The sequence below is a fragment of the Lactuca virosa genome, chromosome 9, assembly GCF_052849685.1.
Source record: "Lactuca virosa cultivar CGN04683 chromosome 9, Lactuca_virosa_CGN04683_v6, whole genome shotgun sequence".
Classification (NCBI taxonomy): domain Eukaryota; kingdom Viridiplantae; phylum Streptophyta; class Magnoliopsida; order Asterales; family Asteraceae; genus Lactuca; species Lactuca virosa.
The window spans coordinates 174,727,102-174,799,190 of record NC_136434.1 but is presented as its reverse complement, the minus strand read 5'-3'; the positions used below and the strand labels follow the sequence as shown (position 1 = coordinate 174,799,190).

Here is a 72,089-nt window from a genome sequence, read left to right as displayed (position 1 = left end):
CAATCCCTGGATTATTATCTTGACTTTTTCAAATGTTGACCAAAAACCAGATTCAAGATTTTTTAATGCATAAACTCATTGTACATATAGCATAAGGGCTTATACCTCTTAAAATTCAGCCTTTGACCAAATATGTATATATATATATATATATATATATATATATATATATATATATATATATATATATATATATAAAGAATATTACCTTATGAATAGTAAACTTGCATTTTTTTTGTCAACTTTGCCCTTCATTTTTTAGCCATTTTGACACTTTTGGTTATTGGAATCAAAATTTTTATATTTTTAGGAACATTTTAATATTCAAAGTTTGGCCACAACACTTTAAGGAATTGACAACTTTGGTCCATTTTCTAAAAACTTACTAATTCCAACCCTTTTAATTCTTTAGCCATTTTGACACTTTTGGTCCTTACAGTCAAAACTTTTACATTTTTTCATAAAAAACACAAAAAACGGCCTGGGGCGAAACCCGAGTTTTTCCGCTAGTTAAATATTAAATATTACACTAGATGACGCATTAACTAATAAAAAAACTACATAATAACTAATTTTACTACTACAATTTTGAAATTTGTAACCGAGCTTTTTGACATTAATAGATTATTGTCTAATTCTTATTTTGTTTTTAACGTGTTTGGAACTCTCGGAGAAGTCTAGAGGTCTCCATATTGACATTAGATATCCATTTTACCGCAAATTTTATTTATACTCTAACATCACTAATCATTTTCATATTTTTTTGGATCTCTACTATCAAAGCATTTACACATGAATTTTTTTTCCTATGCCTTTTTGAGTGCCTCTCTTGTAATCACTCCAAAATAGAATATGTCTCGTGTTCAAATCTTACAAACTTTAACATGGAGGTTAACCATTTCAAAAAGAAATTAGAAAACCCAATAACTTTATTAACTCTTTGGGTAAATTACACAAATCGTCCCTCGTCCACATGCCAGAAAGCGTGTTTAGTCCCTATTTTCAAAAATTAACTCGGACCGTCCCTTGTTTTGTTTTTTCTTCCTTGCTTAGTCCCTCCGCACATAAAAAGACCATTTTACCCTTATTTATTTATTTTTTTGATTTATTTTCTATTTACTTGTTATTTGTTAATTATTTGTTGATTTTTTATTATACAAAATAAATATTATTGCATTTAAAGAAAGAAATGGGCCTGTACATTTAATCACTCGTCTCCCCTCCCCTTCTTCTTCTTCTTCGGTACATTTAATCACTCGTCTCCCCTCCCCTTCGGAAACTCATGGACATCTCCGGTTTCATACAGAGGAGATCGACTCCAAGACACCGGCCAAGTTCAGTCTCTATTTTACTCTCTTCTCCTATTTCCCCTATTCTGATCTCGTACTTGCGTCTCACCAGTTTCAGATTTGGAAATAGAACCATTTAAGTTTCCCCATCTCAAGATTTTCCACAGATTACCCAACACCACCTGCTAGCACCTTTGACACCACCACCTATCACTACCATGTCCTCCTCCAACCAATTCATAATCTGAAAACCTTGCACTTGGCTTCTTCCTTGATTTGAAACGTTAGGTGGAAATCGATATGAACATATGTGAAGAAGAAGATCAATCTAAACATATGCCGACAACTTTTTCCTCGATCTTAACCTTGCACCTGTCTTCTTCATCAATCATCCATGTATGTTTTCCATTCAATCAGACTTATGGTTTGTATGATTTCCTTACATGGTGCATCCAGAAATCCAGATGTAGAAGAGATCCAAAACGGGCTTCAACTCATCTGCAACCATGTATAACCATGGCGTCGGAGATAGTGTCCGCTTCCGCCTCGGATTATAACACCTTCGCCTCTGATTCGAATAGAGAATTAAGAACGAGTGTGACAGTTCTACATTACGAAAGGAGAAGAGGGAAAGAGATCGACTATTCTTCATATCTTTCTGTTGATGGCTTCCCCACATCACAAAATCAGAGCGAGAGGAGGTAACCTTGCTCCTATGGTGTCTGATTTAAGATTCATGGTAGCTTTTGAGGTGCATATCGACTTTATGGGTATCTTGAAGCTTTCCAGAAGCATATGATTTTGCCGGTGGGTTCTACAATACTGAAAGGAAAGAGAAAGCGGAGATGTAGAGGGTGGGTGAGAGTGTGCCCAATTTCCTTTTTTAAATGATAAATAATGATAAATGATATTAGATTAATTGAAAAAAAAATACACAGGGGTATTATAGTCATTTTAAATATGGTAGGGACTAAACCTACACAAAATCGTCTTTTAGGGATGAAACATGCAACTTTAAAGCAAACGAGGGACCGTCCGAGTTAATTTTTGAAAAAAGGGACTAAACGTGCCTTTTGGCACTTGCACGAAGGACGATTCGTGTAATTTACCCTAACTCTTTTATTAAATTTTAATTGTATACCAAACCGATGAAACAATTAAATAATTTTATTTATAGTCATTTGATCTTTACAAAGACAATCTTCTCTCGCTCGTATCATCTGATTATTTTCATCTTCTCTTTCTTCCTTCTCAACTCTATGAATTCACGGACTTCTAAGATCCAAATCATTTGCCGATGACCTCGGAGTCACGCATTCTGATTCTGTTGGCGATGTTCTACGAGACGCATATTTGCTCGATGATTGGGATGGGCCCGCCCTCATCTTTTGAAGCGTCACAAAAGATTCTCTCATAGCTGTAATTGCTTCAAAATACCTCGTACATGACACCAATGCCACAGGAATTGGACACAACATCTCCTATTCATAGCATAAAAGGTTAATATCATAAATAAGTAACAAACTATTGGTTTTTTTTTTTAACAAAACACCATTGTTTTTTTTTTAAAGTACCATCAGAACGTAAGCAACCGAAACGTTTTGTTCACGAAAAACCATCAAAATAAGTGAACACAAAGTTCATGCGTACCTTCTGATGGTAGTTTAAATTAAATGGTGTTTTGTGAAAAAAAAAAATCGTTAGCTGTTTATAACATTAACCCTAACGTAAACCATGATCTCGAGTGTTTTTTTTTAAAAAAATTTTATTTAATGGAATTAACAATGTTTTATTTATTTATTTAATGGACTTAACAGTGTGTTTCTTTCTGATGTTACCACAAAAATGACTTTATAGAGAATTAGGAAAATAATTTAAAGTCAACATTTTTTACAATTTTGTCTTTGTTTTTTTTTTTTTACATTTCTCCACATGTCATATTTTCTCAAATGTTTTTAAATATTATTTATTCAGACAACATTTAATAAGAAAAAAAATCTATAAACATACCCTCCATATAGACGGTGGTTCCTTAAAGTTTTCAGCCCAGTGGAGATCAGAAACAGATGCTGTTAGAGTACCATAATCACTCGCTGCCATCATTAATAGTTCCGAGAATTGTTTCTGCTTATTATAAAAAAAACAATAAACTCAAAATCAGAAAAAATAATACCGGACTGAATTAGACAAATTTTGTAGGGCTAAGAAGGGCAATTTTGTCTTTTTCCACAAAGGAGAGAGAATCTCTATCATATCTTGTGCTACCTTTTTGGGTGTCTTATGTAACTTCAATCTCATTTTGAGTCTGCAATACAACCTGTTCTATTATGTTTTGTCTAACCTGATATTCTGCTTCCACGGGAATGCAATCTACCGGGTATGGTTGATGAAGACGGGCTAAAATACGATCCTGTTAGTCAAATCAAGAAATACAAAAGTGGAAAAAAAGTCAAACATTGCAAATGTCATATATTTAATATTTTATCAAATGATGTTGATTACCTTATTCTGGATAACACCTCTCAATATACGAGTGATCCTTGCTAAAGTTTGTATCTTTTTTTCCATTTCACTCACATGCGTCAAGTGTGAGACATTCATATCTTCCTTTAAAGAAAAAAATAAAAATCAGTTTATTTGTTAAAACATAATATGTTTAACTAAATTTGAACATAAAATTTAAAATTAGAAACCATAATAAGTTTAAAAAAAACATGTTTACATAATTACATCACCTTTCGACCTTGAAGTTCCACATGCAGATCTGTAATTTTCCTTTGTACCATGGTAAGTTCGTGCAATAGTCTTACAAAGTCCTCGCACTTTTTATCATTGCTAAATGATAACTTCTGCAAACAATTAATAACAAAAATTAAATCTCAAAAACTAAAGCCTCGCACTTTTTATCATTGCTAAATGATAACTTCTTACAAAGTCCTCGCACTTTTTATCATTGCTATTGTAACTTGTAAGTAGCTTTTACATCATCAGAATGATCAGATTTTTGATTAAAATAAAAGTTTTAAATCCGTAACTCAACGAAACTGTTTCTTTAATCAAGATTTTTCTAAAAGCTCTTAAACAAAGATAAGACAACCTTAACCTTAATTACTTTGCTCATGCATAAAAGAACACAACGATTGGACCCCATGAACGCAAAATTTCTATATTTCATGGATGAATAAAGAAAATTCCTCATTGTAATATTTTTGAAAGTCAATCTTTCCGCTTCAACAGTATCATATAAAAGTGGAATCACAACGTTGGAACCCCAGAAATGATAATATAGGACAGTGGCACCGATTTTCTCATGAAGCTTGAAATCGATACCGACTTTGATGATGAAAAGCTATACGATTAATATTCAACTTATAAGATCCTGAAACCGAGTCTACAAAATTTACAAAATTGAGTAAAAAGTGCTACGAAATCCATGGGCATTGCAGATACATGAACCCTAAAAGCGATAAATCAACTGAATTTCATGATCACATACCTTGGAAGGAGGGGATCGAACAGAGAAACCGAGGTCGGAAGCGATGGAGAGAGCATCGGAAATTCCACCAAGTTGTCTCGGTTTTCTTTCCACCCAACCACCGTCGCTTCCCTGAATCGACGACGCCATTTAATTTGGATGAATTCTCACTTTGCAAGATCGAACATTTGCTGAATACTCGATTTTGTATAAGGATGTATATCTATTTCTTGCACTCGCACTCTATTTCTCTTTCTGTTGTTCCCCAGAAATTTGAAAATTGTTGAACGAGAAAATCCTTTCAGGCCGATACAGGTGGTTGGTGATCGGATTCGAAGCTTGGTCGCACCATTCGAATGAAAAAAAAAACAACGGTCTCTCATCTATTAGCAATTTGTATTTCTGGTCCTCCAGTTTTGAGAAACAGTGATGTGGTCTACCCTAACTTCTAACCATGTGTTCTCGAGTGGTTTTAAGGAGCATTATCTTCTAACTTTTCCCCCGAAAAGTGGAAAATTTTGGAAAGAAAGAAACTCATTATAAATATGTTATTTATCGATTTTAGTGGAAAAAAAAAAGATTGTGTAACCTTCCTAATCAAGAATTTCTTCAACCAAACAACATGTTAAACATTCAGATCTTAAAATTTCATACCATCTTTGAAATTCAGATCTCTTAAAAATCCAGCTCTTAAAAATTCAGATCCTGTCAAACAGCCCCTTAGTATCCTTTATATACTAAAATAAGAATAATTTTGAGCCATACCTTCCACAAAGTCAAAACAAGCAATGTCATAGGGCATGGGAGTCAAAGAAGTAAGACTACACACTATCTCTATCTTCTACTAGCCTCTTACGACATTAAGAAGAAAAAAGAGACAAAATATGTCTTACATAGGGATGAGCATATGGACCGGGGAACCGGCCGGAACCGGTACCGGAACCGGTACCGGAACCGGAATCGGAACCCGATGGAACCGGTCGGGCCGGGACCGAGACGTTATTTTTGTGGATTTTTGGAACCGGGAACTGGAACCGATATAACCGGAACCGGTAGAACCGGCAAAAACTGGTAGAACCGGCAAAAACAGGAACCGTATGATGCTATTTTTCGAGGACCGGTTCCAACATTTGAAGACACGACAAGAACCGGTAGGAACCGGGAACCGGTAGAACCACCGGGCCGGTTCGGTTCTTGATTTTGGCCGAAGCCGGTTCCCGGGTCGGGTCCGGTTCCGGCCGGTTCGGTCCTTTTGCTCATCCCTAGTCTTACACTCAAACCATTAACTAGTAGTTGTATCATAACTAAAGGACATACTCCAAGTGTCCAATATGTTGTATACAACATAAATAATCATACCATATGTTATTTCACTAGTTTTGTTCTCTTTATTCTTATTTCCTAGAAACAATGATTCCCAATATTTTGGTAAAATATTATTTTCATAAAATAATGTTTTTCCAAATAAATACAAGTGTTGATATTTGTTAATAATCAAAATTACTCTAATAAATAATCAATTAGTAGTAACTTGCTATAAGGTGTAACCCTATAGGATCATATGTCATTATCAATATCATTCTATAATGACACTTGGACATAAAAATCTTTCAGTAATCGACATGGTCCCCCCATGGTCCTTCATGCAAAAGTCACAAAGACAATCTAGCATATCATGATACCAAGTGTCCTACATAGTATAATGAGAATACTCACCTAAGCTGATCAATAGAATCCAAACAACAACCTCAGCAACATAACAACTACCCCAAGCTACCTAATGCCAAATGGAGACCAGTCCTTAGACAAACACTCAAATATACCAAAGTTTGATCTAAAGTCAAATTGGTCAAAAAGTTAGAGGTCAACGGTCAAAGTCAACGATTAACCCACCACGTTGTGGCTAAATCCACCACTGCGCCGTGGAAACAAGACGACAAAAATTAACGCGACTGGAACCCGTCACCGCGCCGCGACCCACCACTCACCGTGTATAAAACATGAAACCATAAATTCTAGGTGAAATTAACGCGATTGTAACATCCCAAAAATTCTAGGTGAAATTTTTTATTTAATTCAATCATAAAAACCCATTCATTCAATTCGAAACCCCATCACAGTACAAAACATGACCTATAGTCATCAGAGTACAAAAACAAGTCAAGTGATGTAGAACACTGGTGGATGTTGTGCAATCACGTCGAGCTCTTCCCCTTGGAACCGGAAGTACCTGAAACCATAAGGACGGAGCTTAGTGGGTTCCCCAAAATACCCCATACCATACATAATCTCATGCCCCGCCCACCTATCCAGCCGCGCCCATCATAACGGGCCCCACCCAACATACAATCGGACCTTGATTAGTGTACATAACAGGCCCCGTCAAACAATCAAAACGGGCCCATACCAATATACAGATAAAGGGTCCAACCCATCATACACATGCAAGGTCACAATGACAGCTATCATCAAACCTAACACAATCCAGTAGGCCTTCGACCCATGAGTACAGTGGAGAGATTCACCTCGATCGGTAATAGGATAAATCTCACAGACGAGCTGTTGATGCTAAAGTATCTCCCACTAAACATATCCAAAAAACCAAACCCTAATTAGCAATTAATGTGATAGTCCATAATCAAGGGTGTCATAACTAGTATTTTAAGGCTAGGAAATTATGTCCATATGTAATTAACCTTTGATATATCTTGTAACCCTAAGTATGAGGTTATACATGTTATTCATTCAAAAACGACAATTCAAATCAAAACTCATATGTGCAAGTTCTAAACCTAATTCATTACGCTGTATTCACCCAACCTTGAGCTTGAAACCCTAACTTCCCGGTTCAAACCTATTATTGGACCATGATTCACTTATTGGGCATAGTGGACCAGTAACCCATCAACTTGGTTCTTTTGGACTAAGAAACCTCATTTGGGCCATAGTTGGACCCACATTCAATAAGCAATAGCATTTTGGGCCATAAGACTTATCATGGGCCTTATTGGGCCGAAAACCATCTTCTTTAATTATATGGGCCGAAAACCCATTCCTTTTATCATTTTGGGCCGTAAACACATATGTGGGCCCAATGGGCCGAAAATCTTGATTGGGCGGAAGTATTCTCGGTTACTAAATACCCAATCCAAGCCCAATACTCTCTTCTTTCATCCCCTCTCCATTCTCGGTTTTAATATAAAAAAAAAGACATGGATTATTTGAGCATGTGACACCTCCTTATTACATGGTGGTAATCCATGCTAATGGTATCACATATTTCTAAGTTCTAGCCTTCTAATCCTCCATGTAATGACCAAGCTAAACTCTCTATTTCCTCTCCTTAAACTCTCGGCCAAAGATCCTAACCCCCACCACTCTCACTTTTCACTCCAAACTCACTTACAACTCCCTCACTCTCTCTCAAACTCAAAGGAAATTCCCTCATCCCTTCCTTTAAATTTCCGTGAGTGTGTGTGTGTGTGCTCAAGAGGGTTCTTCAAACTCACATACTAGGTAAGTTACTTCACACTTAAGATGAATTATTCCATTTTATGCTAGATCATTCCTCATAAACACCTTGTTTTCGTGATCATGCTCTTAGAACCTCCTAGAATTCGAAAACTCATCTCAAAGAAGCATACAAGGCCGAAAACACCTTCATTCTCTTTCATTTCTTCGTCAAAACCGAATCCATCACCAAGGTGAGCTTCATACCCATCCTTTTTCGTGATTTACTATGTTTTGGGGGAGAATACAAGTTGGTTTTGTGTTAGATCTAAGTATTTATGCATGCGTGTGCGTATTTTCATGTTATGTTGTGTAAATATGTTATGAAACTATGTTTAATACTCATGAACTCGATATATCCCCAAGTCTTGAAGATCTTAGGAAAAACAAGTTACTTTATGTAACTCATTATGTTGTTGAAAAGATAAACATGTTAAAGGATACTTAAAAACTAAATAAAACCTCATGAGGGGCCAAATTTGACAAATAAGCAAAAAGTGAGCCATGTTATGAGACTCACGGTTTTAAAGGGGCCAAAAGAGTCATTTTGGATAAAAATGGATTTTTATGTCATTCATGGTTTTGTAAGGGTCAAAAGAGATATTTTTGACAAAATGGGCTTCTTTTGGGCCTTCTCGGTTTAAATGGGCTAAAATGGTCATTTTTCCTAAAAATGGGCCTTATTTAGAAATTCACGGTTTCATAGGCCTAAAATGCAATTTTTGGTCTTTATGGACTTAAAATGTCATTTTTATCAAAAATTGGCCGAAAATGTCATCTTTATCAAAATGGGCCTTTAATTGTAAACTTTCAGCCATATTGGGCCTAAAATGTCATTTTTATCAAAAATGGGCCGAAAATGTCATCTTTATCAAAATGGGCCTTTAATTGTAAAGTTTCGGCCATATTGGGCCTAAAGTGTCATTTTTATCAAAAATGGACCTCTAATGTAAATTCTCGGCTAAATGGGCCAAGAATGTCATTTTTACCAAAAATGGGCCTTAATTGTAAATTCTCGGCTAAATGGGCCATGAATGTAATTTTTAACAAAAGTGACCCTTTTATGTCATTTTGATAGTAATTGAGCTAAAACAAGCATTATAATAACAAACGAGCTAATTACGTCATTTTCACTTTAATTGGGCCTTGTGTTCTCATTACATGTTATTTGGGCCTTATAGGCCCATTGATTTTCTTATTGGGCCTCACGACACATTTTATGTTAATCGGGCCAATAACAAACAATACTTGGCACTTTGATAAAAACAAATGGTATTTTCATCACCAATGTTTTGTAATCAAATGCATAACATTAATTTAAAACGGTAAACAATGTGATACACTGTTTGCGTAAATTTAGTTAAGGTTCTTGTGAGACACGCCTTCATCCGTACCTACCTAGTGTACAACCTTAAGTCCTGTAGTTATAACCAAAGTCTCCTGGAGGGAGAGCGAGAGTTTGTGTATAGATCTATACGGGGTTGACAACCCCACACCTGAGCTGTTCGCTACAGCTAGACTAGGCCAGTCTAGGGTGACAAATATCTTACCTTAAACAAGCGACGCCTGAAGAACGTCATGACAGGCATATCAGTCACATCAAACATGGTTATAACGACTCACATAGAGATTAACAAACACAGTAAATTTACGGAATACAGACACTTTAATGTCGTTACGAAACCATACAAACACCATTTTTCGGTCTTAGGGTTTTAAGACCACAACACTTTTACAAGTAGAAAATATCGGATTTTCTGGGAAAATACATTATACATTACTATTTACTTACTACAGAAAATATCGGATTTATTGGAGTTCTCATTTTATACACTGTCAAAAACATGAACACACATGCTATAATACAAGATTTGAAACAAAACTCTCAAACCATTTTTACGGAAAATATCGGATTTTCTGGTGTTTACAAATGACACAAAACTTTTTATACAAACATGCTTATGAACTCACCAACATTATATATGTTGTCGTTTTCAAAATAACTTGTATTCTCAAGAACTCGTTAAGCAGGTCGGTCATCAAGAACATGTGGACTTTTGTTGTATTTTTTTTGTTGTTTCCATCATACACTTAATATTTTGGGATGTAATATGTGATACAATACTCGATGTAAACAATGATGGTTGTTATATTTTATGTACGATGATGATGTTGTCTTTGATTCATTTATATACACTATGATGATATTACAATATGAAGTCACCCGCCCCCGGACGTTTCCGCCGTTTGGTTCGGGGGTGTGACAAAGGGTCCATTACATACTTTCTTTCTCTAGGGTAAAATATCATTTTACCCTTCCAAGGCTAGACCCTTCCAAACATGACCTAACAACCCAAAGTGACCAAAAACGGCTTTTGGTGCTACGACATGCGTACACTATGCCTCTACGCCCTTCGTAGAGGGCTTAACAGAAATCGCGAAGAATTAAGGCTACGTTGGGCGTAGCCTATTTTACGCATCGCGTAGGAAGCTGATAAGTCCCTTTCTATTTTAGTTCTTAATCCATAAAGAGAACCTATATAAATCTCAGATCTAGTCCTAATAAACGTCTATAGTGATATAGGTCCTAATCCTTTGCATGGCTTAATGGAGCACAAGACCAAACCCTAGTTCCATATCATACTCTAATGACCTCTAACCCATGCATGGTTTAAAGATAGCAAGCAAGATCCCATTTTTATGACATGTGAACCACAAAAACAACAAGAAATGACAACCTTAAGCTATGGAGTAGCTCTTACTCATAAGAACCAAAATCATGGGACTAGAAGCATGCAAACCAACAAGCTAGCCTAGATCTAAACCAATGAATTATAAAGGTGAGAGCTTTATATCTTCTGAAGTTGGCAAATGAGATGAAAGCTCTGGATCTTCAGGCTTGAGCCACACCAATCCACACTGATATACTTCTTATTTTTTAAAATGCACCAAAAACACTCAAAAGGCTAAAAACAAGATCACAAGGGATTAGGGTTTTGAAATGAGTGATTAGGAGAGTGGAGGAAGAGGTTAAAGAGGCCTCAAGGGAGTTAAGGTCCTTAAATAGGTCCACAACCCTAAAAATTTAGGGTTTGGATATTGTGCACCTACGCCATGCATAGGGGCCTGGTACGCCATGTGTAGGGCTTAAAGCCCCCGTGATCGTTTAATGAATTACACCCAGCGTAATGGAACATTTACACCGCACGTAGAACCCTAACTTCCAAAAATATATAACTTAAAAATCATAAAGAAATGCTCTTTAGAAACGGATGTTACATTAATGGATTAAGCACTTGACTTTTAACCTCCAGAGCTCAAAAGCTCAAACTTCATTCTTCTAAGGGTCTAAATGGATAAACTTTCCAACTTTATCCATTCTCATGTCGAAATTCCTTAAGGACTTAAACCCTAACCCTCGAAGGGTCAAACCTCTTGCATAGATCAAAGGAAATGCATACATAACCATTTTTCTAACAATATACAAGTTCAGAAGGCAATAAATTCAAGCATAAGGTTTTGGAGTTTTCTAAACTCTAAGAAATTCCAAGAAATGGACCAAAAAGGGACTAGAAAGATAATAAGACTAAATCTAAGAAACCAAAGATCAAGTTAGAGACTTTTCAGTCTCAAAGGTCCAGAAATATGGATGCAAGGTTGGATCAAAACTATAGCCAAGATTCTAAGCACCAAGAATCATTGTCACACCCCCGAACCAGACGGCGGAAACGTCCGAGGGCTCGTGTGACTTAAATTGAAATATCATCACAATGAATATACATGAAACATAACATAAACATCACCATGCATTAATACATTACAATCGTCATTGTTCACATCAAGTACATTGTTTACATTACATAATCCAAAACATAAATTGTTTATCGATTGACATCACACAAAAGACGTTCAGAAAAACGCTTGATAATTCTTCATTCTAACGGTTACCTAAGAACACAAGTTATTTTGAAAATGGTCAACATATATAATGTTGGTGAGTTCATAAGCAGGTTTGATGTGTAAATGTTTTGTATTGTTTGTAAAACCCAGAAAATCTGATATTTTCTGTAACAGAAATTGTTTGCGAAAAAGGTGTGATGATCCATAAGTATACGTGTGAATGATTTCAAAACATGTAAAAGTGAAATGCATTTCATAATAGTTTCTTGTATTATAGTTTTTGTAAGTAAAAGTAAATAATGTTGTTCCCCCGGAAAACCCGATGTTTTCCGATACGAATAGTATGATAGTTTTGTATTATTGTATCGTCACAGCGTATGAATATGATTTCCCATGATTACTTAGATGGTAATGGATCTCTATGTCAGTCGTTATAACCATGCATAATAATGACTAATTCTCCTGTCTTGGCATTTTATCGAATGCCGGTCTTGAATTAAGATTTTGTCACCCTAGACTGGCCGAGTCTAACTGTAGCGAACAGCTCAGGTGTGGGGGAGTTACCCCCGTATAGATCTATACACAAACTCTCACTCTCCCTCCAGAAGACTTTGATTATAACTACAGACTACGACCGACACTTATTGTTGTCACCCGTTATTTCTCACTAAATCCAAATGAAATTGAATAACATTGTTTTACAACCCGATTTATGTTAACTTGAATATAAGGTAAACCTAACAGGCAAAGAAAAGAGGACAACTGAGGCCCACTAACTTTGTATGTTATTACAGGCTGTCGAGTATGCTATGGACACGTTATAGCCCATTAAACATATGATGAAGGTTTAGGACCATATTAGCAATGCAAGTGGACCACTAAGGCCCAATAGCATGTTAAAGCTGATAAAGGCCCATTGGGTATGCATTTGGGTCACCGGAAGCCCAATAAACATGTATGAATATATTGGATCATTTATAGCTTATCGATTTTAAGTTCGTAGTGTAGGTATTTGTTGTAAGCTGAATGTTTATTCGAAGTGTTAAAATACTTTGACGTTTGATTTATAACGAAGCTTTGGTTATACGTATATATATATATATATATATATATATATATATATATATATATATATATATATATATATATTTACAACCATGCGTTATAAACTTAATATTTTTTACCCAATAATTTAATATTTGTCTATTTGGCCCAAAAACATTTAGTTTGACCATTTCAGCCCCTTTATCTATAAAAATGACACTTTTAGTCCCCTTTCATGAAAATTGACATTTTTGGTCCTTAAACCGTTTTTCTTGACATTTTAGACCCAAACTTTATTTAAATAATAATTTCAGCCCAAAACTATTGTATTTGCCATTTCCAGCCCTTAGTTGTAAAAATTTTACACTTTTGGCTCAAATTCCGTAAGTTTTACAATTTTGACCCTAAAATCAAAAACTTTGCATTTTTAGTCCAATTTTTGCATCAAAGTCATTTTCAGCCCCTAAAATAGTTTATTCACGTTTTAGACTCATATTTTGTTAAGTTTTCCATTTCAGTCCCTCAGCACTTCATTTTTTCGCAACTTTGGGCCCAAAAACTCATGAGGCCCAAATTAAAGCCCAATAAGCTAAAATTTATGTTTTTGACCCCTAGAAAAGTGTTATTTTCATAAAAGTCAGATTTTTATGTGAATAATACCATTTTATCCTTATAGAACCGAAAATATTATATTTTACCCAAATCTTTGTTATTTTTGCAAAAATGACACTTATAAGGATTTTGACTTTGTTTTCACTTCTTGAGCCTAAAGACCCTTAGATCTTTGAAGTAAGTTGTTTATTATGTTATTTGTTTATGTATCCTTCACGCTTTAGCCATAGATTTCAAGATTTAGCAAATAATATCATGTTCTCTCAACATAACCCAAAGAAATCACATATAACAAGCATACACACATAGATCAACACATAGTACTTGTGTTCTCCCCCAAAAACATGTAAAAAACGAAAACAAGGGGTATGAACTCACCTTGCTTAGTTGTTCTCGTTTTTGAAGTAGAAATGGAAGAAGATGATGTGATTTTTGGCTTTTATAAACTCTCCTTATGTAGATCTCGAGTTCTATGGAGTACTAGAGTATGGATCATGAAATAAAATGTTTAAGAAGAATGATTTAGCTTAAAATGAAGTTTATGTATCTAGAAGTTATGGTAACTTACCAAAGATTTGATGATCTAGTGAAAGGTCCTCTTGAATGCACCTTAGTTCTTCGAAAATTTGGATGTAGAAGAGGATGTTCTTGAGAGTGTTTGAAGTGTAAGTTTGAAGATGTATGTGTGTTTGCTTCTTGTTCTCGGCCGAAGGAAGAAAAGAGAGGGAAGAAGAGAGAGGTGTGAGTTGATAGGTGCATGGGGAAGTATAAGCCTTGCATGGATACATGATGGACAATAGGGAGGTGGCACCTCCTAAGTCCACCCTTATCACCATTCTCTTTTTATTTTTTTTTCTTTTTTTCTATTAATGTTGGGCCGAGTTGGGCTTGGTAAAAGAGACATGGATTAATTTGGCCCACTTCTAGCCTATGTTTGAAATCATGAGGTTCCTAGAAAAAGTTTTCGGCCCATTGGGCTCCTTTGGATGGTTCACGGCCCATTTAGCATAATAGAATATGTTTGTGGCCCATTAGGGCTAATTAGATTAGTCATGGCCCAATAAGGCTTATTGGAGTAGTTTATTCCATTTTAGGCCCAATATGGCCCAAAATGTTAAATCTCATTAAGGTGGGTTGAATTAGAGCCCAATTAAGAGTTCTAAGCCCAAACTAGTCCAATTGGAGACTTATTGGTCCATTAGGCCCAATAAGAAAATCCTAGTCCATATTGGACTTAAACCGGGATTTTTAGGGTTTCCAATCATTTGTTGACTATTTGAAGTGTTTGTATAGAGTGTTTGATGGAATTTTGTTGTCATTAAATAAACATCATGCATGCTTTCAAGTTTTAGTTACAAATGTTATCATCATTATTGTTACAAAAGCATAGAATTCCTAGTTGTGACAATCATATTCTATATCTTCAAGAACGCACCAAAAGCTCAAAGTTTTGAAATTGATGGAAGGGGATCAATATGGCGGCTAGTTTTTGCTCCCAATGAGATCTTGATGTGATGGAGGCTTCAAACTGATCTAAACACGAAGGTAAAGTCCTTAAATATGGGGGAAATCCTAATTTTATGGGCTTAGGTTGTACAACTTACCACACGTGGTGATCTTCTCACCATGTCGTGGTGACGGGTTTCCCACATTTCCATTTCAACTTCAAACAATCATAACTTTTTCGTTCCAAAACCGTTTTGTAACGTCCTATTTCACAATGTAAAATTTTCATTTTTAAATCAACAAAATCATTCATTCATTACTTCCAAAAGATATCGAAAGGTGTTTCAAAATACATAACGTGTGAATGTTGTGGTCTTTCCACGGTCTTACAATCACTCACTGCTACAATCCTCATACAATATTCACTGTTATGGTCCTCCCATGGTATTCCATACGACTGTCATGGTCCTCCTATGGTCTTTTATACAAGTGTCATGGTCTTCTTAGTAATTGCCCAATCAAATATAAAGTTTTTTTTAACTGAAAACGACAATCGTTAATTAAAAAAAATACAACTCTTAATAATTACCCAATCAAATATAAAGTTTAACGTATGGACTTAAAACATCATATAAAATAAAATGTAAAATCTTAGTTTCTCGGTTCATCGACTGCGTTAAAATAAAATGAACCATATCCCAAAACAACAACGTAAAGCTCTTAACTTTGAAATAAATCGATAATAAATAATCTCTTGAAATTTAGTTGATTTGACCCAAAATAACAACATACTAGGCGAATAGCCGCGCGTTGCGCAACGTAAAATTACGTACTTAGAATTTTTGACAAATAAATATTAAAATTAATATATGTTATTCATATTTGTATCATAACACCTTTCATATTTTACCCTAATATTACATGTTATGCATAAGAATCAAGGAAATTAATTTAGGGGGTTTCAAATGCATAAGAATCAAGGAAAAATGCTTCCTTTATAAGATGTATAGATAGATAGATAGATACTTATAAAGGAAATATTTTTCTTTTCACCACTTTCATTTGAAACTCACATAATTTTTCAGTTTCTTTCTAATAATGATTATAAGTTGGTTAAGAAGGTTAAATAAATATCAAACCTAAATTATAATCATATATAAACTAAATTTCAATATTAAAATAATATTTTTAGTATTACTGATAAAACAATATTAAAATAAACACTTAATAATATATTAAAACTAATAAATTAAGTATAATTTGTTAAAAGTTAAAAAACATCACTTAATAAATAGAAATAAAGATATTATTTTAATATTGAAATTTAGTTTATATATGATTACACTTTAGGTTTGATATTTATTTAACCTTATTAACCAACTTATAATTATTATTAGAAAGAAACTGAAAAGTCATGAGAGTTTCAAATGAATGTGGTGAAAGGAAAAATAATGAGATTTCAAATTAATGTGGTGAAAGAAAAAATGTTTCATTTATAAAATAGTATGATTGTTATATTTAATAAAAATATTTTTATATTTAACGTAAAATAACAATTTACGTAAACCCTAAAATACACTGAAATGAAACTATTCTCCTTCCACGTTCCACGTGTAGCCCACTAATATAATCATGATTATTTTTGGTAAATTTATATGCACCGTCAGTCTCTCTTTTCATTATTATATACAAAAACCTCATTGCTTGAGAACCCTCCATTTAAAATGAGAGGATGTTTAGAGGTTGACATGTGGGCAGCCTCCATATCAGCAAAAATATCTAGTTGGATGTCACATGTTGGCTAAGTGGCGGTACACATCAGCCGAATATCTTGACATATAAGCATGGAAAAACTCCATTTGGATTTTGTACATTGAATCATCAGTCCACATCAGCTTTCCACTCCTTAAAAACATCAGTTGCAAGCTGTCCTCCTTTACTTACCCACCGCCCCTTCCACTTCCTTCTTTCATGCCACGTTTCTTCCAAATTAACACTTGTATACCACCGCTTCTGTCAAATTAAAGAGATGGCTTCACCGTTAATTCACCAATAGTTTACTTCTACCGAGAAGGACATGATCCATTTTTCCTTTGAATCAACCGCCTCGATTCCATTGTCCCATTAAGAAAAGACACAAGAAACTGAATGATTGAAGGTCTCCTTCTTTTCCTCTTCCTCTCATCCTGTTGATGATCAACCATCGACATCGCAACGACCCATCATCATCAGATCGGTCGACCTCGTGTCGCTGCCTCAATTCCCCTCCATCAGTCGACCATCTCATTGCAGCCCAACCACCATCATAGATTCATATAACATCAACTTTTTTTTATTGATCAAGTCTAAAGTTCATGAACGAAGAGTTCAAGGTCATGAGAAATTGGTAATTTAATCTCCAATGGTTCATCTTCTTATTATAATTTGAAATTCTGCTTGGGATTTTTAGTTGAGTTAGCTAGCAGACTCAAAAATCTAATTTTTACTTCATATATGGTTAGTTTTTTTAATAACAACTTCAAGTTGTTTACACCTCCTTTTCTTCTATACTCTTTTAGATTATTTAAGAGTTAAGGTTTGGTCGCTTCTTCTCCCTTTTTCCTTTGTTGTTAATCTATTTTGTTTTGTTTTTGTTTTTTTTCTTTATTAATATTATTTAATTTTGGGTTTTTTTTTCTCGTAACCCTCCTGTCTAATTGCTTCTTTAATCTTTGAAATTATGTTTTGTCTTTTTATTTTTTATATTTTAATTTTTTTTTTGTTTTTTTCGTTATTTTTTGGTTTTATTACTTTTTCTCGTATTTTTTTGTTATTTTTTTTCATTAGTATTGTATTATTTTTTTTGTTCGGACTATCAATGTATTATTTTTTGTTCGAATTATCCCTATATTATTGTTTTCGTTCTGACTATGCGTTGTTTTTTTTTCGGTAGGATTATCCCATGTTATTTTTTTCGTTCGGACTATCAATTTATTTTTCTTTCGTACAGACTTTTTGTGTTATTTTTGTGTTCCGACTATTCACATGTTATTTTTCTGTTCGGACTATCCTTCTGTTATTTTTCTGTTTGGACTATTCACATGTTATTTTTTCATTTAGACTACCTATGTGTTATTTTTTCGTTCCAACTATCATTGTGTTATTTTTTGTTCCGACTATCCTTGTGTTGTTTTTTTTGTCGGATTATCCCCATGTTATTTTTTTTATTGAGACTATATTTGTGTTATTTTTCCGTTCCGATTATCCATGTGTTATTTTTCCATTTCGACTATTCATATGTTATTTTTTTCAATCAGACTATCTTTGTGTTATTTTTTCGTTCAGACTATCATTGTGTGTATGTGTGTTTTTTTTTTCGGTAAGATTATCCCCATTTTAGTTTTTTCATTAAGACTATCTCTATCCGAATAAAAACACAACATAGGGATAGTCAGGATGAAAATATAATGCATGGATAGACGGGATGAAAAAATAACACAAAGATAATCCGAACAAAAAAAACATATGGATTATCCGACCGAAAAATGATAATACAATGATAGTGTGAAGGAAAACATAACCCCGAACAAAAAAAATAACACATGGATAATCCAGACGAAAAAATAACACATGAATAGCCCAGACTAAAAAAAACATATGGATAGTCTGAACGAAAAATAAAAATACAACTATATATAAAATATTGTTATTCTAAAACACAAATAATTAAAAAATGACATAATTAAATAATAATAATAATAATTTAAGACAAAAAAACAAAGAAAAAAACAAAAACATTAAACCAAAATAGGTTAATTTAAGTCAAGTGAGGAATAGTTTGTATTTAAATCAAATTAGGATATGCAAAACAATATTGTTTAATTTATTTGATTTATTATTATTATTATTATTATTATTATTATTGTTAGGCGTGTCAAACCCAACAAATAATTGGGGTACAACAGACTCCAAATACACTGCTTTAATATACTAAAGAGTAGTACAAGGTAAGCAGGGTCGAACCACAAAGACACAGGATAAAAGTCTATACCTCTTTGCGTAAGGTGCTTTGGTCACAAAAGGGGTCTTGTTTGCAAAAGTCAAATAATGAAAATAACAATCAACTTTGGAACATGCAGAAAATGAAAAAGATTTGTAAACAAGTTGTAAAATTGCTCCCAGTTCTAGTTCTCAATGTTGCTGTTCAACTTGATTATGACTTGATGTAATTCATGATTGCTATTCTAAGCTGGTACTGAAAGATATTAACACGCTCTAATACCTCTCGCTTGCCAAATTATCTAACCAAAACACGCTCTTTGACTAGACCTAGCTTTACTAATTCAACCTAAACACGCTCTTAGATTGCATTGAAAAACTGCATTAAGTTTTGTACAAGCTTCCCAACAATGTTCATTTCTTCTCATACGCTCGGAAGTGTGAAAACATGTGATATATGTTTTACAATAAGAAAACTTATTGCTTGTTACCAATTATTAACTCAATAGATCGATTAGGTGCCCTAAAAGTTAATTAACTGCACAAAAATTCAATTCATGAAAGTGGTCAATCCAACACAAATCAAATTCAAGGATTCTAGTTTAAACAAAAACATAATCACTAGAATAGAATCACAAATCAAACATCAAATCATATGCTTCAAGTCAAGCAATCAACATGTTTTGAACAAGAACTAGAAACTAGGGTTTCTTAGCCACACATGGCTAAGAACAAATCAAACAAGAATAAAAGATGGAAATAATGTGCAATTACAACTTACAAATACTAGAAATAATGTTTCCAAATGATTACTAATCAATCCCTTGCAATAACCCTTGAAATCCTCTCTCAAAATGTGCTCTGATATGTTGTGTGTGTCCCCAAATGACTCAATTTCCGTAATATGAAAGATAGGAAAAACTGCCAAAAGTTGGTTTTTGGGTCGAACACGGCCCGTGTTGACTTGCACTAAACTGACACGGCCCGTGTTCAGCATGGTCAACACGGCCCGTGTTGATTTGCACTAAACTGACACGGCCCGTGTTCAGCATGGTCATCATCTTCTTTTCTGGTCAACACGGCCCGTGTTGATTTTGCAGTGTAAATCCAACACGGCCCGTGTACCCCTCTGACTCCGAATCCAAACTTGATTTTTCCAACTTTTTCGTTCTTCGCCCGATCATCCCAAAATCTTCACCAATGCTTCCCGGCACCTCCCAAAGCGCGTCCCAACCTCCGGTTTACCTGAAAAATACATGAAAGTGTGCAAATAAGGTTGTTCTAGAGACTAACATGAATATGATGAAATGCAATAAAAATGAACAATAACTATGCTAAATAGATGCATAAAAGGGGACTAAAAGGTGTGAAAAAAAGTGCACAAAATGCACCTAACAAATCTCCCCAACCTTAGACCTTTCTTGTCCTCAAGAAAGAACAAGAACCGCACAAAGAAGACGATTTCTAGATGGAAAATGAAATATAGAACAAATGTGGACAGGAAGATCCTAAAAGCTAAGAATGAATGCATGCAATAAAAGATATGAAAAAGAAACATATGTACAAAAGATACTTAAGAAACAAAATGAACCAAAGAAAAAAAAATTAAGAAGACAAGTAATTTATTTATTTTTTTATAAATATATATAAATATGATCAAACTTTACATCAACGGGGCTCCAATCATTAATACTTAGGCGACCATCTTGCTACCTTCCACATATTATAGACTCCCAAAGTGAGGAAGACCACGAAACAGTGTAACCCAATAATCCAACTATAGTTTTATTTAAACTTTATACCTTAATTAGCTTTATGGGTGAAAATAACACGGTCCGGGATCTCATGTCCTTAAGACTAGATGGCCAAGAATCAGAATCGACGCATCCTTAAGAACCCGTCACGGCGAATCAGCTTTCGCTGAAACAGTGAGCCCACCCGAAGGGGCCCAACTCCTATGCTTTCACTTTTTCGAGAGCCACAAGTATCATATCACACAGTTCTTCATTCACCAGATTTGACTTTGAGATGGCTTTTGATTTTGATTGAACTTGGATTTGTATCTTCATTTTGAGCTTTGAATTCTTCAATCAACTTTTGTATTTCTGGTAATTTCTTCGTTTGAGTACTTGAAATTCTGATTTGAGTGCTAGATGTGACAGTTGCACCCGTTCTTCTTTCTTGACTGTGTGGATCTGATACTTAAGCTCTCTGTTACCTTAAGGGTAACACGTGTCAACAAATAGGTCCGTGTTCTGTGGGTCCAGAGTTGTCGATAAAGATTATTTTTAAACATTCAGAAGCAAATCATCCTAAAGCTGTTATTACCGCCCACAAAAAACGTTTCAGTATGTCATTTTTTTATTATCTAAGGTTGGGGTCTCGAATTACGGTATTTGGGTTCCCTAGTTATGACAGTTGATTCTACACTTCCAGTAACTATCGGGACGCCTTGGGTATTTTGTTTTTCATTTGATTTCTTGTTTTCCCACTTCATGGAGCTATCGTATGTAAAGATTGTATTCATCTCGTATTAATTTTTTTTTTTTTGGAAACAATGAATGAAAATGGGATGCAAAAACTAAAATATTTTTGGGTTTTATAGATTTTAAAATGCAGAATGCACGAAAAAGAAAATAAGAATGCTAAAATCTTTTTGAGTTTTTTTATGCATGAATATGAACATGAAATGCATGGATAAACCTAATGTACAACTCTACCCCAAATCTCCCCAAGCTTAAAGATAAGCATCGTCCCTGATGCTCGGAGAGGGTGGAACAACCTAATCACCGGAAGGTGGTGCGAGATGGTAGTCGGGTCGGGTAATGTCCAAAACAGTCATAAGTGCACACAAATTGAAATTTTAAGCAAAATGTGGACGATTAAAGACATGGAAAGAATTTACCGAATCGTTCTTGGAGCCTAACAATTGTGGTGAGAACCTTCTCTTCATCTTCCCCAAGCTATTCGTGAAATATTTTTGGAGCCCGAGAGTCATTTTCTAGGCAAAAACAAGTTTATAACCATTTCGGACATTAAAATTTTGAAATTTACCAAAGACTAAAAAGTTTTAAAAAGAAAGGACAAAAATACCCCCGGGTTGCCTCCCGGTTAGCAGCCCTTTTTTAAAGTCGTTGGCTCGACATGACCCCTGAATATGCATCAATCTAAGTATGTGGGGCTCTCCAACTTACTAAACTTTTCGCCACCTCCTTCAATGGAACACTTATCTTGTACTTGACTTTCTTTTTGCGTGGGAACCATGTTGGACTTAGACCCTTAATGATAAAAATCGTCCAGTCGACCCCTTTCTTGTACTTGTCCAGTAAGGTGGTCAAATCTTCCTTCTTTGATAAGGTGGTTGATTTGATGACCGGTTGGGTGTCTTCCTTCTCGGGGTACATATCCCTTGAAGGGTCCAACAAATTTGTCGTTTTCGGCTCTTGTGGTTGGTCTACCGGTGAAAGGAGTTTCTCATTGGTAGTGGGTGCCTCAGCCTCTTTTTTGTCAACCTCCAACACCTCCTCTACAACTTCCATGTCAACATTCTTAATTTCTACTTCTTCCTCGACAACCTTCTCCACTTCTACTTCATCCTCATCTTCCCCGTCTTTTAATTTTAGTCTTGGGCCATCAAAGTTTTCCCCATCGTTCAAGGTGATGGCAGAAACGGTATGCCTTGGGTCCACTTCAATCTGCGATGGTAGTTTGCCTTGAGTTTCCAATATACTCACAGATTGAGTAAGTTGTGCAATTTGTTGCTCTAAGCTTTTGAGGCTAGCTTTGGTTGTTTCCTGAAAGATTTGGGTAGTAGTGGCAATGCTTTTCACAATGTCTTCCAAGGACATGCTCAACATTTCAGTTTGTTGAGGAGGTGGAGCATATGGTTGTTGGAACTGTGGAGTTGGTTGGTATTGGTCATATCCCCAAGCTTGGTAATGGTTGTTTCCCCAAACTTGGTTGTTGTCCCACCATTGATCATGTTGAGTTTGATCATAACTCCATTGGTTTGGCCAGTAGTAGCTTCCCGTTTCTTGCACTTCTTCCCATTCTCCTTGTAAATATGGACACATATCGGTATGATGTCCATTTTGAGTGCAAAAATCGCAAGGAATAGGTGTGGGTTGCACACTTTGGTCATTTCCAATCATCATAACTAACTAAGCTAGCTTAGAAAGTTGGTCTTCAATGTAAGGAGTATTCATTTCTGAGCGACACTTTTTGTTTTGTTTTTTTTTTCTATTTTTTTTTGTTTTTTATAGAGATGTACCTGCTCACAAAAATCTAGGCATAAACAATTAGTAACACCGTGTCCCCGGCAACGGCGCCAATTTGTTAGGCGTGTCAAACCCAACAAATAATAGGGGTACAACAGACTCCAAATACACTGCTTTAATGCACTACAGAGTAGTACAAGGTAAGCAGGGTCGAACCACAAAGACACAGGATAAAAGTCTATACCTCTTTGCGTAAGGTACTTTGGTCACAAAAGGGGTCTTGTTTGCAAAAGTCAAATAATGAAAATAACAATCAACTTTGGAACATGCAGAAAATGAAATAGATTTGTAAACAAGTTGTAAAAGTGCTCCCAGTGCTAGTTCTCAATGTTGCTGTTCAACTTGCTTATGACTTGATGTAATTCATGATTGCTATTCTAAGCTGGTACTGAAAGATATTAACACGCTCTAATACCTCTCGCTTGCCAAATTATCTAACCAAAACACGCTCTTTGACTAGACCTAGCTTTACTAATTCAACCTAAACACGCTCTTAGATTGCATTGAAAAACTGCATTAAGTTTTGTACAAGCTTCCCAACAATGTTCATTTCTTCTCATACGCTCGGAAGTGTGAAAACATGTGATATATGTTTTACAATAAGAAAACTTATTGCTTGTTACCAATTATTAACTCAATAGAACGATTAGGTGCCCTAAAAGTTAATTAACTGCACAAAAATTCAATTCATGAAAGTGGTCAATCCAACACAAATCAAATTCAAGGATTCTAGTTTAAACAAAAACATAATCACTAGAATAGAATCACAAATCAAACATCAAATCATATGCTTCAAGTCAAGCAATCAACATGTTTTGAACAAGAACTAGAAACTAGGGTTTCTTAGCCACACATGGCTAAGAACAAATCAAACAAGAATAAAAGATGGAAATAATGTGCAATTACAACTTACAAATACTAGAAATAATGTTTCCAAATGATTACTAATCAATCCCTTGCAATAACCCTTGAAATCCTCTCTCAAAATGTGCTCTGATATGTTGTGTGTGTCCCCAAATGACTCAATTTCCGTAATATGAAAGATAGGAAAAACTGCCAAAAGTTGGTTTTTGGGTCGAACACGGCCCGTGTTGACTTGCACTAAACTGACACGGCCCGTGTTCAGCATGGTTAACACGGCCCGTGTTGATTTGCACTAAACTGACACGGCCCGTGTTCAGCATGGTCAACATCTTCTTTTCTGGTCAACACGGCCCGTATTGATTTTGCAGTGTAAATCCAACACGGCCCGTGTACCCCTCTGACTCCGAATCCAAACTTGATTTTTCCAACTTTTTCGTTCTTCGCCCGATCATCCCAAAATCTTCACCAATGCTTCCCGGCACCTCCCAAAGCGCGTCCCAACCTCCGGTTTACCTGAAAAATACATGAAAGTGTGCAAATAAGGTTGTTCTAGAGACTAACATGAATATGATGAAATGCAATAAAAATGAAGAATAACTATGCTAAATAGATGCATAAAAGTGGACTAAAAGGTTTGCAAAAAGGTGCACAAAATGCACCTAACAATTATTATTATTATTATTAAAAAATATTATAAATAATAGTAATGTAAATAAAAATAATAAAGCAAAGTTTGTTTTTATTAATTATTAGATATACAGTTTGAGTATTAAAATTGTGTGATGCATTATACATATTATATTAAACATAAACATCCAGTTGACTATACAAGGATTCTTATCCGGTAGTTTTAATTTGTACGCATGGACGAACTTTATTAGGGCAAGGGGGGGCTATACCCCCCTTGATTTTTTTGTTACAAATAACCTTTATGCTTTAATTTTATACATATTAAACCAAAAAATATAAAATTTGGCGGTGGCCCCCCTGCTCACCGATTTTTATACATATTATATTTTCAGCCTCCAAATCATATGTTAAAGCTCCGCTCCTGTTTGTACGTACGCAGTATACAAAGTTTTCCCTACAGTTTTCTCATGTAATTCTTTTATTTTTTTTACTGAATGATAAACTTATTGAATGATTTGCATTGCTATCTGATTATAAAAGTGGTGATACAATTATGAAAAGTATATGATAATTACTTATTAACTATTTTACATAATTGGTCATTGTAATTTATATGTCTGTCAATTATTAACTCATTTTTATTATTATTAGAACTAAGAACTAATAATATTAATAATTTAAATGTATGTCAATTATTCAAACATAAACACTGTATATCTAAACAACTCTATATATATAATCATCTTTCGATATTTCAAACATATTACCAAGAATCTAGTTTCATTTAAGAATGGTAACATCAAATAGACATTGGGCTCTTGATGAGTATCGAATTTCGTGATTGGGCCGAGGTTTTCCTTCTATTTTGACCTAATTTACTATTACAATTCGCTATATATATAACTCCGGCGTTTCCATTTATCATATCTTTCACAAAGTTTCTACACATCCGTTCATATCTCCAACTGAACAGAGTTCGTCATATTGATCTGAGCTTAGATCTATTAGGTTTTTTCATCTGAACTGTTATGTGCTTTTCGTTGTCAGGTTCGATGCCACGTCGGCGGTAGCAAAACCTGCTTTGACCGGCGATGCTATGATCGGACCAATATGAAGCTTACTCGTTTCGCATCTTATAGGAACCTGTGAACTGATAACATTCTATTCATTCACAGAGCCGTTTAGTGCGATTACATTTGTTTTTATTTTTTTCTAAAACTAATTTCATAAGGTGTTTAACGATTTGATTTGGAAAACTGAAGCCGATGATGATTTAATTATAAAATGTTGGAATTACCGACTGATTATTCATTGATGATAACTAGGCTGCCTGAGGCTTCTTTTCCTACTTTAATTTATGGTATTTTACCACCGTTTTTATCCTGATTACGAAACTACAATGTTTGATTTGTTCGTTTTGAGTTAAACTCGGATTTTTATTAAATACTGTAAGTTTTTTTCTCTAATTTAATCCTCTAACCGTTGCAAAATGTCTTCCTACATTTTGAAAAATGTTTCTCATTTAGTTGTTATTTTTCTCTAATGTTTCTCATTTAGTTGTTATTTTTCTCTTACAACTATCACTAAACTAACCAATTTTATGTAAACATGTTTATGTAAATTATTTTCTTTTATGTAAATTGTTTGCTATGTTGTCTCTTTAATCTTTTTAAATTAAATATTATATTAGGAACAAGCTAAATGTAACTTATTTGACCAAATTAAGTCAAGGGTAATTTGAGGTAAATACAAAATATCACGTAATCCAGTTAGCTATCCATGTTTCCAAAATAGCAATGTATTCTGAGGCTGGTTTCCAGAATAACATTGTACTTTAAAATCAATGATTTATATTTTACTAAAATTACAGCGAACAAATGTTGGTGCCATTAGGTTATTGTTAGTAACAAATTACAGTTGTTGATATAGATGGATTTCAACGTCATCAGATTCAACAATGGTTTGAAGATTTTGTTAACCCTAATTTCATATTGCATAAACCACAGAAGTAGAACAATGTATATCAATCAATACAAATATCAGAATCTAATATCATGCAGACAGATAACAATAAATGATGATCACAAAGCAGAAAAACAAGAATGGGGGAATATATGGGGAAAACGTTTTATTAAAGAAAAAATCGTTAAACATTTACAATGAAAGCGGAGTGGGCAAAGGAGGTAGTGGCGTGGAGCTACGGAGGAGGAAATGAGGAGGTACGATCAGCGAGGAACAACAGAGGCTACAGTGAGGATTGATGACCGGCTAGGAAAGCTTGTTAAAAATGTCTTCTGGTCAAAAAGTGTATATTTTTGGTTTTTTTTTTGAAAAATGATCAAAAAGACTTTTTTAAAGTATTTTTTCTCTTTTAAAAAACAAACACTTATTTGCAAAACTAAAAAATGGTGTTATTATATCTATTTTTTTTTGGGTTTTGGTTTTTGTTCAAATTTGGATATTTTTGTATTCAATGTCTTTTTGTCATGTTTCTATACGAGTTTGGTCCCTATTAAACTTAAAAAGAGTAAATGTCATTTTAATTTGTTTTCCTCATTTTCTAAAAAGGAGATTAATAGACAAAAGGAGTTTGAACAAATGAAATATTCGATAAAACCTATAAAATTAAACATGCAATTCATTTTTAGGTAAGATAAGAAAGACCGGGTGGTAGCAATAAAGAGGGAGATCGGGGGTTAGGTGCTGTTAAACTTCCTGAAACCATCGACATTTCTTTTCTTTCTTCTTCCAGTTACAACCTGTCCCTTTTTTCTTTCTAATCGACCTCTAAATCATAAACGAATTGTGATCTTTCTTTGATTTTTCTTTGTCTTGAAGATAACTAGGAAGAAACTTGTCGTGAAATGTAGAAGAAGAATGTGATCTTTCTTTGATTTTTGTTTGTCTTGAAGATAACTAGGAAGAAACTTGTCGTGAAATGTAGAACGAGGATTAGAAGGGTTCTTGTTCTTTTATTTATCAATGAAGGGAAGGGATGGGGAAGAAGATGATGAGTGGGTGATTTTTTTTTTTTTTTTGGATTTTGACAGAGAAATAGAGAGAGACAGGGGGAGAAAAAAGGGAGATCGGGAGCCTATGGGTGAGTTGGAAGGATGGACGGTAATGAGAAGTTGATAAGTGAGTATTGAAGGAGATCAGAGAAGAAGATGAGGGTGTTGAAGAAGATCATGGTGATTCTATCTTTTGGGTATTAAAACGAGAGAGAGAGAGAGAGAGAGAGAGAGAGAGAGAGAGAGAGAGAGAGAGAGAGAGAGAGAGAGAGAGAGAGAGAGAGAGAGAGAGAGAGAGAGAGAGAGAGAGAGAGAGTTTATTATTATTTTATACTTATTTAAATAGATAAAGAATGAAAAAAAAAAATAAAAAAAAATACATAAGGGTTTTACAGTAATTTCAGTTATCAAAGAGACTAAAACCACAAAAAAAAAAAAATATGGCTAAAAGGACCACGAAGCAAAAAAAAAGTCAGAATTTAGACGAAAACCCAGAAAAAATGCATACCGTAAGGACCATTTTTGCAGTTTTGTCAAACATCTTATTTTCCTGAAGACATAAGTGCCCTTTAAAAAACAAAAACAACATAAGTCTAGAGGAAATGGTAACACTCCTAGCACCTTGACGCATCACATTTTTGAATATCATGTCATTTTTTTGCTTGCCACCTCTCTAGCACCTTATTCTTAGCATTTCACAGAGAGTGGTAACATTTCTAGCACTTCATTTCTTTTTGGGTAAAAAAAAATATTTTTCTAATAAAAAATGTGAAATTGGGTAAAAAAAAAAAGGGCTCGATCTGATCAAAGTGGAAGCAACCAATCAGAGTCAAGCAAAATAGTCTTTTTCCTCTTATCAATCCCTTAGCGAGCCACCCTTAGCGAGCGTTAGGGGGCGGTGTTCCAAACCCTTAGTAAGTCTGTAACTTCAAGTTTCAGGTATGTCTCTTTTAAGTAAATTAATATTTCAAATTTTGGATTTCTGATGGCCACGACGGGGTGATGGAGTCCCACGACGTGGCCAAGGCCAATATTTGCGTGGAGACTAAGTTAGTCCCACGACGTGGCGATCTATTCGTCACAGTGTGGCCGCTGTTTGATGGCAAACCCTAATATGGGGTTTGTGCCCCTATTTAAGGGATGTGATGTTGCCTACCCTCAGTCTCAAACATTCTCCCTCAGCCCCATATGAAAACCCTAGCCTCTGTTGCTAACTCTGAGTTTTTGTGGTCTTTGGTGGTGTTTTGAAGAAGAAGAAGAAAGTGCCCTTGGGCTTTGTTTCAGCAAGCAACTCTCCCCATCCACTTTGTGCAAGTTTTCTGGACTTTTTTAAGTCCCCAAGATCCGATTTTTATGTTACTTGTCTCTAGATGTAGCCCTTTTGTCCCTTAATCTTCTTGGTGTGGGAATTTGGAAAGTTGAATCCCATAAATTTTGGGATCAGTCGGCGTACGCCCAACGTACTTCTGGTTACGCCCAGTGTAGTCAGGCTTGACCCCGACCCATTTGAATCTTCGAGTACGCGACACGTAGGAAGCGTATGTCCAGCGTACGCGTTGGGCGGTTGACTTTTTGCTGAATTTTGACTTTGGCCAAGGATTTAGGGTTTCAGACCATGGAAGGGGCAAAATGGTCTTTTTGCCCTCAAGGAGCGTAGTTGTGGGATTTGGACTTGTGAGTCGGGATAATGACATTAATTGACTAGGGTTACTTGTTGTGTTTATTAGGAGGAGTCTAGTTCCGACAGTTCGGGTGTGAGATTTATCTGCCATCAGTATCAGGTGAGTCTCCTCACTTATTTTTACCTGTGTGGTAGAATAGTTGTATTTGTGATGACCAACTAGGTCTAAATGTTATTATTGTGTTATGTTGTTTATGTGTGACTGAGACTGCATATACTCTCCCGGGTTGTTGATGACCCATCGGGCGTGTTTTCCCACTGGGACTGCTGATAGTCCCCAAAGTTGTTGATAACCCGTAGTTGCGTTCTGTATGTGGTATCTTGGGGAACTCACTAAGCTTCGTGCTTACAGCAGTTGATTATATGTGTTTCAGGTACTTCTGAGGATCGCGGGAAGGCGAATGTCTGATTGTACACACTCGTTGGGAGATTTGTTACTGGGCATTTTATGGCACTCTGATATTTTGTGATGATGATTTGTATGTGACACTTATGTTTTTCTGATGACTTGGTTATGAACAATATTTTGAGTGATTTAAAAATTAAAAAAAATTGGTTTGAACTTTGAGGTGTTACAATATTCTTTGAAGTGTTTTCTTGCCGGGAAGCCACATGAACTTTTGAATATTTGTTTTAGTTCGTCAAAAGAATGTTCTTTAAAAGAAAACTCATATGTCAAGAAGTCAGTGGGAGTCGTATTAATCTTGAGAGTTTCAATAGTCAATCGACAATAAACCTTTTATTTATCACTAGCACGTGGTATGAGGTCGATAACCTATCGTTTTTGGTTGACACATTCTTATTTCTGTGCACTTCTAGTTGAGTTGGCAATGCTTATGAGTTCTATGTTTTTTCATTTAACTACAAAAACAAAAGCGCATTGGTAAGTAAAAGTACATTGATCAATATGGGTGAATTGATAACAACATGGAAGCATTGGTAGGCCCTTGAGCTACTAGAGGGCTATAAATTTAGAATAGTGAAGTTCAGTCCATGAAGGAAATCTAAATTTGAATTTAGTTTTATCCTAAACCTTGTCTTATGATTGTAGGTTGGAAATGATAGATTCACATGGATGGAAATGTATTCACCATGAAATCTAGGTGTCAAAGATTTCACCCTAATTAATGATAATGATTATGAGGAAATACTTTTGCTAGTAGATTTAAAAGATTTGACAAAAATCAATATGGATATTGGTTGTGTTTATTGTGCTCTCAGATTCTCAATATGATTACAACATCCCTCTTCATATTTCAAATTGTGAGGAATGGAAAGGAATTGTTTGAACTTTCAAGACATATATCTATAAGTTCTGAAAAGGTTTAAACACACACATGTGTTGTCCAATTAAGGTGTATAAGCTTAAGAAGTCTAGTTGGAGACTTATCGAAGCATCGTGTAACTGAAATTTGTACTTCAGTAAGAAAATCAAGAGTATTGATTTCTAGAAGTCCAATTGATTTCTGAGGTACATGTCAAAACTAGTGGGAGCATAATTATTATGCTAGTATTGCATGTTGACAATACTGTTCATAGGGAACAAAGTTTTCAATTTGCAAGTTGCAAAAGTTCGGGAATTGTTTCTCTATATTAAACCTAAGGGAGAGGGTACTTGTACTTCCTTTTTATTCTAAAGGTTTAGATCGTAGGGTTTAATAGAAATTAGTCATAAACGTATATGAATATTATGTTGAAATTGTTCAACATAGGAAATTCAATATATGAAAATATTATAGCAAGAAACTGAACAGATATCAAATCCTTATGTCAGACATAATAAGTCGAGTCCCATATGCTTCAGATATAGGATCCATTACACATGCTATAATATTTAATTATTCTAATTTTTCAAATGCTCAGAGAATTTTGAGAAAAGGAACTAGAATTTTTTGTGACTAAAGTTGTTTAACAACTGTCAAGAACATTTTGAGGTTATACCAAAAGACAAATTGTTGATGGACAGTTAGAAGTATGATATTAATTTGATGGACCATAGTAACATCAGTCTACATTGAGATGGTTCTTTGTTAGAATTGATGGTTATATGGAAATATGGAAATGTTTCCATAATGGTAGATACTTGAAAAGTCTGTATGTGAGTTGGAAACTTTAATGCAAGAGAAGTATTCAAGGAGTGTACCTTGAATTAGAGCTTTCATTATCATGTATTTGTTTCTAGTAACAAAGTTACAATGGAATATTCTATAATATCGAAGACTCAGTCTTTAAGACTTTGGAATCTTGATATCACAGGAGATTAATGCATTTTAAGTTGGAATTCCAACACATCTTGGATAGTGATAAGAATTTGAAATTGTAAAATGAGCATTATTGGAAAAATGTTCAGTTGATCTGTTCACAAAGGAAGGGCTATAGAGAGGCATAGTATGCATGTTCATAACATGGCATGTGTAACGCCCGTAGATCCGGGCTAGTCAATCTAGAGATAATAGGGGTCAAAAACGACTTTACAACAAAAGATTATTTAGAATAAATAATCTTAACCAAGTGGTAGTATATGTTCCAAGGGTTCCGTACATATAAAGAACGCGAAAATCCGAGTTATAACGAAGAAGTTATGGCGCGTCAAAGTTTCGCTGCAAAACCGGCACGGCACCGGGAGACGTAAATAGTGAATTTACGAAAGATGACTTTTTAGCCTTAGTGATCTAAACGAAAGTTGTAGTATATGTTAAACCGAGAACATCCATAAAAAGAACGCCCAAATCTGACTTCGTATGAGGAAGTTATGATTTTTCTAAGAATTGGCATAGCAGTGCACGACCTGAAACTCGAATTTTAGTTCGAGCGGTTTTTGGCTTACGCAACCTAAATGAGAGTTGAAGATCTCATTAATAGGAACTCAATGGTAAAAAGACAGACGAAAACGGAGTCCGTATAAAGGATTTACAAATTCTTCGTGGTCATTTAACAGTCTAATCTCATCCTACTGTTAAATTTAAGATCGGTCGAGAATTAGCCGATGGAGTCTAAATGAAAGTTGTAGATATTGTTTTTACCTACGCGTGGAAAAAAAGAACGTAGAAAAGAGAGCTCGTATGCGAAAGTTACGGGGTTTAGAAGTCGGCACGGTGCTGCTGCAAAAGGGGTGACGTGGCTGATTATGGGTCAAGGCTTTCTCCCCAAGGCAAGCCACCAGAAGGTGACATGTGGCATGGGCTCGACGAGTAGTAGGACCTACTCGACGAGTAGAGCTGTTTTCCAGCCTATAAATAGAGGTGTCGGGTTCCCTCATTCTTCACACCATTCCAACCTCCTCTCTCTATCTCTCTCTCTAGAACCTCTCTCTAGCCCCTAAACCCCCCAAAAAGCCTAGGGAACCTCCCTAGCACCCGAAGGAAGCCCGGAGGCTCCCGGAGTCCCGAGAAAGGAGCCTTTCGGCTCAGGAACGCTGCTCCGGCGAAGCCCGGTTTTTGAGAAAAACCCGCTGTAAGTGCGTTACGCCTAACCTATCTTTAGTATAGCTTATGTTTTAATATAGTAATGTTATTTGGACCTTATAATAATTATTTGGGCTATTATTATGAGTTATATAGTGCTGTTTAACGCTTATATAATAATAATAATAGCTAGACTGTTAATAAGTCTCGGTTAACGTTAGATTAAACCCTAGTGGTATTGATACTAGGTTTTGTCAAGGGAAAATTGTTTTGAGATAACGAAGCGTTGTCCGAGTTCCGAGTCACCACCTTTCAGGTGAGTGCATAGTCCCTTTCATCTTACACATAGATATGAAGTATTTAATATAAATTACGTGTTATGTGTGCATATTGTCTGTATACTTGCCGTCTGTGTTGGGTGAAAGATTTTTATACATGTTTTAAATGATTTAAACTGCATATGTATTTTATATCTACAAAATGTGTTGGGTAAAACATGGGTAGATGAAATAGTTGATGTGTGACAAAAATAAAATGATGAGAAGTGATATAGACCATGAGATAAGGTTGAGAGGTAAACCATGAGAGAAGCCTTTTACCCATGTGTTGGCCCCGTCATTTAGCAGAGTATGGATGACAACCACAGACTATTCTAGACAGTCCAGTGGACACTAGCAGGCTCGCAACCTGTAGGTGTTTTGAACTGTGTATTCACCAGATGTACTCTAAAAACCCATTGACATGTATTGCGAGTGGATTCTCGGAAACGATACTGTCGATAAACGAGATAAAAACCCATTGACATGTATTGCGAGTGGATTCTCGGAAACGATACTGTTGATAAACGAAATAGCCCTGGCAGCTATGGATTTAGTGCCTGTTGAGCAAACCCTGACAACTATGGATTTAGTGCCCGTTGAGTAAACCCTGGCAACGATGGATTTCGTGTCTAATCCTTAGGATGATCCTTAGGAACGAATGAACAAGAAATAGTTGATTCTTAGGGTAGATCCTTAAGAGTAAATAAGATAATGGGGATGGGTAATTGGGTTAATTGTTTGATGATTAAACATAATAATTATATTATTGTGGGTTGAAAACCCTATGTACTCACCAGGTTTCCCAACCTGACCCACTCAGTTTATTTGTATCACAGGTCTCGATATGAAGTTACATTACACTGAGAGATTTAAAAGAGATGTAGATCACTAGTGTAAATGAATGTAAGTTCTGTTTATGCTTATGTTTCTGTATTGACGATGACATCCCAATGTTTTAAAATGAATAAAAATACATTTCTTCGGAAATGCTTTGATAACGTATTTATCATGTTTTTCTGGGAACAAATTCCGCAACATTTTCATTAAAAGAGGTACTCTGATTTTCATAAAGCATAAACAAAATCAGCCTTTTCTGGCCGTGAAAATGGGGATGTCACAGCATGGCTGATGTTTAATTCAAGTGGTTTGTTAATTACTCGAAACATTATACAATGAATAAAGTCGTAATTGTTATGGTGATTAAATAATAGAGATTTTTTATATTCAATAGTTTTGAGACCATAGTTAAGTAGTTTATTATTGTGTTTCACTTTGCATGTTTTACTTCCTAAATGATTTGATGATTCAAAATTCCACAGTCGCTCATACTTTTGGAAGTAAGTAGTGAATTAATACTGCCATGAATCGAATTGTAGATTGTATATGGAGATTAGACATTGCAATGGTTGCTACAATATTCATGAGTACTTAAAAAATTGGAGATTTTTAGTATTGGATAAACTCACGCTCAGAGAATTACTTCATGGATTTTATCACAAGTAATTATGAGATGACAATATCTTATATTCTTGAAATTGAGATATATGAGATGTAATTTTCAATTCGTTTGTGCATTGGTGTTATGTTAACACATCAGTAACATGATGTTATAAAACATCGCGTCATGCATGAATTGGTGAGTAAAAGATACAAGCATATGAATCAAAATTTATTCGTTTCTTTTGATCTAAAGGGATAAGAGATATCTTTGGGCCCCTCGATGATTTGTTGTCGACATCTGAAGTGCTTGTCCGAGCCCAGACTGAATTGATGTATTCAATTAGTATTCTGAATTCAGTCGTCATAAATTAGGAAACCAGGAAACAAAATTTTGGACAATGAGATTGATTTCAATCCATGTCTCGTGTCCATACGATATCTTGTAAAATGAAGGAATATTTGATCACTTATCTTAGGACTAATGTCCGATCAGATCAGAGACTGAAGTTGCTTTGAAGCACCATTTGCTGATAATTTAGAAGTTATACTGGCAATTATAGTTATAGATTAATCCAAGTGAGAGTATGTCGGATTAGGTGTCTAAGCCAATAACTAAATTGGTATATACTTGAATTATTAACAAAGTCCTTTTGGGTTGTCCTCAAACCTAGTAATTGAATAAGATGACTTTTAGAGTGAGTGAGAGAGAGAGAGAGAGAGGGAAAGAGATAGATACTGATTTATTGATTTGTTATATGATTAATAAGTAGTAATAAATGATTTGTTAATATATTATGAGAATAATATATTAATTAGAAATAGTATTATTTAATTAATAATTAATCAGCAATTAATTAGAATTAATTTTGGGATTAATTTGATTAATTAAAAGTACTAGGACCTAAGCTCTAATTTGTTTAATAGTTGAACGAAAGGCATTTCAGAACCTTCCTGAGTGATGGACGATTTTAAGAGCTAAAATAGGGTTTCTGGAATATTTCATATTAGATAATATGGATAATTAGGAAACTAGATAATTACTTGATTTGAAATATTATTATTTTAATCAAGTAAGGGTTATCTAGGGTTTTCCAATGAGCTATAAATAGGGTCCATTAGCTTCATATTTCCGGCCACTCTTTTGCTTTGAGCATAGCCAAAATCTTCCCTCTATTCTTCTTTCTCTTCAAGTTTCCTAGTTGCTAGGGTTTGGATATGAACCATCAGAGGCACGAGATTTCTGGTGCTAGCTTCTAAGAGTTTTGAAGAAGGATTTGATTAGTTATTTACTACAATAACTAAAAAGGTATGTAACCTCTTATTAATTTCGATTTCATTAGGTTTATATGGTTTTTGTTGTTCAATAGAATGTTACTTCAATAGTGTTATGACTAGATCTAATAGGTTGCATGTACCCTTAAGTGTATAAGGATTTATCCGCGTTATTGCATGTAAAACCCATCACAAAGTACCCTATATCATGGCTTTTCACCTTTCACTTTAGTCTCTTAATGGGAACGAGTTGTCTATCAATTCACCGTTCCCATACAAGAAGTAGCTAGCCTCTTGTACAAGTGAGCATGTCTAAAATACTACAGTATACCTTAAGTCACCTTTAACACCTTTTTCCATGGACTTTATAGGTACACACTAGTATTTTCCCACGTCTACATGGATGCATATGGATTCATGATAAAACTCTTTAAAATCATTAAAACTCTTTTCGAACTGCTTATCTCATTTACTATTTTCAAAACTCTTAATCCAATTTTCTTTCAAAACTCTTTAATAAATTCATGTTATGAATGCACACATAGGTAAACACACAGGGCAGTTCCAAACATATTTTGGGCCCGGGGCGAAAGAGAAAAAAAGGTCCTTAAAATACACAAAATTTTCCTCAAAATTTTTATAATTGAATGAAAACTACTTGTACTAGCATTTATATATAATAAAGTCTATAAAAATTTTGGGCCCCCCTTAAAATATGGGCCATGGACGGTTGTCCCTATCGCTCATCCTCTGGGATGGCCCTGTAAACACATAACATTCTAATGAGGTATGGTACCAACCCACTTAGAACTTCGAGGTCGACAAAAAGGCCCTAACAACCCACACGATCGAGAAGCAGACCAAACAAAATACACTAATAATATTACTATTAGGCAATAATTACTCGACAACACTAACCTAAATAAAATACCCCCTCAGTAAAAAAATCAACATACTAGACCCAAGAAACATTATTCTACAAAAGCAACAATAGTCACCAAAGTGCAAAGCCATTATCCGGAAATATATAATAACCTAAAGTCCTCCCCTGGGATATACATACTCCTCCCTAATCAAAAAGAGGTTATATATATATATATATATATATATATATATATATATATATATATATATATATATATATATATATATACTAGCCGTATACCCGCGCAAAGCGGCGGTAGCAAATAATTTCTTTTGGCAATTAGTTCTATTCGACAACATACTGTTTTTCTTGCGTAATATTTTTAGGCGACGATTTTTTTGGCACACTATTTCAAGTTAATAGTTTCCTTTCAACGGATATTTTCTTTTTAAGAAACATGTCTTCGATTTTTTAACTTCATTCGGAAATCAAACCTTCAAGTTCATTCCAAAAGCATAAATTAAAAACCAAACTTTACGGAACCTGTGAATTAGAAGGGTGGGGAGAGCAAAGGGGGGATTAGTTATCTTTCGATTTTGGTTCTTGTTTTTCGCCACAATCATTTTATCTTTCGATGGGCGACGAATAGTTATATTTCAACTAATATGTTATCTACTTATCATCAACATTTATTATGAATTAGAACCTACCATTCGATCCCCTAGGTTCTTAATATTTTAAAATTTACAAATATTTGTTTTATATTTTGGTGACCATAATGTTGTTGAATATTATAACATTTAGTACAAATCAATGTGTTATTTGAAGAAATGAAAAAAAAGTATATCACCAAATATATTACATATATTTTAACTATTTGTAGTAATTTATGTACTTGCATATATATTAAATTATTACATTTTCAAAATTTATTTTTAAAAACAAGAAAATGTTATCTTGATTTACTTTTGATTACAATACACAAACCGTAAAAAGAACCAATATGGCATTAACCATTAGTCAACTTAAAGAAAATGTTTAAACCATAAATGATATAAAATAGGGATGAGCAAAGGAACCGACCCGGCTAGAACCGTTCCGAACTGGACCCGGCCTGGAACCGAAGTCGGCCGGAATTAACAACCGAACCGGACCGCCGGTTCCCGGTTCCAACCAGTTCTTGCCGTGTCTTCAATGTTGGAACCAGTCTTCAAGAAATAGCAACAAACGGTTCCGGGTTTTGCCGGTTCTACCGGTTTTTGTCGGTTCTACCAGTTCCCAGTTCCAAAAATCCACGAGAATATCATTCCGGTCCGACCCGAGTGATTCTATCCGGTTCCGGTTCTGGTATCGGTTCCGGCCGGTTCCCCGGTCTAAATGTTCATCCCTAGTATAGAAGATTTCCATTAGGGTATACTTTATTTCTTTAAAGATACATACATTAGCAAAATAGTAAAACAAATTGAGCAACAAAAGGTTCATAAAATTGATATTGTTCTTCATTTAGCAACCCATTTAGAGCATATATTGTAACCTACATCAAGCAATTTAATAAGCCACAATGCTGATTATTGGCAGCCCAAATTCTTTCCCTAATACCAGCAAAAGTCATCATTAAACAACAACATAAACCCTAAACCTCAAATTTCAAATCTAAAATATCAAAACTTAAAACAAAAATGATTCACCATAGGAAAGCATTCAGTGCCCATGCAATTAAACAATACACCAATGGTTTATTTATGATGAATATTTTTTGGATGATGCTAAGTATCCTTTCGGTTGGTTGTTTTTTGTTTAAAATATTATGTTGCTGATATTTGTTGCAAATAATAGTATGGGGTCATATTGGGATACAAATAAAAATATATTGGTGTTTTTTTATTAAAATAAAAGTAAATTGTTTTGGGTTAAAAATAAATTTGCATTGTTGTTCTAGGTAAAGATAAAAGTTTTCTTTCCTTTGACTGAAAAATAAAAATACATTTTTGTTTTCGGACTAAAAAATATATTTAAGCAAATACTCATAGGTCAAAGAAATATTAAAGCAAATATCTATAATTAATTTATTATTCGATTACTTGTTGACTTAAGAAACTATAATTTTTAAAGATTCACATACAAAGTAAACTTCATGTGCCTAGCGTCCCATTTTATGAATTTTAGATATACATAAAGTTTTATAAAAAAAATCATACTAACAATAAAAGTTGAATGACAAAAGGTTAATCCAACAACAAGCCAACAATTAAGCCCACACTACCTGCATAATTGTAAATAAACAAAAAACACCATCCTATTTAGATAAACAGAAATTTAAAAAGTACAATGCTATATTGCTTCTTGGGGTATGGTTCCTTCAAGATTGTTGTTACAAAGCAACCGGATGAGAGCTTTTAGTGACTTAAATGTATGAATTTAGGAAAAATAGAAAAGATGGGTAAAAAGGTAGATTTATTAACTATAGTACTCTATGGTGTGGATGGATATAAAGAATGAAACATGTCATGTCATAATTTAGGTCCACAAATTGTAGCTAGAGCTCAATAATCTCCAAGGAGTTAAAACATTATAGAACACATAAAATCTTGTCCAATTTTATAATGTACCAAAACACTAATATTTGTGGAAATGAAAGAACAGCTAGAACTTGGCCAAATTTTTAGAAGTGAAGCAATACCTTATCTTTGAGATAGTGTTTTGAAGGGAGGAGGAAGAGTTGAAAGACCTGCATAAAGGCAAAAAAAATATGATCTTGCATTTAACATTTTAGCAGCAATGAATGACAAAAAAATCCATGATTACCATAATCATGCAAACCAAAAATTACAAGGCACAGAACGTTAAAATTGTGTTTAGAAAGTGCATTGCAATTTCATGCATTCAAAAGAATAAATTAATACTTGGGTTGTTATAGCATTCAATAAAACCCTCTTAATAGTTTTATATTCATATTAGAATCACAAAATAGTATAACAATACCCCAAATCAGAACCATTAACCAATATATTCTTCCATTTGCCATCTTTATGTTCAAAGAAAAAGGCATTGAATATGGAAAGAACCTCTGGTTCAACTTTTATTCCATTTCAATCCTCAAAAACTAACTCATGGTACAAAACCTACAACATTACATGAGAAATTGATGTTTTTATGAAATAAAAGGATTATTAGGAAACAAATAAATCCAAATAATAGAACAATTTACTATTTTTCAATTCATAAAGATTTAACATTGTTTCAGCTTAGAACACCCACAAAATCACAAAACAAATAAGTTAGAAGCACAAATTATAAATCCCAAAAAGAAGAGCATAAATTGTACAATAACTATATGTGGAACAATATAAAATCCAACGCACATTAAAGATCCTATTAATCTTTAAAATATGATCTTTTTATTTAGAAATAGTAACCAACACATATGTGAAATAATAGTTATTTTCCAACACATCTTGTAGCTATCACGACTACAAACCATTACCAAAACGAAAGAAACCATATTCTCACATCATAGCAAATAATTACAAAGTAACGTTTTCTTGGTTAGTAAATGACTTATATTTTGGTTACTTCTTTTCTTTTATATTTTATTCTTCATCCACGACCTTAACTTTCTATAAACAAAGAAATTTTCAGAAACCAAAAGAGAAATAACCATAGAAGTATCCATACCTGATTTCAATGTTGCTTCAGAACCCAATTAAACAAATCTGCCATAAATAATATTTTTCTCGTTACATTAGGTATTCAGGAAAGAAAATAACATATGAAATACATAAAAAGCTTACCTAATTTCATGGTTTAAGATTCCATCGAGAGAGATAGAGAAAGGAAACAATTTGTTAACCTAAGTGACAGATAATGAGTCGATTTTTAGCCATCATCTTCACCATTAACCCCCAGTTTCTCCGGTCATACACTTTTCAAAATCCAAACACATATCTGATCTTCAAACCAAAATGGAGTAATAAACCCAAACCAATCCCTAAGAAAAACAGAACCCATATCTAATCTTCAATCACAAATTCAATTGAACCCGCCTGCAGTGTTTTGGGTTTAATCAATAATCAGTTCAAAATGAAACCCAAAATCTCAAACTATTATAGAAAACATACCTGTCGATGGATATAACTTTTAATTTTGAGGAAGTCACATCGGCTGTAAGGATGCAAATCGTAGCAAGAGAAAATAATCATTGGGAATGAGCTTTGCCGGAGTGGGCTAGGGAAAAGAAGCAGGCAGATTCTATTTGATAGAAAATCAGCAGCGGTGGAGGAGTGCTGGTGGAGGTTACTGGTTAGGGAAGAGAGAATGTGGAGAGTGTTGACGGTGGTTACATTAACTAATGAGGGAAGTAACGGGGTCGATAACATTGTTTTGTTGAGAGAATAAAATGAGAGAGTTTCTGCCTTTGTGTTTATCGTATAAGGAGATGGGTGCCGAAATATTTGGGAATTCTGGGGTTTAGTATGATTTTTGTCGAGATATTTGGAATCGAGAGGATTCAATATGACTCGATTAGGGGCTAGGTCAAAAACTTGAGTGAAATAAGGAAACTTATTACGCATTGAGTGATTGTATTTTATGTTTGAACATTTGAACGACTTAAATTATAATATTATTATATTGATGGTGTGTTGTACATTGAGCTTAACAATTTGAACGTCTTAAAAAAATATTATTATTATATTGAATCTATTTTTAGAAATAGTGAGAATTCTTTTATAAGATAGTAAAGATAAACAACAATACATCTCTAACATACATATATCATGACCCACTTTGGCATTAGAAAGTATTATCATGGACAACCTTGATAATTCTCCCAAGTAAGACTTTTTTAGTTTTGCAGACATGAAGCCTTACGGAGCGCACTGGGATGACTTTACCTCTCAACCCTTCCCAGACGCTATAGGGATTGATAACGTAGCATCATTAGTGTCATCCATAATTAAAATTATTGAAAAACGATAAACTTCCACATACAACACCAAAAACACTTTTCAGCCCAACAAACGTGATACTAATCTTCACACCACAGACGAACCCCATAACAAATACAACTTAAGCAACACGGACACCATAAACACCACCACAACCATCCGAAAACACAACTGTAGACAAAGGCACAAACATCAACGACAATACCAATAAGGAAAACACGGTTGAAAAGGGAAAAAAGAAGCAAGCAAACTCAGTCCTGGTTGAGTGTCTCTAGAACAACAAGAAGGCCTATGACAAGCGTTAAATTCATTGTCTGTAAGATTAGAAGTACGAAATGGTATTAAAATAATCATTTTGGGCTAAAAATACATAAACATGATGATACTAGAAGAAAATGATTGTTTTTGTATAAAAAGTGTAGATGAGTTTTCAATATACTAAAGATCAAATGACACATCCTTTTAATTTATTAGAACGACGAAACGCACACATATCTTCACAACGAGCAATAATCATTTGTATAAGGTAGGGGTGTAAACGAGCCGAGCCGAGCCCGAGCCTGACCAAGCTCGAGCTCAGCTCGTTTAATTTTGAGGAAGCTCGAGCTCGAGCTCGAGCTCGGCTCGTGAACAATTCAGTGGGCTCGCAAGCCTAAACGGGCTTAAACGAGCCTTTCTCTCTCTCTCTCTCTCTATATATATATATATACACACACACACACACACACATATATATATATATATATATATATATATATATATATATATATATATATAGGCTCGTTTAAACTCGTTTAGGCTCGCGAGCCCACTAATTGAAGCTCGGCTCGAGCTCGTTTAATAAACGAGCCTCATATTTAGGCTCGAGCTCGGCTTGGGCTCGTTTAACTCGATCTCGAGTCGAGCTTTTAACGAGTCGATCTCGAGTAGCTCACGAGTAGCTCGGCTCACTTACACCCCTAGTATAAGGACATATTTCTAATAGGAGTGATTTGTGCACAATATTTTTTAGTCATGCATAACAATTTATGTTTTAAAATATTGTATTGTACAACTATATAAAACTTAAATTGTTATGTATGGCTAAAAAAATTTGTGTACAAATCATCACCGATTTCTAGGGCCGGTCCTGAGGAGGTGTCGGGTGTGTGACCACCAATGCTGTAAAATTCGTTGGCGTTCCCAAGGCGGCCGACTAACGCCTAGCGAATATTCGGTCTAGGCGGGAAGTAATCGGGGAGTACTTCTCCAATTATATGAAATTAATTTTAGGAAAACTATAAATTATAACAAAACAGAAATATTCGGTCTAGGTGGGAAGTAATCGGGGAGTACTTCTCCAATTATATGAAATTAATTTTAGGAAAACTACAAATTATAACAAAATAGATGAATATCAATAACAATTATATATTTTTTTTCTAAAAAAAAGTCGAAATTTCCGAGTTTTTCCGTTTTTTTTTTCTGAATTTGACCGATTTTTCCCAATTCTGAATTTTCCCGATTTTGGCCTATTTTGACCGAATTTGAGCCGATTTTGACTGATTTTTGCCGATTGTCCATTTTTGCCGATATCGACCGATTCCGAGTTTTTTTAGCCGATTTCTAATTAGGTGTCTCAGCTCTTACCCGATTCCGATTAATCGGCCGCCTAGGCCGATTTTTGCAACACTGGTAACCACACATGACACGTGTCGTGAAGGGTCCGAATTTTTTATCCGTTGCTAATCTATCACTAATATGTTGTAAATCGTTGCAAATCCATTGTTAAGGTGTCGAAAATCCGTCGGTATTGGTTGCTAATCCATTTCTAATTCATCACTAATCTTTTGCTAATCTGTTGCTAGTTGTCGCAATCCATTGCTGACGTGAAATTTTAAGGGCCGATTTTTTCTTTTCGCACATGGCCTTCAAAATCTCCGGACCGACCATCCTTTTTCCAATATGCATGATAGTATTAGATAACGATTGAACCAAATGCGCCACATCAAATTTAATTGTAAGACATGTCAAAGATTCAAGTCTTAATAGTTGCAAAAAAGAAAAACAAAGTTTTATTTTTAATGTAGATTGAGTTTGATATAAAAACCAACTCTTATATACATGTCATCTAATATGTTATTGTGCAAGAGATTATTGTGTATTTGATGACATCGTGCTTATAGTATGAGAAGATGTGAAGGTTCTAAAAAGAATAATATTTTAATGTAAAAAATTGTATAAAAATATGAATAATTTATGTTACAAGTGAAAGTATAGTTTAAACTTTAAAGGATTAAATATAAAAATTGATAGTTCAAGAACGACTGAACGAGTCTCATGCAAATCAAACGGATATCACAATTACCATTCTACCCTTCTCGACAACGAACTCTCCATCTTCATGTATTCAGTCATCTCTCACTCATACACTATCCTCCTCTTCTATATATTCCTTCACGTCACTGCTCCCGCCGACTGTTACATTTTCCGGCAACTGATCGCCGTTTTCCATTGCTAATCATGTCCACCGTCAATGGTGATGCTAAACATAGCCGCTCTCCCTCTGTTGTTTACAGCGAAGTCCAGTCTAGCCGCCTTAAAACCTCTCTTCCTCTCCCTTCCGTACTCAAATCCTCGTTTCAGGTCGTCGATGGTCCTAAGAGCTCCGCCTTCGGCAATCCAGGTTTTTCCACACTCACATTCATTCAATTATGCATCTAATTGTATTGACGGAATGATCTAGTTTGATGCTAACACGATCTAGCACTTATACACACACACGGGGAATTCCACGATTACTCATTAAAGCTGTAAGAACACTTGCGTTCCAGACATCAAATGCACTCTGTTCTTCGCAAGTTGTATGTGATTGTAATGTCTTCCGTGTATCAAATCTACACTGTATGTAGTCAATGAAGTGTAACGAATCACTGCTTATGTGCTTGAACAAAATGTAAGGTCTAAATCATAATAACGATGCTCATTAGGCTCGGAAATTGGATAATCATGGGGCAATTTGCAGATTTTACAGTATTCTATATTATCTTCACTCTATAGTTTAAGATAATCTGATCATCAGTGTATATGTTCTCCTTGTGTGTTTAAAGATACATATTTCATGTTATGTACTCCCACTAATTTCAATGGTTGGATTGTACCAATGTAGACCAGATCGCTAAGCTCTTCCCAAATCTGTTCGGGCAGCCATCAGTATCCTTGAAGCCTGGAGGTTCATTACCAGAGAAGAGTCTAAAGATTGGTGTTGTTCTATCTGGAGGACAAGCTCCTGGTGGACACAATGTGATTTCTGGAATTTTTGGTGAGCAAATAATTGAACTGAATATGTGAATTAGCATATTTGTTCACTGTGTTATACTTTTGTTGGGCAGATTATTTACAGACTAGGGCCCATGGTAGCACAATGTATGGATTTAAAGGTGGTCCAGCTGGAATCATGAAGTGTAAATATGTTAAGTTGAATGGAGACATTGTCTATCATTACAGAAATCAGGTGATATTGCAATTACTTTTGGAATCCCATAAAGATAAAATGTAGTTATATATGTATTCTAATTGTGTAAACTGTTTTGGGATTATTTTGAATTGCAGGGTGGATTTGATATGATATGCAGTGGAAGGGACAAGATTGAAACCCCTGAGCAGGTTATAACTAACGTTTCATATCTAATCCCTAAATTAAGACATTCTGTTTGTTAATTAATTAGGTTTCATTTGTTTTCAGTTTAAAGAAGCTCAAGAAACAGTGAAGAAGCTTGATTTGGATGGACTTGTGGTCATTGGTGGGGATGACTCAAATACAAATGCATGCCTACTAGCAGAAAATTTCAGGTATTTTTTTATGTTCTGTTTCTTTTCAAAACAAGTTACTTCTTGTAAACAATTTTTTATTAACTTTTTGAAGGGCTAACAACTTGAAAACTCGGGTTATTGGATGCCCAAAAACCATTGATGGTGATTTGAAGTGTAAAGAGGTTCCAACAAGTTTTGGATTTGACACTGCCTGCAAGGTAATAAACCAATTTCACTTAAATTATGATTTTTTTTTTTTGCATCAAAATTGTTACCCTATGAATCATGATATACAGATTTATTCAGAAATGATTGGAAATTTAATGGTAGATGCACGTTCCACAGGGAAATATTATCATTGTAAGCATACATTTTTCATCCATTCTAGTTTTGTTTAAAACAAATATAAACATTTGTCAAATACATTTATCTTCTTTTTTTTTTTTTTTGAAATTTAACTGCAGTTGTAAGGTTAATGGGTCGAGCTGCATCACACATAACACTGGAATGTGCTTTACAGACTCATCCAAACATAGCAATCATTGGAGAAGAGGTATCTGAATAAATATTTTAAAAAAAAATCATTTTTTTATAAAATGGTGTGACTTATTGATTTTGTTGTAGGTTGCTGCACAAAAGCAGACACTAAAGAGTGTTACAGATTATATAACAAATATAATCTGCAAACGTGCAGTAGCTGGTTTTAATTATGGCATTATTCTCATACCAGAGGGCCTCATTGATTTCATTCCAGAGGTATATATTTAATTATTTATATCTCAACTTACCCCCCCCCCCCCCCCCACTTACCTTACCCTTTAATATGATCTACAGGTGCAATCACTTATTGGAGAGCTGAATGAAATTATAGCCCATGATACAATTGATAAAGAAGGAACATGGAAGAAGAAACTTAGGAGCCAGTCTCATGAACTCTTTAAAATATTACCAAAAACAATTCAAGAACAGCTTTTGCTAGAAAGAGATCCTCATGGAAATGTGCAGGTATTTATTGTCATGACATGAATAGACTAAACTAAACTAAACTGGATAAGATTATAGGTGTAATTTCAATGATAAGGATGAGGAGGGAGGGTATTTATGTCTTTTACACAGACAAAAGATAGAAATTGAGGCCCTTTCATAATTAATTTCATCTTTTTTTTCATTGACATCCAATATTGGGCTTGACAAAACAGGACTAGATAGTAGTATTTGTATGACTATTTTTCATGATAAGGATTAAAAAGGGTTTTTTTTTTTTTTTTTAGTCTTATTGTCATTGGTCCCATTTTTCAAGCCAAAAGCAATAGTTGTCAAAAACAGTGTTATTCAATCTCTTACTTGTCATGTATTGTTTAAATTTTGGATCGAATGCAATTAGGTTGCGAAAATTGAAACGGAAAAGATGCTGATTCAAATGGTGGAAAATGAACTAGAGAACAGGAAAAAAGAAGGTAAATATCAAAAGGATTTTAAAGGACAACCACACTTTTTTGGGTAAGTAATATGTTCCTTTTACCCTAATGAGTTCTATCATATATTAAAATAAAACCATAATTTTTATTTTTACTTTATGTAGTTATGAAGGTAGATGCGGTTTACCTTCAAAATTCGACTCAAATTACTGCTATGCTTTGGGTCATTGTGCTGCAGCTCTACTTCATTCTGGAAAAACAGGATTAATTTCCTCGGTTGGTTTTTATTCTTTTTCCAATAATTTTTGAAATTTTTTTTGGTTTTATTAAATAATATTTAATTCAAAAAATAACTTCTTATTTACCGATTTAACATGTTAGACATATATAATGAATAATCAATTCAGTTTTAACATTTTTTAAACGGGAAATAAAAAATTAAGCTCAGGTGAAATTACCAGATTTTGTTTTTTATGTATATTGTCATTATGCTATTAAACTCAGGTAGGAAATTTGGGAGCTTCGGTTGAAAATTGGACAATTGGTGGGACCACATTGACATCTCTAATGGATGTGGAAAGAAGACATGGTATATATATATATATATATATATATATATATATATATATATATATATATATATATATATATATATATATATATATATATATATATATATATGCATGGTAAAATTCTAGTGTTAAAATAACAATAAAATAATCGTAAATGTTTTTACAGGCAAGTTTAAACCGGTTATTAAGAAAGCAATGGTGGAACTCGAAGGTGATAAGTTTGTTTTTACTTATGTTAATTTGCTATTTTGTACTATAATGTATTTATTATTTTATGTTTATATTATAAGGTGCTCCTTTTAAAAAGTTTGCATCAATGCGTGGAGACTGGTCTCTTAAGAACCGATACATTAATCCAGGTGTGCATGTCTATATTAATTATTTTAAACATCGGATCAAATGATTAATTGAAGCTAAATAATCTAACTTCCTTTCTCTTTATCAATTTCACAATCGAATCACTTTTAAAATTCTATATTTTCTATGTATTTGCAATTTGGGAGAGACTAGGCTCTCGAATCTCTAGTAATTCATTAGGGTTTAATTGTTCGTTTTGGATGTTATATCGAGTATTAATCAAATTAGTGAAGTTTGATCATAGAATCATTCTCAAATTTCAAAGTATTAGTCAGTTCATATGATATAACTTTGTTTAGTTTCTTAATATCTTTCACTAAGACTATTAAAAAACAGTTTTAGCACAAATTCATTGCGATCATCGTAAATTTAGTAGTTATTTGTTAAAAAATAATAAATATATAAGAATACGGCTAGATTTATCATTTTTAATTATATTATATAATATATTGAATTGCGAACATGTATGTTTAATGTTTATTGAAGGGTTTGGTATCTTGCATCATCAAAGTTACATAAATGGTCCCTAGATTTTTTATTCACAAATCATCCAACACTCATTTTTTTTTTCAAAAAATTATTATTTTGAAAAAGTTTCAAGTTTAACCTTTAACGTTTCATCATTTATATCATTTATATGTATCACATTTTTATTTAGTTTATTCTTTTTTTTATATCTTCGTTTTTACGCATAAATTTTTATGATATGTCAATTTATTTGTTTTGTAATAGTTTCGTATATATACCTAATTTCTTTAATGATTTGTACTTTTTTATATATTTTTAGCACTTGTTATATATTCTTCGGATGCGATATTACAAACTCTAGTTTATCTACAATTTCTTATGTAAATATTTTTAAAATAAAAATCATCTTTATATGAATTTCTAAATAATTTTGCCACAAAAGCTCAAAAAAGAATGCTAATCATTTTGTATAATTTTTTTTCATAGGTCCTGTTCAGTTTGTCGGTCCATCGGCTGATATCCTTAACCACACACTAAGGTTGGAACTTGGAGCTAAAGCTGGTGGTTAGTGATTCCTAAATCAATAATCGATCTTATATACTTGCTAAAAAGGAATGCGTTTTTTTTTTTCATTTTAGTAATTGTCGTTTTTTAGTTAGAAATATTTCTTTTTTATTGTATTTGACATGAAAATTGAATAATGCAAGATAATCATTTTCATTTGTCACGAAGTTGAAATTCTTGGGAGCTTTAGAAGATAGTTGTTGAAGAGTAAATTACAATTTTGGTTCTTGTAGTATTAATTTTTCTATAGGTTTGATCCTAGTTTTAAAAGTTTGACACCAAAGATCCTAATGGTTGACATATTTACTGGATTTGGTCCTTAAACCCGTTATCATCAGTCCCATTCTATTAAAATGTATGTAAATGATGAGATTACCTTTGTTTTGTCAAAATTTTAGAGTAAATTACAGAAATGATCTTTATAGTTTGTTTAAAATCATAGGTATAATTCAACTTTGAAAAGTTAATAGATTACATTCCTATGGTTTAAAAAAATTACAACGCCCGTCCCTCCTTCAAATAGTGACGATCTCAGCCTCAGTTTGATCATATAAAACCTCCATTGATTACAATTTAAGTCGATTAGCCAATAACATCTCAAATCAAATATCAAGCTTAAGTTTCTAGTTAGTTTTACTACAAATAGTGGCGATCGAACAAACACATCACAAAAGTAGCAATAACAAAGTTAGTTCCAGCCACCGCAACCGGTCATATTTCCTATTGTTTTTTAACCATTTTAATCATAGAAAAAAAATTGATTCTATGTTAGATTCACAAGGAAGAATGCGGAGATTATGTGAAATATGAAACTTTACAGATGGGTAGGTTGAAGGTTGAAAAGGATGTTCAGTTCTTTGGGTGGCTAAGTTTAGGAAAAAGATAGAAAATGGGTCTCCATAAATAAAAAAAATAAATCGATCCAATGCCAGATAAAAAAAGCCTTATTGAAATCAATCTTCAATTCTTTGTCTTTAATGCATCAATAAAAAAAAATCAAAGTTTCGGACTAGATGAAAATAACTTAGGAGAATCTGTTTTAGATGGGCATGAATTCAATCTTCAATCCACAAAAAATTACCTTAATTTGTCAACTATAGAAATTAGGGATTTGTATTTAAACATTTTCAATTTGATGATGAAAGTAGAAAATGACCAAAAACTCTGAATTACACGATCAATCAAATTTCTCAAAACAAAATTAGTGATGAACAAAAGAAAGCGAAAATTTCATCATTTTCATTGGATTTCAGGGAAATTGCTAGGAGAAACGACATCATTAATTGTCACTACCTTCGTAAGGTGTTGACTGGACACCGGCGACAGTAAACGACAATGTTGATGAAGTCGTAGATGCATTGGGGAGAAATGATAGACATATGGTTGCGATAAACGACAGACATGAGGCGAGAATGAACGATGATAATGGGGAATCCGGGGAAGAGATGTGTCTAAGATAACGGGGGAGAAGGATGAATGCGCTTGTGCATCTGGAGAAAAAATAAACACGAAGGAAAATTATAGATAAATGGTATGGTTGTTTATTTTATTTTCATAATAAATATGGTGAAAAGAATAATAAAAATGGGTAAATTATATTTTTCAATGTAATATTATTAAAGATTATAAAAAAAAGATATAAGAAATGTCAAAGTAGTCTTTTTATATGGACAGAAGGACTGAGACTACAATTTGTTAAAACCATAAGGATGCAACCTATCAGTTTTGTAACTTAGGTACTAAAACTATAAATTTGAGCAAAGCATGACCAAAACTGTAATTTACTATTTTCTTATTTTGTCTTTTTTTATTATTATATTTATGAGTCGTTAAATAAGTGGGTCTTATATACCCTACTGCACCCTATCCCCTAAGTCACTATACTACATATCCGGTGAGCACCACTATGACCACAGTTAAGAAAAATCCAACCCCTCCCCACATTGTATTTGTCTCATGTAAACCACCATCAATTCCACAGTCAAGAAAAACCAGTGTTGTAAAACTCGGCCTACTCAAAATCGGGTATTTACCATGTAACATCCCAAAATCCCAAGTTAACTTATTTTCATTGTTAAAATAATAAAAAGATCCATTTTAGTAAAGTTACATTCGAGTTAAACCATTTGTTCATAAACTATTATTCAGAAATCAGAGTTATAATGAAGTTAATGCGGAATCTCGAATCATAAAATTGTTGATGTGTGTGTACAGTCACGCCTTCGTCGCCCGATAAGTACCTGCAAAATAGGTCTGTACCAAACCCAGGTCTATATCAACCCCGAGTCCATATTGACTCCGAGTCTATGTTGAATACGAGTCCAGATCAGCTACATCGGGTTCGTATCAACCCCCAGTCCATATTGACTCCGAGCCTAGATCGGCTCCATGCATACAACATACCAGCACATCAGCAAGAGTCACAAGACAACATGCATCCTATATACACAATCCAGTGGGCTGACATTGTTGCCTTTGACCCGCAAGTATAGTGAGAAGACTCACCTCACAAATAGCAGCTAATACACAACCGCTCACACACTGAGTGGACACGTACAATAAGAAACCTAGTAGCAATAAAGAAGTACCCTCTCAGTCTATACCCTAAAGCCCTATTTTGACCAAAAGCCAACCATGGTCAAAAGTCAACGATCAAGGTCAACATCAACTGATTGTCACGTTGTGGCCACCCATTGGTCACGTCGTGACATCGTTAAGACAAAATAGTCGCGAAGCTACCTGTCGCCATGTTGTGACAATCAATCAGCCACGTCGTGGGAACGCTCTGGACAACTTAATGCCTTAAGCTTTTAATCCTTTAGGCCAAACACTCAAACTTTCCAGAAAACTTTCTCCATTCTAAAGAACCATAAAAATCATTGCATTTTATACATGCATGTCCAATGCATGTCTTGAACACAAGCTAGGTCAAAATGACCAAAATAAGATCCTAACTTTAAGCATGGTGGCCCAAAAGATCATGAAAATGCAAATACATAGACCAAAATACTCTTGTGACAAGGTAGAATGATAAAGTTGCAAACTTTATCACATACAACAACACAATCTTCATTTAATGGACCAAAAACAAGCTTAGAATCTAGATCTACAAACTTATAAGCATAAAGGTGGAAACTTGAATCATACCTAAGGTCCAAAAGATAGTTGGAAGCTAAGATCTTCTTATGCAATTATCCAAAACTCCATCTTGAAAGAGATTCTTTCCAAAATCCACCAAGAACTCCAAAAATGGATGAAAGAGGAGAGGTGAGGCTTAAAATAGTGAAAGAAAGGCTAGGGTTTCTCTCAAGTGGCCTTAGATGAGATGAAGGATGGAAAAATACCCTAAAAACACGAAACCACTCTTTAAATTCATAGAAAACAGAGGAGATGGGAGGCTTAAAATAGTGAAAGAAAGGTTAGGGTTTCTCTCAAGTGGCCTTAGATGAGATGGAGGATGGAAAACCACCCTAAAAACACGAAACCACTCTTTAAATACATAGAAAACCCTAAAATTTTGTGGGATTGGGCTGCCCAGTTTTCACCACGTGACAGCCAGTTTGTCACCTCATGATGGCCCTTATGTCGTGACAACATTCTTGTCACATCGTGACAGCAGGTTTTCACCAAATTCCACTCCAACTCCTAACGGTCATAACTTATTCGTTTTAACTTCGTATTTGACGATCTTTATAAGCAACGAAAGGTATGATGAGCCCCACAACCCTATCTAGTTACGTTTGGCTTAATAAAACCATAATCCATGCAAGAAGCCCAATATATAACTTTTCTCATTTTACCATTTTGCTTCAAAGCACAATTCGATGTCTTTAATCACTTAACCCAACATTATCAACATCCGATAGGGTCTAAACTCTATTCCATTGGAGCTCAAGACCTTTACTCGATCCATTTACGGCTCGCTACCCCCAATAATAGCAAAATCTGAAAACTAAGTGTTACAATTCTCCCCCATTTAAACTGGATTTCATCCTCAAAATCTGATTCGGTTAGAATTTTAACTGCACCAACACAATCCATATGCTACCTCCAACCACTTCATATAATCAATGCATCCATAACTCGAGAAACCATCCGAAACCCAACTGATGCCAACAAACAACCCAGTCACTTGAAACTCTCAACTACAATAACTACCTCTCTCTCCAAATGATAAGACCCAACTCATAGAGAAGACAATTAAATGGGAACTTCCAAAACTGTATCTACCAACCATCTACATCAATGTACTATACAAAACCGGGAGCCCAACAGTCGAAACTCTAGAGAAATAAATAATGGCTGACGATCATCCACTCTTGTAATATCCCGTTTTCACCTTTACATAGAATCCAATATAAACTGTCATTTATAAGATTCAAAGTAGAAATATAACACCCCTTATCCTAAGTAATCATCATAAATATGTAGGAAACATCGATATGATTTCCGTAGATATATAGAACGCTTCAATCCGACTTCACATGAAGAAGTTATACTTTTTCGAAGTTTTGCGATTAAACCAACATGACTCAGCGTATTGTAAAAAGTGAAATTTTGATAAACTATTTTTTAGTATAAGAAATCTAAACAAAATTCGTAGTAGTCGTTAAACCGATAGTGTGTATATAGAGAACCTCAATATCTGACTTCGTGCGAGGAAGTTATGATTTTTCAAGGTTTCAGCGTAGCTGTATGCACACATAAATCGAATTCTGGAACAGTAGGTTATTAGACAAAATAATCTAAACGAGAGTTGAAGATCTCGTTAACAAGAGTCCGTCGATAAAGAGAACATCGAGAAAGGAGTCTGTATTTAGGATTTATGATTTCCACAACAAATTTAACAACCTAGCCTATGAAAAATATAAATATTTGATAAAGTGAGAATTAGTTGTTGAGATCTAAAGGAAAGTTGTAGATATCGTCGAGAGCTTTCCGGGTATATAAAGAGCTCGAAAAAGGAGCTCATGTGAATAAGTTACGCCATTTTGAAAATCTATAAAATCACGTGCATGATGATGTGGCACCCCGAGAGAGCACCACGTGGCATGGTTGGGGCAACCCCTTTCTTCCGAGACATAATGACGTGGCTTCATAAGATTGTAACACGTGGAACCATAGGAATGTGACACGTGGCACCTTCTAGAAGAGGCTTATGTGGATGATTCCAGATGCGACTCATGGCAGAAGAAGGATGGAGTCAACACACCATAGGACATGGCGCGTACCTATTGAAGCGCGACGTGCTTATGCCCAAAAGTGCCTACAAATAGCCTCTAAGTCTTCATTCTTCCCTCACACCCCCCATAAACTCTCCCCCTGATTCTTTGAGTTATAATCTCGAAAGTTCTTAGTGTTTATGGTACTTTGGTTAGCTTTGAGGTCCTTAAGTGCCCATCAACTAATAGCTATCAGGACAGAGTCCTTCTAGCGTATTTCCCATTTTCGCTAAAACCTCTATAAGTTAAGCTACACTCTTCTGCTTTCAGTGTAACTTATATTTATAGTCACCAGTCGTCATTATGAACCTATAAATAAGACTTATCAATAATTCCAAGTCAGAATGGTGATTGATCTACTTTCGGGAGAGGAGTCTAGAATGGTTACGTTGACTTGGTTGTTAGATTTCAAAAAAGCTATATGCCGAAATGATCCTGCCTCCCAACTGTCCTGCCTGCATAATCCTTATTTGATAGAACTATCAATATTCGTTGGGATTAATAATAAGTCTAACCCACATTGCCAGCTTTCCCTAGTATCTAATAAGTGGTAGTATTATACGTTAATACTCGTCGGGTATGTTACCGTCAGTTGGATCGTCAGTAGATTGTTGTTAGTTGTCAGAGAAAATGTCCAGGTGAGTTCATCTCACTATATTATATATTCTAGTATATATCTGTGTATGTTAGCATATAAGACTAGTAGTATAGAGCCCACAGTATAGTTTTCAGAGTCAGATATATAGTATCTATGTGCGTGATTGTTGATATGCTTATAAGTTATTGTGAATTAGTTAGGGGATGATGGCGGAACAACAAAGAGATCGGGAGCCTACATGCCCAAGTGTTAACGAAATGGCATGTAGGCCGTAAGTACACATTGACACGTGTTAACAAAATGACATGTAGTCCGTAAGTACACGTAGACTCGTATTGAAGACGAAATGGCATGTAGGCCGTAAGTGTAAGATACACATATTATTTGTATGCATGTATGTGTATTGTGGTATATGGTATATTTGGGGAACTCACTAAGCCTAGCGCTTAACTAGTTGTTATAAATGTTTTTCAGGAAACTCATTGACTCGTGAGAAGGGCAAGGCTTGATTGTACATCCGTGCATTCACAATCATGTTTCCACATAATGTAATAAATACTCTGATATATATTAATACTTTGAATAAATAAAAATGAAAAAATTTGGGTTGAAAATTAGGAACATTACAAGTTGGTATCAGAGCCCTCGTTTGAGAGAATTAGATGAACATTCGTGTAAATCCAGACTCATTCCGCGGATCTGAACATCTTAACAAATATTTTTAAGAAAAAAGAACTGTATTCAAAAGAAAAGAATGTGATGCATACAGTCAGCTAAAGCTTAGAAAGGAAAGTGGTTCCCAAACATATTATTGTATATGTTGATATATGAACTGTTAGAAATGCATGCTATTACGTAGGCTATGGATCTTTTCAGGAAGTGCATATTAGGATTACCTGATAATTAAGATGCCTTATAACCTAGGGAATTTCTTGTTATTTGTTGCTTAAAACCAATATTAATATTAAGCAGTTATTTGACAAGTATGTTAGGTTTCATGCTCCCAGAATTAAATAGTTTTAGATTGCCTGATTTGGTGCTATTGAGCAGCGCTCATCTGAGTCTAAGCGTTGTAGTGTCAGATCTTTCAGTCGACAGGCGGTTTAATTTTAGAGGCATGTAACCGTATTCGTCCAATAATTAGTTAATGTTATTAGAAGTTCTTCCTCGTTCGATAGTAATGTGGAGCAGAAGGAATCCTAGAAGACGAGTCTACGAAGTATAATATGTGCTTAATAAGACATATAATAAGACGTTGGTAGAAATGCAAAATCCTAATGGAGTATAGGAAAGAGAGTAATTAAACCCTTGAACATTGTATGTGTGAAAAATCATGTCTATAAGATAGTGTAGTGACTTAGAAACATTAAGACAATTCTTCGAATGAGTACGAGCAGGTATTGAAAGTAGTATAAGGGCTCATAACCCATTTAAAAAGAAACACGTGTTTTGTGTAGTACCCTAGGTGTACTCAAGCGTACGCTGGGCGTACTTGGATGGGGGTCAAACCCTAATTTTTAGGGTTTAAGCCATATTTAAACATCATTATCTTCTCAATACCTTTTCCCTCATTATCCTCCATTTCCCAAATCGTCCCTTGCAAACCCTAATCCATTGTGTGAGCATTTTTTTTGAGCTTAAGAGTGCATTTTTGGTGTTCTTGAAGGAAGAATAAGGAGGTGGAATCATCTTGGAGGCTCAAGGCATCTTGGATCCATAAGTGTTTCACCCTCAAGAATCCTTTGAAGGTATAAAGTTTGAAACTTGATAAGTTATTTGCTTAGATCTTGCTAGCCTAGAGTTGTGTTCATTTTTGGTCCCATAAGCTTGGTGTTCATGAGTATGGCTTACTCTAACCAGAAGAGCTGTCCTTTCAGACGATTTTAGGTGCTAGGAACCATAAAAATGTGATATTGGTCCCTCTATCCCTTCCATGCAAGAGTTATGATGTCTTAATGGAATATTAAGTTAAGGTTTTAGCTTTTGGACCTTTTCAAGCCATGGAAAGTCATAAAGGTGGAAACTTTATGACTTAGGATGATATTTTGGGGCTAGATCCAAATTCGGATGAAAAGTCTTTAAGGAATAAGCACTTAATAAGAATAATTGGATCCCGACGGAGTACGCTGGGTGTACCAAGAGGTACGTTGCGCGTATTGGGCTGAGGCCTCGTGGTTTGGAAGGATTGCGACTACGCTCAACGTAGTAGCCGAGTACGTGGGGCATACTCAACCTATTTTGACCTCATTTAACTTTGACTTTCTGACTTTGACCTTTGACCAAGGGTTTCATCAAGTTTGACTTAGGGGCATTTTGGTTATTTTGAGTCCTGGTTTGAGATTAGGTCACTGTTTGTTGCATAGGTGACCTGTAGAGTTGGCATTTGGAGCAACGTTCATTTCTACTATCTTTCAAACTGTAAGGTGAGTTTCCCTACTGTACTTGTGGACCGAAGACACCAATGTTAGATCTGTTTGATTATTTGTTTGCTGGTTATATGTTTATCTGTTGCATATGTCGACATAGTGTGGTTTGGGTTGAGGCATTGTTGCTTTGTATGGAGGCCAACAAACCTGGGAGCAAGCCAGACATAATTTGTGGGTCGGATAAGTAAGCGAGACTTATGTTGTGGGCTCAAGAGCAATCCAGACATGAGTCGTGGGCCAGAAAGGCAAGTCAGACTCATGATGTGGGCTCAAGGGTAATTCAGCTCGTTGGTTGTGGACCCAATATGCATGTTGTTATATGTTGTGTGGTAGTATTTTGGGAAACTCACTAAGCTTTGACTTACGATTTAATTGTGATGTTTCAGGTACTTCTGATAATCGGGGCAAAGCGAAGGCGTGATCGTATACATCCTTTAGTAACATGTTTTGGAGATTTTATGATACTCTGATTTTGGGATATTTATATTCGATGTTTGGTTTTTTACTTGGGTTTTGATTGGAAACAATGATTTTACCTTAATTGAAAAATGAAAAATTTTATCGTTATTTTTGGGATGTTCGCGTGAATTGAACTTGTCATGCGTTGGGACAATTTGTCCACACCCAATATGTCAATCAATGCTACCAAGCATCCCTGGAAAATCATGTTTAGCTTGATGCGCGACATACAACAGTTCGACATCACTTTTAGTCGGATGTCGCAAGTATATGCAACGGTAAATCTTTATAACATACTCACAAAAATGATATGTACATTCTCGACCCGTCATCTCAGAAATTTTCAAATACTCATATGATGCGTTTGCGGCTATGCCGAATGTCAATTGTCTAAGAATGGTCGTACATTTTTGTATTGTAGTAAACCACGTTTACCTCTCGCATCCCATTTCAATTGGACATACTCATAATTATTTTACAAATCTTTGTCTATACGTATGAATATATTTCTACTAATACGAAACTCAAAAGTATTATTTAAAAGAAACTCAAGAGTATATATATTTTTTCACATAAACTTCAATATAGGCATGTAATACAAAGTTCTAAAAGAACATTATTCAATTATTATTTTTTTTAACGATAATCTGATCTACTCTTAAACTATTCATAAGTTCATATGTTTTAGACGACATATGAATCTTCGACCTCAAAAAGAAAGAGCAACACCTGATATCCTTAAATTAGAAATCTTTTTAATACAACTAAATCAAATACCATATTATTATATACATATTCAACGTATACAAAGTTATTGAAATTAATATTTTTCCGAATTAACCAATAATATAATGATTCATGACTATCATGCCTTAATAATAATAGCTCTTTATTGTTTTTGGAAAACTAAAGGAAATTGTTGAAATTGGGATGACCAAAAAATTCAAACACGCCGGTCATTTCAGTTGGGAACATCGAGAACAGTCCCGTTATGTTGCATGCTTTGAAGTGGACGCTACAACATGACTTTCCCTCAATGCTTTAAACCCCCCCTCCTTATGGTACACACCCCGCACCCAACCAAACCCCTCCCCTTCCAGAGTCCAGACGCTTCTTCTCTTCCGACACCACCTAAAATCTAGGGTTTCCATTGCTTCTATCCCTTTAATTTTGTGTGGAAAATCCACCATTCCCTGTTTCTCATTCTCAAATCCTCCGCATTACTCCTCATTTCCCCTTGTTCAGACCTCTTTTAATCTTCGATTTAACAAAATCCGACATTTTCTCTGTTAATTTTGCATCTTCGGTCAACTATCGACTGGGACTTTCAATGGCGAAGACGAAACCTGGAAAGAAAGATTTGGATACCTACACAATCAAGGGCACAAACAAAGTTGTTCGACGTATATCATCTCTCTCTCTCTCTCTCTCTTGTTCTTATTCAGTGGGTAGATTTCTCTTCCGGTTTTGATTTTTCACTGTCATTGACTTGGTTGGTTGGTAGGGATCTTTCAAACAGATGTGTTAGAACATTTATTTGTTCAAAAGAAAGGGGATTCGGGATTGGGTGTATATATATCGCATGCGTTTGTTATCTAGGGTTAAAGTGTTGATTTTTGAAGCTTCGACTAGTATTGACGGCGATTTGACTTGTTTTCGCAGCTGGAGATTGTGTGTTAATGCGGCCATCTGATTCCGATAAGCCTCCATACGTTGCTCGAGTTGAAAAGCTTGAAGCGGATCACAGAAACAATGTGAAGGTTCGCGTTAGGTGGTATTATCGTCCTGAAGAGTCCATCGGAGGTCGAAGACAATTTCATGGCGTGAAAGAGCTTTTTCTTTCTGATCACTATGATATGCAGAGTGCTCATACGATTGAAGGGAAATGTATAGTTCACTCTTTCAAGAACTACACGAAGCTTGATAATGTTGGCACTGAAGACTACTTCTGTCGCTTTGAGTACAAGGCTGCTACCGGTGGTTTCACCCCTGATCGTGTTGCAGTGTGAGTCCTACATCTTGCTCTTAATTTTAACAACTTATCTAAGCTTTTTTTTATCTGTTAATGGTGCGAATTAGGGTTCTTTTTTGACATGAAGGTACTGCAAATGTGAAATGCCCTACAACCCTGATGACTTGATGGTTCAATGCGAAGGATGCAAGGACTGGTATGATAATCTTTTGTCTCAAAAGTATATAATTTTGGATAAAGAAGAAGAACGTATCCCATGCTTGAAAGTTGAAACCTTTGGGGTACCCTTAGGGCTAATAATGAATTTATAATCAAGGAGAATTCTACTTCTACTAATCTACTAAAGTACAAATATAATGATGATGTTATTGCCATAATAAAAAAAATGTTGCCATAAATCTTTAAGACGCAACTACCCATCTACATACATTAGCGATTTACTTTGTAAAAAAAAAGAAACAAAATATTCTCATAATCAGTTTCTATAATTAAACGTAATAAAACATTTAAAATGGTAGCTACTTGTATAAAGAAAGGAATCACATCGATTTCCATAAACCCATAAGCATACCACACACATACATATCGTATATATATATATATATATATATATATATATATATATATATATATATATATATATATATATATACAACATGTTGGATATTGGCTAATTATTTTGTATAAATAGGCTGTTGAAATCATCCCCACATATGTAAAGTTTTATTTTAATTTCTTCTGTAAATTGTGCAGGTTTCATCCTTCTTGCATGGGTATGACAATTGAAGAGGCTAAAAAATTGGACCAGTTTTTGTGCTCAGATTGTTCCTCTGATGATGATGCAAAAAGACCATCGAACCCTTTCCCAGTTTCACCATCTTCAGATGTCAAGGTGAAAATCCATTTTCCTCATAAGGGCAGAATCTGTTTAGTCGTTACTAAATAAGGAAACCCTCATTTACATGTCTTTCTTTATCAAGTAAAAAAGGAAACAAAGAAACCCTCATACATAGGCTACTAGATGATATTAAGTCCTCTATCTGTAAAGTGGCTGAATGGTTTTTGTCTAGACCGAATAAACTGTCTGAATGAGAGACAAAATGACCATTTTACCTTTACATTTCAAAAAAAAAAAATCACATTGTTTATCAATTTGAACGTGACAGAAAAGAAGATAATAATTAATAAAACCCTAAATAATGTTCCATATGTGTGTATATATATATTTTTTATTTTTTATAAATTTTTTTTGGTTATGTAGGTTGAGCCAAAGCGTAGAAAACGATGAGTGAGTGTGCAAAGAAGGAGGCAATTCTTGAGTAATATTGTTGTTGTGGGGAAAAAATTGTATAGTGCAAAGAAGAGAGTGAGTGTGCTTTGGTTGCACAATGAAATAAGCTTTTGTGTTATTTATTGTGTGAAATTTACCACCAATCTGTGTCTTTGCATATCAAGGTTAATGCTAGACTAGACTAGACTTTAAATTTATGAGACACAAAAAATCAAATTTAGTGTGAAAGATTAACCTTTCAACTCGGAAATGTTTTCATCTTTTTTTTCCTTTTACTTCTTGAGTAATTTGTTTTATGTGTGTATTATCTCTTTTACTTGTAGAAGCTTGCGGAAGTCGATATATCTAGGGACTAGTTGAGCCCAAGGACGCTAAGTTGTAAAGCAATTAGTTTTAAAAGACATTAAATACAAATTATATTGTAAACCCAAAGTGGCGAATAATTATATTATATGATCAATTAGTTTCAAGTGTCAAACCCAAAGAAGAAGACTCTTGTGGAACAACAAACTGAAATTAATATAAATCCAAAGTAGCCGACTCTTGTGGAATAATATACGTGTTTAGTTGTTGAGTGTTAATATGAATGTATATGATCGATGAGAGTGAGGTATGAGAGTTTCTTTTGGTAAGAGAATAGATAAAATTGATAATTTAATCTTATTTATTGTGATGTTTTTTTATATATTATTTTCCTTTGACCATTTTTGATGTCCGAGTGGATTTTTATTGAATTTTTTTACCGAGTTTGACCAAAGACATTTTTATAAATCCTACTTGGTCAAAGTCCATCGATGCTGATTTTTACGATTCTTGATTACAGAGCAAACAAATTCACCACAAGTTCTATTTTTTGATTCATAGACTTTTTTTCTACGAAGTTTAGGGTGCGTTTGGTTGTGGAAAATTGTTTTCATTTTCTAAGAAAATGTTTTCAGAAAATGGAGTTGAGTTTTCGCTTTCAATTTTCAATAAAAATTTTAGAAAACGCGTTTGGTTGAAACCGGGGGAGTTTTCATTTTCCATCTTAGAAATTTGGAAAACTGTAAAAATCACTTTTATAATTTACATACAATTTAGAAAACTGAAAATTTTCATTTTCTTGAAAAATTTTGAAAAACTGAACGAACTAAACACGTTTTCAAAAAAAATTTTCCACAACCAAACGCACCTTTAGTGTGTCACTTAGTCTTCAACTAAGATTTTGTTAGTTGAAAAGTTAGCTTTTTTTAGTTGAAAAGCTAGCTATTGTTGATAAGCTAGCTTATAAATTAATAATGTTTGATAAAAAATAGCTAATAAACTAATATTAGATATAATTAAGGGCATATCAAAAGCTAGTTTATAAGCTATAATAAAGTAATTTTATAGTTTCACCAAACAACAAATTACAATAAGCTAGTTTATAAGTTAGATTAGTTTTGCTAAAAAAAGAACTGTATAAATTAAGAGATGATATACAAATGATGATCATTCTTATCAATACAATATCTAAGAGTCTCCATGGTATAGGAGACAAAGTAATTAAATAGTCAACTTTCTAAAAAAATTTCTAAAAAATGTAAACCATGCCATTTGACCCACCCATGTTAATCTGTTTCAATGTTCATTTGGATGTCAACTGCGAAACACTAATAATATTTTAGATGTGTTAGGATTTGATTCAAATCATGGGTTTATGTGTGAAATTCCAAACCTCAATTATTATACTCCTATTTCTACCTGTATGTTTACAAGAAAGGTTTATGATCTTTCCTACTAGATTCTTCCAACATAATGCAAATATTTCTTGATGGGTTATGACATAATGTTTGACTTGACTTGATGGAGGTCTTGGGGTCCATACGGTTTGTAAAATTGACTTGACCCATTTGAAAAGTTTAGCCAAAACAGTCCGCTAGAGTCTTTTAGGACTAAAGACAAACTTTCACATGGACCATGGACCCCCTTTTGTTGGGTCGACTTGAGTGGCAATCTTGTGAATTGTGATGATCGAAGTTTCTATGATTTTGTATTGGTCCAAACCAAATTTTGGGATATATATATTGTTGATTTAGACTAGACAAACCATTTATTCTCTCTTGTTTGGTTGATAATTGATCCAAAAATGGCACTCATGTTATTAGGTTATGCAGTATGCATTAAAGAACTACTACACTTTCTTTTTGTGGGGTTGGTAAATTTGTGATGCAAGTCACGTAAAGTGGTTTAATTCGGTCATTTTTTTACTTTTTTTTGAAAAGGTTAGGACACCTGTATATCTAGATATTTTTTTATCATTTTTATTTGTTTTAAACTATGATGCAAATGAGTTGGATCATATTGAGATATTCAAGTTTGACGTTGACTAGTCTTAATACATTATTTAGATATATTATAGTAAATACACAAACAAATTTTAAATCAATTGCTAAGTAAATGGTATTATTTTAAAAGATAAATAATAAACGGTTTATATAATGGGGCAAAGCGGTAATTTCACTTGATATTTAATGTTTTTAAATAGATAATAATAAAAGCAAAAGACATACTACCAAACAAGTAAAGATACTTTTTTTGAGTTTGTGGAGTATTTGAAAGCTGAAACCGAACAAAACGAGACACACAAACACGCCCTATATCTCATGTAATTTAGTTTCCCTAGTCAACACGTCAATAAGTGAAATAGACACAAATCTTATACACTTTACCTAGTCTCCCTATATTTAATATTTTGGATTTTGGATAAATTACATTTTCGTCCCTATGGTTATATGTCCTGTTTTTTGGCCAGAAATATAACTTTGTCACGATTTTTAGTCCTTTGAGTTGTTCAACATAACACTTCGAGCATTAAATTCACATAAATAATTGTTTTGCTCCTATCTCCTCCATAAACCCTAATTCAAATTGGCCATTTCTATGAAGAGAGTTTGTGATTGAAAGTTGGAGGTATGTTGTAACAGAGGATGAAGAAGATATGGGCAAAATTCACATAAAAAATCACCCCAATTAATTTTTTTATGTTAGATTTGTGAGTTTGTGGTTCAATTTGGGTGTTGGTTTTGATTGGGTGTTAGAGGTATGTTGTAATAGATTGTTGCATCTATTACATATATCATATAAGCTAGTTTGATGCTAGATACGAAGAATAAGAAGGTTAACAGGGTCATGTCTCAAACCTAAACGATTTTGGAGGACCGAAGCTTGTTACTAAATTGACATCCAACACTTAGGCCATGTTGAAAATCTGACATTGATTGTGTCGTGTCCAGTTCAGGCGGATATGATAAACCTTTTCCAACTAAGAAGATCAGTCGAGCACCCGAGTACAACTTAGTTAAATGCTACCCAAAAAGAGAAAGAGACACGCAACCCATATCCATCATCCAAAATATATAGTGTAACACCCGATTTTTGGGTTTAGAATTTTTGGTTTAAATAGAAAAAATTATTTAAATAAACAAAACAAATAAAAGTTGAAGTTAAATGATGAGTTAGTAATTATAGCGATGGTTGATATTAAATTTGATGGAACAAAAATATTATTGGAAAAATTGGTGAAAAAGGACTAGAAGTGTCAAATAGACGAAAGTTGGACTTTGACCAGCAAGTTGACCAAGTTGAGAGAGTGTGAGCAATTTTGTTATAAGTCACGGTGGGGAAGGAAGGGCTGGTAACTTTGCAAGTTAGAGTTACATTTATAGGAGTTGGGTCTGATATAGACAAACATGCACTCTTAGCAAATAAGATGTTTCCCATTTCACTCATTTCTTCATATCATGATTTTGAGTAGTTGGGAAATCTCCCCATGGATACTTCATACCTCCGACTGTGTTTTGAAGCAATAGATGACGATATAGTGAAGAATCATGCCTTTCGTCATCAATTTATAGATCAAAGAGCAATATCTCAACATAAGATGAGAGGAGGATGAGGGAATGACAAATTTGAGTTCCAAAAAGGAGCTTTAGAGTTGGATTTTGAAGTTCAAGTGAGAGATTGAATTAATTAACAAGGATTGGGATCATTTGAGGTATAGTTCTTGTTGGATTAGGTGTCTAAGCCAAGTCTTTTTTAGTTGTCCTCAAACCTAGTAAAAGACTTAAATGCTATTTAGAGAGAGAGAAAGAGAGAGAGAGAGAGAGAGAGAGAGAGAGAGACTAATTTCTTAATTTAATATATGATTAATAAATTAAATTAAAAATCAAAATAAATAATTTATTAATGTATTATGAGAATAATATATTAATTATAAATTGTATTGTTTAATTATAAATTAATTAGAAATTAATTGGAATTAATTTTGTGATTAATTGGAATAATTAAAAGTGGAAGGACTAAAGGTGATAATGTTCAAAAGACTGAGCATCGACCAATTCTAGAACCTCCTAAGAGGGTGGACAAATTCTAAAAGAGGTTCTAGGGTTTCCTTGGGCATTAAGGAGCCTTGGATACCTTAGGGAGAAAGAAAAGGGATAATGGTTTATCTTAGGAAACGACCTTATCCAATACCTTCCTAGTCACCTATATACACCCTCCTTAGGGTTCATATTTTCGATCATCATAATTCCAAAAGGAATTCCAAAAATTCTCTCCCTTCTCCTCTCTCCTCTTTAGCCTCCAACTTGCTAGGGTTTGGGTATGAACCATCAGAGACACGAGATTTCTGGTGCTAGCTTCCAAGTGACTACAAGAAGGATTTTATTTGATTATCTACTAGTATAATCAAAAGGTATGTTTTTCTATACCCTTTTATTATTTTCGAAAATACTAGGGTTCCAATAGGGTTCTTGATATTCAATTGGTTATTGCATTAAATACTGAAAACATAGATCCTTAGGGTGTATGCGAACTTAGGGTTTATGTTTTTCCACCAAAAATCAGATTTTTTGTAACATAAACCCATCAGTTCTCTCCTTGTAGACTTCATTTTCGAGTTAGGATTTTGAGTGAGATTTCGAAGTCAAATTTAGCAAGTTTTGATGCTTTGGTTTTTGTTTTCTAACCCTTACCGAGTGTTTTATATTATTCTAAGCTCAATTCTATCATTCACTTGATGGTTTTTATGTTTGGGTAAAATCTTGCCATGAACCCTAAAATCTCAAATTGGGATTATGATGTTGTTAAGTTATTTTGGATTATATTCTACGATCATAAATGAGATTTTATTCCAATATATCCATTATGGATGCATAAACTCATGAATAAGAGAATCAAACCTGGAATTGAGAATTCAACGGTTAAATAATGAGATTCTACTTGGTTTTAAGCATCTAGATGTGTAAATAATATATTAATTCATGAACTGATACATTGAGAATAATTTGGATGTAAAACATGAAGGATTACTTGATCTCTAAGTGATCATATGGAATGTTTGGCTATAAGGGAAAAATTAGAACTATGAAATGAAATAGTTCTTCCATAGTTAGATTTTAAGTTTTCAAATAATCGGGTTGAAGTAGGAAGGCTTAAAATGTATGATCCAATTATGGTCTAGAATATTTTTGGGAGGCTACATGGTTCATTATTAAGTGTATGGACATTTTTGAGCTCTTAACTTCATAAGTAAAGTTTGATGGGAAATAAGACCATGAAATTATTGTGATAAACTTAATAGATGAAGTCAATTGTTTTAGCAAGTCTAAATGTCTGGGAACCCATAGTGGTTGTATAAAAGATTACTATAAGAAACCAGAAGTTAATATGCAAAGTAGGATGGCCAAATGGGAATGAAAACTAAAAATGGTAAACTGATCTGCAGAACACGACGTGTTCGTCGATCAACACGATGCGTAATTCACAACGCAACGCTCGTATCGACAAGTAAAAACCTATTGAATTTGTTTCAAAATACAAAAATCCTAAGGATGTCATAATCAATACACAACATATATTACATCGTAAAGACCTAACTATCCTGATCACTATTGCAGGTTGTCTCTTAATCACTCAACATACTAATCAAGTTCCAACAACTTTATCCCTGTTACCTGTGATGCATATAATTAGAGTGGTTCATGTTAGGAAACTTGGTGAGAAACATAGGGTTTTCAACCTCGTAATATTATTATGATAATAATTAATAATTATCAAACCTACAAAACTAATAGTTACCAAACAATATAGATATATCCCATGACATAGATATTTATAAAACATTACACCCATACATACCCATCTCAACCGATTCTCATAAATCTTAGTCCACGATTATCATGAAGAATCAAACCACCTGGTGAATCGTTTAGAGCAATGGTTTAACTACACAACTAGGGGCTTCCTTGGCTGATGTAAGTCATAAAGGCAATTCGAGCCATCAGAGTATTTGGTGAATATGGTATCTCATTTCATCTACGTCTGTGGGATATAAGTCCACACTATCAACATAATTCGCAAGACCGTCTAGAATAATCAATAGTTTCCATCTTACTATGGGAGATGACCATACATACTATTTCAGTTGCCTGATCGGTAGGGGTGCAAACGAGCCAAGCTACTCGCGAGCTACTCGGGATTGGATCGTTAAAAGCTCGACTCGAAACCGATTTTAAACGAGCTTGAGCCAAGCTCGAGCTTAATATTAAGCTCGTTTATTAAACTAGCTCGAGCTCGAGCCTATGTCATTAAGCTCGATTAGGCTTGCGAGCCTAAACGAGCCTTTATATAATATAATTTATTACTATTTATATATATTAAAATAAAAACATATTAGGGGATTATGGATTTAGGGTATTGGTAAACGAGCTTCTTAACGAGCTCGAGTCGAGCTTAAGATTATTTAGGCACGTCAGATAAAAAACGAGTCGAGCCCGAGCCCGAGCCGAGCTTGTATAATTCTTTACGAGCTCAAGCCGAGCTCAATACAAGAAAGCTCGAACTGAGCCGAGCTCGAGATTCATATAAATTAAACAAACCCGAGCGCAAGCCTGGCCAGTCTCGGGCTCGACTCGGCTCGTTTGCACCCCTACTGATCGAACTCAGTATGTCTGGTTGTCCAATGGAATACTATATCGTACTTGTAACGTCCCATTTTCACAAACAAAAATTTTCATTTTTAAATAAGGTAAACCTTCCTAATTATAAATCCATTATTAAGAAAAACCGTTTATTCCAGAATACATTTATTGAAAATCAGAGTAATATAAAAAATGTGGAATCCTCAATGCTGCTGATGAGTGTGAACAGTACCGCCTTCGCCTTCCCACGATCATCGATAAAACCTGAAAACATAAAAAATTGGGTAAGCTCAAAGCTTAGTGATTTTCCCCCAAAATACCCCATACAACAAACGTATTAGCATGCATAACGGGCCAACAATCATCCGACTGGAATACCCTAGCCCAATCAGTCATCGGACTAGAATGCCAACATGCAATGGGTCCAATCAGTCATCAGACTGGAATACCCAGGGTTTGTTGGCATGCTGCCTCAACCTAGCCGCTCTTCTCGAGCCTCCGTGCCTACGACTTACAGCCGCCCCGCATCAGGTATCTTGGCCTACAACACACAACACCTCACCCTCATTCACCACCATATGTCGACATATAAACAATCAATGATCAAGTATGCACATAATACATACAGTTACCAATCATACTGTTGGGTTTTGAGCATTCTAACACTTCCTAAGTGTACATGCAACCCTAATAAACCTTGGATCTATGTTTGTCTAAGGTACATGCAAAATATTATTTTCCAAGGTTTATAACCTATCTAGCATGGCATGGGGTACTTTTAAACATAAAAGAACTAGATGAATTACATACCTTTTGTTGATTGTTGATTCCTTGGAGTTTGAGAGCCAACCACCAATAATGTGAATGCCTCAAATGGAAATCACAAATCACCACAAACTTGGAAAATGTATGAGAGAGTATACTAACTCTTAGATTTCGGCCACCACTATTATACACACACTAGGGTGTTATTTCATGCAACATGAGCTTGTTTATATAGTGTGCATGGTTAGGGTGAAACCCTAATAACCCATGTCTTTTCCTTTCCAAGGATCCATGGGTTAAAAGTTCCATGGATCATCCATGGACTTCCATATAAGCTTAGCCCATTAACAAATGAGTATTAGCCCACACCATATAAATATAATAGCCCATGATTTAATTAGTCTTCCTTTTAATCACTAAATTAATTCATAATTAATTCAAGATTAAAACTAATTAAATAACATGACTTTATATTAATATATTATAACTTATAATATATTAATAAATCGTAAGTATACAATTCTCATAAAATTATCCATAAACAGTTTGGGTGAAGTGCAACCCAAATGGACCATGCCGGGTCGGGTCAAGTATATACCAAATAAGTTATGGACTTAGACACCTTATCCAACAGTCTCCCACTTGGATAAGTCTAATAACTATATTTGCCTATATGACTTCAGGAACCAACCGACAATCGTAGCTCTCGAAAACTCTGTTGAACTATGAAGCGCCATTTTAGATAAGTGATCATATAGTCCTCTGTTCTCATGATATCAGCCGGACAAATACATGGAACAACGTCGTACTTATTGTCCAGCAGTTTGTTTCCCGATTTCCGATTTGTTTGACAAAGAACTAAATTGAACACATCAATTAGGTTCTGACCGGGCCCGGTAGATAGGTCAAAACAAAATCATCGAGGGGCCCAGATATCGCTTCTAATCCTCCAAGGACTAGAAGGAACAGATAAACTTCGACTCATATACTTGTTTCTACTACTTGTTGAATTATACACAAAGACACGTTTTATAACATCAAGTTACTGATGCGTTTACGTGCAATCAATGCACAACCAACTCATAGGTAACAACTCATATCTCTAGGTTTGAAGACTTATATGATATTACCGTCTCACGATCACTCGAGATAAATTCCATGAAGTGATACAAGTGAGCGTGGGTTAATTCCAATACTCATAACTTATGAGTACTCATGAATGTTGTAGCAATCATTGCTATGTCCAAACACGTTTAGCTATCTACAAACTCGATTCATGACAGTCTTAATTCATACCTACTTCCAACATATGAACGACTGTGGAGTGTTTAAATAACTTAGTCATTCGGAAAGAATAACCTAGCTATTCTGGAAGTCAAAACATGCAAAGTGAAACACAATAATAATCGAATCCAATATGGTCTCAGAACCCTTTTGAATATAAATAAAACCACCTTTTATTTATCACCATATTGATTACACATTATTCATTGTATAATGTTTCAAATAATCAACTTAATACTTGAACAAAAACAACAGTCGTCCCATGCTCCTAGCATGTACACTTTGTTTTTCTAAACAATAGTTATGCCATACTCCAAGTATGCACACTATGTTTGTCTATGATCTTTACTTTGTGAAATAGATCAATTGAACATGATTCCAATGATGCTCATTTCACAATCCCAAATCCTTATTGTAAATGTAAGAATTCCTAATTCCTACCATTTACCAAAAAGACTGTTAGATTTTAAACTTTTATGCAATGTTCCTCTTGTAATGATTATGCACAAAGTCACAAAACTTGTCAACAGTCATTACAGAGTATTCCAAAGGAGATCAACTCTATGGAAACGAAGTCTCATATTCAAAGTACATTGTTTTGAACATCCTTCTTGCACTAAGGTTTTCTAATCTTACACAGATTGAATAACTTCCACCTATGGAGAAATTTCCATAGTCCCATTTTGACTATCACTTCCGAACAAGAGTTACCTCTTTTCAGAATATGTCAATATGGTCCTTTCCAACAATTTATATCCTACTTCCAACTGTCCCCGAGCAACCAATCTTTGGATAACCTTAGATTGTCCTCGACAATTGCTTAATCACTTTAGTCATATCCAATTCTAGACTTTTCCTTTCTTAATGCCCTAAGCATTTGGAAAATTTAGAAAGGATAAATATTATAGCACATGAAATCGATCCTATATCTGAAGCGTATGGGACACGATTCATGATGTCTCACATAAAGACATGATACTAGACCAGTCTTTTGCTACAATAAGGATGAATATTATAGCACATGAAATCGATCCTATATCCGAAGTATATGGAACATGATTCATGATGTCTCACATAAAGACATGATACTAGACCAGTCTTTTGCTACAATAATTTTTATTTGCCATGTTTTCAAAATTTAACTATGAAGAGGGATGCCGTAATCATAATCGAATTTTGATAACGCAATATATATAGAATTTCTTTAAGTTGAACCATTCCAACATAAAATACATATATATATCCTTGACTAAAGATGATTAAAAACTCAATCTAAGCTTTTAGAATTGAAATGAAGTATAATTTCCTCTCCCTTAATTATAGCAAAACAACTTTTTCAACCCCTACAACTTTACGAATTGAAACTTTTGTTTTTCTATAATTAACATTGCTAACTTGCAACACTAAACATAATAATCATGCTCCCACTAACATGATGATTATCAACATAACACTTATGCTCCCACTAGCTCTGACATATTTCCAGAAATCAGCTGGACTCCTGAATTTTAGATTCGTACACCCTTTCTTAGATAGCTCACATGTGTGTCTAAACAATTTCCAGAACTATGAAAAGGGATGCCGTAATCATAGTCTTAATTGTTTAGACCTTTGCCATTTCTCACAAGTCCATGTTAGTGTGCCGGTTAACCACACACGCTCCACTAACGACTTTGAAAACATCACAATTGTTATCTACTTAAAATCTTCTTAGTGAAAGAATTTCCTCACCATCATTTTCATGAATCGAAGAGAAACCTTATGACACTTAGATTTTATAGTGTATGAGTTTCTATCCATGTGAATTTGTCAAAACCATAATCACAAGACAAGGTTAGTGACAAATTAGCCTTACATGGATTGAACTTGTTCAATCTTAATTTCTTGTCACCTGGTAGCACAAGGCCCACCAATGCTTCCAAGCTGTTATGCACACAGTTTAGAACTAACAAAACTCATATGCATAGTCAACTTAATAGGAACAGACACAGAAACA

At 34.4% G+C, this 72,089-nt stretch overlaps 3 protein-coding genes and 2 non-coding genes across 5 annotated transcripts; 4 read left to right on the top strand and 1 right to left on the bottom strand.

The window, feature by feature from the left end:
• Positions 1–2,393: 2,393 nt before the first annotated feature.
• On the bottom strand, positions 2,394–5,204 carry LOC145138072 (AUGMIN subunit 2-like). Its single transcript, XM_079072219.1, has 6 exons — positions 4,786–5,204; positions 4,025–4,138; positions 3,792–3,896; positions 3,631–3,699; positions 3,300–3,413; positions 2,394–2,770 (listed from the first exon to the last, which is right to left on the bottom strand). Exons 1-6 carry the CDS (start codon positions 4,912–4,914, stop codon positions 2,555–2,557), a joined length of 747 nt encoding a protein of 248 aa, XP_078928345.1. The 5' UTR covers positions 4,915–5,204; the 3' UTR covers positions 2,394–2,554.
• Positions 5,205–26,071: 20,867 nt separating this feature from the next.
• LOC145141497 (small nucleolar RNA snoR2/U65) lies at positions 26,072–26,223 on the top strand. Its single transcript, XR_013722704.1, has one exon. It is a non-coding gene; the product is annotated as a small nucleolar RNA snoR2/U65 (small nucleolar RNA).
• Positions 26,224–26,284: 61 nt separating this feature from the next.
• On the top strand, positions 26,285–26,367 carry LOC145141491 (small nucleolar RNA snoR77Y). Its single transcript, XR_013722699.1, has one exon. It is a non-coding gene; the product is annotated as a small nucleolar RNA snoR77Y (small nucleolar RNA).
• An 18,052-nt stretch (positions 26,368–44,419) lies between these two features.
• Positions 44,420–49,264, top strand: LOC145137616 (pyrophosphate--fructose 6-phosphate 1-phosphotransferase subunit beta-like). The gene is made up of 16 exons (XM_079071742.1): positions 44,420–44,629; positions 45,113–45,265; positions 45,336–45,457; positions 45,556–45,609; positions 45,689–45,795; positions 45,869–45,974; positions 46,053–46,116; positions 46,221–46,309; positions 46,381–46,512; positions 46,591–46,761; positions 47,141–47,256; positions 47,339–47,450; positions 47,679–47,763; positions 47,913–47,957; positions 48,037–48,105; positions 49,058–49,264. Exons 1-16 carry the CDS (start codon positions 44,467–44,469, stop codon positions 49,138–49,140), a joined length of 1,671 nt encoding a protein of 556 aa, XP_078927868.1. The 5' UTR covers positions 44,420–44,466; the 3' UTR covers positions 49,141–49,264.
• Positions 49,265–58,909: 9,645 nt separating this feature from the next.
• On the top strand, positions 58,910–61,221 carry LOC145138694 (chromatin remodeling protein EBS-like). The gene is made up of 5 exons (XM_079072734.1): positions 58,910–59,243; positions 59,503–59,845; positions 59,940–60,008; positions 60,566–60,704; positions 61,074–61,221. The coding sequence occupies exons 1-5, from the start codon at positions 59,171–59,173 to the stop codon at positions 61,098–61,100; spliced, it is 651 nt and encodes a 216-aa protein (XP_078928860.1). The 5' UTR covers positions 58,910–59,170; the 3' UTR covers positions 61,101–61,221.
• The last annotated feature ends 10,868 nt before the right edge of the window (positions 61,222–72,089 follow it).

What these genes read in the sequence shown, in the direction of transcription:
- LOC145138694 (XM_079072734.1), top strand. Translation starts at nt 59,171, where the DNA reads ATGGCGAAGACGAAACCTGGAAAGAAAGATTTGGATACCTACACAATC. An exon ending in CACAAACAAAGTTGTTCGAC is followed by an intron (nt 59,244 to 59,502) that starts GTATATCATCTC and finishes TTGTTTTCGCAG; the next exon opens with CTGGAGATTGTGTGTTAATG. An exon ending in ACCCCTGATCGTGTTGCAGT is followed by an intron (nt 59,846 to 59,939) that starts GTGAGTCCTACA and finishes TTTGACATGAAG; the next exon opens with GTACTGCAAATGTGAAATGC.
- LOC145138072 (XM_079072219.1), bottom strand. Translation starts at nt 4,914, where the DNA reads ATGGCGTCGTCGATTCAGGGAAGCGACGGTGGTTGGGTGGAAAGAAAA. An exon ending in TTCGATCCCCTCCTTCCAAG is followed by an intron (nt 4,139 to 4,785) that starts GTATGTGATCAT and finishes AATTGTTTGCAG; the next exon opens with AAGTTATCATTTAGCAATGA. An exon ending in CCGTGGAAGCAGAATATCAG is followed by an intron (nt 3,414 to 3,630) that starts GTTAGACAAAAC and finishes TATAATAAGCAG; the next exon opens with AAACAATTCTCGGAACTATT.
- LOC145137616 (XM_079071742.1), top strand. Translation starts at nt 44,467, where the DNA reads ATGTCCACCGTCAATGGTGATGCTAAACATAGCCGCTCTCCCTCTGTT. An exon ending in GGATGTGGAAAGAAGACATG is followed by an intron (nt 47,764 to 47,912) that starts GTATATATATAT and finishes ATGTTTTTACAG; the next exon opens with GCAAGTTTAAACCGGTTATT. An exon ending in GAACCGATACATTAATCCAG is followed by an intron (nt 48,106 to 49,057) that starts GTGTGCATGTCT and finishes TTTTTTTCATAG; the next exon opens with GTCCTGTTCAGTTTGTCGGT.